The sequence below is a fragment of the Amborella trichopoda genome, chromosome 9 (genome assembly GCF_054954075.1).
Source record: "Amborella trichopoda isolate Santa Cruz 75 chromosome 9, AtrichopodaSantaCruz75HAP2 v2.0, whole genome shotgun sequence".
Lineage (NCBI taxonomy): Eukaryota > Viridiplantae > Streptophyta > Magnoliopsida > Amborellales > Amborellaceae > Amborella > Amborella trichopoda.
Window position 1 is genome coordinate 9,444,087 of NC_142344.1, and position 72,089 is coordinate 9,516,175.

The window sequence follows — 72,089 nt, forward strand, 5'->3', positions numbered from 1 at the left end:
AAAAATTCGATCATGGATTACAAAAAATTCTATCATGGGCTGCAAAAAAAAAAAAAAAAAAAAAAAAAAAAAATTGTTCTTCACAGAGTCGTTTTACATAAGCGATTTTAACTCAAAAATTCACCTCTAAGTGAATAAATTACATCCAATTGAGTATATTTTTTGATAAACAACAATATAAGGAATCAAAAACCTAAATTTTTAATACATTATTTCTAATATATCATGAAAACAGAATCAAAAGGCGGAAAAAAAAAAAAAAAACAGCGAAATTTGGTTCCGCAGACATCTCACTGTTCATATCAAATTTCTTGCTGTAATTGACCAGATTACGTAAAATTGAAAATTTTAAATCATACTAGACACAATAAAGATTAAAAACCCTAATTATTGAACTCATTTTGTTCAAAATATGCCGTGAAATAAATCAAATGGTGGAAAAAAAAAAAAACCCAAAGTTCTTACCTGTTTTTGTGAACCGAAGCCTTCAATCTCTAAAAAACTCTGTTTTTCTCAACGATTATCACAAATTAGTAACAAAAAGTTTTGATTCACAGCTTTAAGATCAAAATGCCTACAAATTTTGAAAGATTCATGCCCTATTTGGCATGAAATTTCAGAAAAGGCGGAAACCCTAAACCCCGAATTTTTCGTGATCCAAAAACAACCAATTTTTCCACCATTTAATTATTGAAAAAGCTGAATAAAGCTGTTTACAGCTTGCAAATCAGATCACATGCCAAAAAAAATGATCAAAAAATGACAAATTTGAAAGAATCCGTGAAGAACACTGTGCAACCCGTGTTCTTCACGGACTCGCCGATTCCGCACAGTGAATCGGCGAGTCACTGTGCGGAATCGTCCGGTTCTCTCTAGAACCGGACGATTCCCGATTTTTAAACCGATCCGGTCCATTTTCGTGAATTCCGAGTCGAACCGGGCGAGTCCGGTTCGACTCGGCGATTTTTTAAACGCTGCATAAAACCTTGATTTGGTAAAGAAAAGGATGCCTTTTTAATTAAGGGTGTGATTCGTATGAGGCCAAGATCCTAAACAATCAAAGTAAGACGCGCCTTTAAATAGTATCAAAACATAATGTTCTAGTATAAAAATCTATATGATGTTTGAAAATTTATTTTCATCTCTAATTATAAATTTTAAATATTAAAAAATAGTGTAGATTGAGTAGATCTATAAACATTCAAAATTTTTGAAAACTGATGGTCAAGATAATATATGACATGATGCATCAATTTCAAAACTTGAAATCTAGTTTTTTTCAGGTCCATACATATTGAGATCGAGATTATCAAATTGAAGGCTTTTCAACATCCAAACAACCCTGTCGAGTGAACTTTCTACACTATGCGGTCCAAAAGTATAAAGCATCCATCTTAAATATGGATGCAAATAAGTAGTCCATCTAAAAACAAGTGTAACCAACGGTCCAAATGTTTTATTAATATAACTATTATTTCTAGTTTTCAATTTATTATTATTATTATTATTATTATTTTAATATTCATGATTTACAAGTTAAAGATTTTATATTTTCTAAAAATTACTATCAAATTATATTTTAAAAATATATTTATTGCGCAGCCTGCATTTCTACAGTATGCGGGCTGGCCGCATAGAAACCGTGTATTTTTTTCCTCTTTTTCTCTCACTCCCTCAGGATTTGTTTCCCTTAAGTTTTGGCTCCAAGAGCCAAACTTTAAAAAATGCAGCGTGTACCGGGGCATGGAAGCCACGAGTTCCATTTTTCTTACCCGTTTTTGAGTATCTGTTCCAAAAATGGTTTAATAAATCAAACAAATACCCCAAGAAGAATGGCCCCAAAAGAGAAGAATTGTAATCAGGAAATGTACACAGTGAGACCAATTACTTTTGATACAAGAATATCATAATTATTATTGATCATTAAATGTAAAATCAGATGGTTGAAGATATATCATTGGGGCACATAATCCACAACAAATTTTTTCAAATGCTGTGACATAATAACACATAATAAAAAATAAATCTTTTTGAATATTGTGACACACTTCAATCTATTGAATTTAACATCCAATGGCTAACAATAATTCTAACCTTCTTGGATCAAAAGTAAATACTTTTATATCATCAAGTGTACGTTGCCGATAAGTCATTTGGCACCAAGAATGTATTGTTTCAAGGTCGGGTGGCAATCCATGAGGCTGACCGAGGCCTAGCCAGCTAGGCCAAAAATAAATGGAAAAAAAAATATAAGAGGAAAAAAAAAAGGGGCCAGATCAGGCTGAAAAGGGCTGGCACTAGCCCTCTAAACAGTTCGAGGCCCTATTTTTTAGGGCCGGACAAACCGGCCAGGCGGTCCGGCCCATTGGCAGGCCTAATATGAAGATTCCACCTTAGTTCATATTTTGTTAGGCAGCCAGCGTGAGCAATTATTTGGAGAAGAAGATGCACTGTCGATTTATGGATTAAGGTTGGTCGGAGATATTCCGAAATAATAAGGGTGGTCGGAAAAGTTTTTGGTCATCCATCTTTTGACGGTGAGAGTTACACGTGTTGTAATCTAGACCGCACAATGCATGTGGCTCCATGCTTGGCGTCCCGACAAAAGGAATAAATCTTAAACAATTTAAGGCAGAAGCGTGCAAGACATCACTCCTTGTTATATTATATATGAATTTAGGTAAAAATTTAAGGTGCATCCGTAAATGTGGAGGTAAGATGCACTTTCAAATTTCATCTTGGTATATAATTTTGATTTAAAATGTTGTTAGGATTATCTTAAAATTTATTTTTATATATAATTATAAAATTTTTAATTTAAAAAATGGTTAAAATCAAGTTGACTATAAATATATGAAAATCTTGAAAATGGACAATGTAGATAATATGTTGTAAAATTCACTATTTTTGAGACCTAAAATCTTTTTATTTTTCATGGTCATACATCTCGATGTCGAGATGATCAATCAAAGGGTTTTTCAACATCAAAACCATATTTTCTGATGGATTTTTAAGGTGTTATATGTAGTTCTACATTATAATGTTACATTCGTATATAAACTTTTTCTAAAAATTTATATAAGATTGCAACTTTATACTGTTGAAGTATGGTGCACCTAAAAAATCCTACAATGGAGAGTATTCCGGGATAGGAGAACCTTCCAACTGATCATCTTAACTTTGAGATGAATAGACAAAGAAAAAAAGAATTCCAAGTCTAATAACCAATATATTTTATAACAAGTTATCTGGACCGTCTATTTTTTAGATTTTCAAATATTTTTTGATCTACTCTATTTATATCATTTTTAAAATTATAAATTTCATAAAGGATGATAAAAAAACATTTTAAAGCCATCATAAAGTTTTTAATATAAAAAAACATCATCAAATAAACATTATAAGCGTGTCTTACTTCTACACTATAAGGAGGCAACCTTATACATACCCCACCTATGAATTTAAATCAATGCATAAAATACAAATAGAAAGAGTAGAATACAACACAAAAGTTGGGGCCAAAAGAGTCAAAAGAAAGACATTCCATTTCCAGGACGCCCAGATCCGAATTGCCGCGTACGCGACACAACGACAAGAGGAGAGAGAAAGAGGGATAGGGGACAGAGAGAGAGTTTCCATTTGCCAACGCTGCCATTCTTCTAGCGCAATTTTCTCGTAAGGATGGAGAACAGTGTTCCTTTTGGCCCTAATAGGATAAGATGCTCCCGCGGGAGCACGCTGTGGACTTTGAGCAAAAAAGATGCTTGGGGATATGAAATTTGGGGATCAATTTACTGATTAACATATCATTATTCAAAAATTTAATAACATATCATAAAGTTCCAAATAAATGCAGCCACCCAATTCCACATCTAATGGTTAAGATTAATTGTAACTACCTTGTAACAAAGGTAAATTGTTTCATTCTATACTTTTCCAAACCTTTATATAAGGGGCCCTTAAATAATTAAATTGGGGAGCAACTTAAAAATGTGTTTGAAGAGGTTGTTCTTGTGCCAAAAAATTCTTAAATCGAAAATCTCGACCTCAATATATATATATATATATATATATATATATATATATGAAGAGAAGAAATAGATTTACCCCTCTATATAATGGGAACCAGTAGGATTCCTCCTTGAACTGGTCGGATCTTTGACTAAACCAACTAATTCTATTAAAAACCAGTCGAATCTGTCATGCCAAAGTCTGATTTTAATTTTTTTTTTGTAGGTGCACTTTTGAAAAAATAAAAAAAATTGAACAAATGGTAACAATCCATTTTTCTTTTGTTTCAAAAATTAAAATTACCTTTACATGAGCTCCACCAACCGATAGTATGCCGATGCTGTGAAGTGTGTACACACTCAGCACAGTACGCCGGTGCTGTGAAGTGTGCACACACTCCACAGCTCATGCCTATTGTGTGAGTCTAGTTTGATTTAATCTTGATGTGGGACAAATTAATCCCATTCCTTCACCAAACAAACTTTGGGTCTTCCTCCCTCCCTCCATCAAATTTGGCATCTCTCTCTCTTTTCATCATTCACGATGAGATGAGCGGGTGAAGAGAGAGAAAAAGAAAAACCATCGGTGAGCTTTTGGGAGAGATCTCGAGGGGTCTTTTTCAATTACTTGCACCTATACAAATTTTGTTGGTCACCATCACTTGCATTCTATCCATTCCATTCCCATGCAATCGTACCTCGTCCCCCTCTTTATAGCTTGGTGGGTACTATAATTTCCGCACGGCCAACTAACTTAAATAGTAAAGATAGTGCTGGAGACTCAACGAGGACCGTAGTTATCAAGTAGCCTGATTTGATTGTGATTTTTTAAAAAAAAATTAATAATTTTTTTAAAACAATTTAATCTATGACGTTTTTAATAAATCGATAACTTTTCAAGAAGAAATTTAAAACACGACATTTCAAAAAAACATTTCTATTAATATGATTTTTTTTAAAAAAAAACTTCAATATCTTTTCCCCGTTCTATGAAATTTCTATTTCTAATTTATTTCTATTCTCCCAAAACTTTCTCTGGATATGGTATGTATTTTTTTGGGTGGTCATGGGTAGACCATAGTTAGCAAAATATGGGTAGACTATTTCTTTCTAGAAAGATTGAAAATTGAATTCACCTACCCAATATTTATCTTAACGAATAGAATAGATAACAATCTTATGATTTAGATATGGTATGCCATTTTTATAATGAGTAATATATATATAGTGAAAGCATTACTCCTCGCTATTATTAAATTTTTCTATACTGGGTGATATATATATTTAGAGTTTCAAAATTTGTAATATTTTAAATATATCTAATTTTTTACTTTGATTTTTTGAGCTTAGTCCGATATATTCACGATCTCTTTACATGAATCATTTATGTCGATCCATATTGTTTACCCGACTTTTTTATCCAACTTTTTAAAATAAAAACTATTAGTTTCCGATTTCATGGTGAACCGATTTATTGATAATCCACGACTTGCTAACTATGCTCGGGACCTATCGGGTATACCCGACACAGATCTGGGATGGGTCCAACATTCGGAACCAACAGGTCAGGTCTATGTATGTATCCAAAACCTGGATCTGAACACTATTCAGGTCTGGGTACAGGTCCGGTTGGACTTGACCCATAGCCATAAATGGTTGGAGATCAAATAATTTAAGCTCCATTCGTTTTGGTGTATTAAAGATTGTATACAATAAAAATTCGAAGTCATTTTTAGTTATTAAATGACAAATAAGACGGCTTGAAATTGTGACCTTGTTGCCAATAATATAAAGTATATGATGGTAAAAAATCAAAAAACAAAAAAAAACGAAAAAAAACTCATGGTGAGAGTGTCAATGGACCCGACGACATCCAAGACCCAATAAGATAAACCTAAGGCCTGCTTTTTGGACCTAACCGATGGGGTTAGGTCCAAAACCTGAGCACAAATACCATTCGAATTTGAGTCCAGGTCCACGCGGACCCAACCCTTACCTGACCCGTTGCCACCCTCGGAGAGCGGGTCTCTGCCCCACTATTTCTTTCTCCAGTGCCAATAAAAGGCACCCACGGGGAACGGGTCTCTGACTCTCCTGCCCAACCCTCTCTCTCTTGAATCTCCCGACTTCTCGATTCAAATTTCAAAGCTTCAAGGAAACCACCCATCTGATTCGACCTCCTAAAAACGTGCAGTCTCTCTCTCCTTCTTTTCCCATTCCTACTTTCTTTCTCTCTCTAGTCCTTTCCGGCTCTCTTTTTTAAGGCTTTCTCTCTCTAAGCCCTTTCTCGCAGGCCTCCACCTGCTCGCTGTTTTCGGCCCATCTCTATCCATACCCCAACAAAAACTCCATTTCAGAATTAAAAAACACAGGAGCTTTTGTGGCCATCCCTCTCTACATTTATATAAGCCCTCTCAAGAGCGAGAAACAATGGACTCTCTACGAAAATCCTTCAATAAATCGTCATACAAGCAACTGGACAAGTCCGCCATTGAAGAACTATCGGAAACTCACCCCATGAAACCAGAGGACAAGAGAGAGGTGGTCGTCAATGTTGATGGTTCATCCCAAACCAATGGTACCAATCTATGGCGAGAGTCGAGCTATGATTTTTGGCCTGATAAACAGCAGCAACAAAGCAAAACCAGCCATGGCAGCCGTGGCCGTGGTGCCGAAGGCTTCGAGTTTCAGATGCAAGACTCAGGATCACCACCAACCAAGCTTATCAACCAGTTTCTTCACAAACAGCAGGCGTCTGGTGAGATTTCTCTTGATATGGACCTCGATATGGACGAGCTCCAGTTTTCGCCGGAGTTGCAGGTTTCTGGTGTGCAGAAAACTGAAAATCCAGCGATTCACCTTCCTCCACTGATGGAAACGAGGCAAACATCTTTTCCCAAGTCCTCCATTTCAAGAGAATCGAAAGTTTCTTTCGAGATTGCAGGACAAGTTGCAGAAGCAAGAAGGAGATACTCTCATAGCCATGGATCAGATGAAGATGGAGGCTCTGATACCTCTGGTTCTGGAAAATCAGGTGAGGTTCTCAAGTGTTCTTCTCGTTCCACGTCGATTCCTCGAAACTCTAGCTTGTTAAGGACCAAGACTAAGTCCAGGCTTATTGACCCACCATTTCCTAGTGAGGCTCAACCTATGAAATCAGGCCACACGCCAAAATCCGGCCAAATGGGGGGGAAATCAGGCATGTTAAATAGGCTTCATGATGAAGAAGAAGAGGACCCATTTTCAGATGAGGATTTACCTGATGAATTTAGGAGAGGAAACCTCGATGCGATGACTGTGATTCAATGGGTGAGCCTTTTTGTAATATTGGGTGCTTTTATTTGTAGCTTAACCATCCCTGCTTTGAGTAAACAAAATGTTTGGGACCTTCATCTATGGAAATGGGTGCTCATGGTTTTGGTTTTGATATGTGGTCGACTTGTTTCGGGTTGGGGTATCCGCATTGCTGTGTTTTTTATTGAAAGGAACTTTCTTCTTCGAAAGCGGGTTCTTTACTTTGTCTACGGAGTTCGAAAGGCTGTTCAGAATTGCCTCTGGCTGGGCCTCGTCTTGATAGCATGGCATTATATCTTTGATAAGAAGGTAGAAAGAGAAACAAGCTCGAAAATCCTGCCTTATGTAAGCAAAGTCCTGGTATGCCTCTTGGTGGGTACCCTGATATGGCTTGTTAAGATCCTATTGGTGAAAAGTTTGGCTTCCTCCTTCCATGTGAGCACCTATTTCGATCGAATTCAAGACTCTCTCTTCAACCAATACGCGATCGAGACCCTTTCAGGCCCGCCATCGATAGAGATTCAGCAGGTTGAAGAAGAGAGAGAAAAAGTTATGGCTGAGGTGAGAAAGTTTGAGAATGCAGGGAACAAGGTGCCCCCAATCGCTGGTTTATCGAGCAAGAGCGTTAAGGTTCTTCATAAGAGCAGGGTATTTGATAGAAGCCCTAAAGTTTCAGGGGCCATCTCTGGTAGAAAAGAATTCAGTAAGCAACAGGATGAAGTGATAACCATAGACCACCTCCATAAACTGAACCAGAATAATATTTCAGCTTGGAATATGAAGAGATTGATGAATATAGTCAGAAATGGGGCTCTCTCTACTCTTGATGAGTCAGCTCAGAATGCAAGCTCAGAGGATGAATCTTCGATGCACATTCGAAGCGAGTATGAAGCTAAGGCAGCTGCTAAGAAGATATTTAACAATGTTGCCAAGCGAGGAGCCAAGTGAGGATTCTTCTTTTCTTTGTGCTCTTCTCCTATTTTTCTGGTTTGTATCTGAATCAAGCATTTGCCATACACATCTGTAATTCTGTATCTTACTGATCTTTCTTTTGTCCATCCTTATGAATCGTGTTTTCTTTTTTATGGATTTGTGTCTTTTTCCATTACAAAATGAATTATCTTTTAATGGGGAAACCAATCTGTAGGTATTTTGACTTGGTTGATCTGTTGCGTTTCATGAGAGAGGATGAAGCCCAGAAGACCATGAGCTTGTTTGAAGGAACTAAAGAGACCAAGAGAGTCAGTAAAATGGCTCTCAGAAACTGGGTGGTCAGTCACTGTTGTAACCAGAATTATCTTGTTTTCTGGTATTTATGCCATGAATTTGTCTGTAATGCTCCAAGCACTAATTGAGAACTCCGTTGTTACAGGTGCATGCATTCAGGGAAAGGAGACATCTTTCATTAACTCTGAATGATACAAAGACAGCAGTAAACAAGCTTCACCAGATGGTGAACGTTGTGGTGTGCATAATCGTCTTAGTGATTTGGCTTCTTATACTGGGAATTGCTACCACCCATCTCCTGGTTTTCATAAGCTCCCAGCTCTTGTTGGTGGTCTTTATCTTCGGAAATTCTTGCAAGATGGTCTTTGAAGCCATCATCTTCTTGTTTGTTATGCATCCATTTGATGTCGGTGATAGATGTGAAATTGATTCAGTTCAGGTAAAACCTGATAAAACCAATCTGAGAGAGAGAGAGAGAGAGAGAGAGAGAGAGAGAGGTTCATCCGCATTCTTATCTTTGCAATTGTGTATCTCAGATGATTGTCGAGGAGATGAATATCTTAACTACAGTGTTCCTGAGATACGATAACCAGAAGATCACATATCCGAACACTGTGCTCGCTACTCTACCAATAAGCAATTACTATAGGAGCCCAGACATGGGTGATACCGTGGAATTCAGTATACATCTTGCAACTCCAATGGAGAAGATAGCTTTGTTGAAAGAAAGAATTAAAGGGTAAGGCTCAACAAATGAGGATCCTCTAAACCATTTCTCATCTCAACATCAATCACATCAAAAGCTTCATTTTAGGGAAAACTTAGTCCATATATGACTCAAAATCATCTAAATATCTCTCTGATACCTTTTTGGTTTAGACCGATACCTTAAATCTCTCTCCTCAATTCATCTCAGATGAAGCCCATCTCATCAAATTCTCTTACTAGTTTATCCAAGATCAATGCCACCATATCCAATTCACTTGGCCTTCGATGCATTCATCTAATATTTCAACCGTTGTAGTGACCGTTTACTGAATTCTCATCTGTTTTGAGTCCAGGTATATAGAAAGCAAGCCGGATCACTGGTACGAGAATCCTACAGTAGTGTTGAAGGATGTGGAGAACATGAACAAGATCAAATTAGCAGTTTGGTTACAGCACAAGATGAACCACCAAGAGATGGGAGAACGATGGGTGAGGAGAGCCCAATTTGTCGAAGAAATGATAAGGATTTGCAGAGACCTCGAGATCGAATATAGGATGCTCCCTGTGGATGTCAATCTCAGGCCCATGCCACAAATAACATCTACTAGGCTTCCGTCAACATGGACTACATCAGCCTGAATTTCGGTAAAACAAACGGAAGCTGGAAATACATCTGTCTCTCTCTCTTCGTGGCTCGCCTGAAGATAACTGAAGAGAGATGTGTGTTCTTTCCGATATGGCTGCATAGAATTGCTATAGAGTGAGTAGGTAAACAGGAAAAATTATTTTTTGTTTTATAGAGAAGGTTTGATACTTGGGTGCGTAGAATTGCTATAGAGTTTGGATATTCAGAGGTTGCCAATAAGAAATAGGAATTTTTTGATGTGTAATAGGCTTAGTTTGGACCGTGAGAGTTCGACAATGAGGAACAAGAAAGGGTGGTGGGATGCCTGCCTCACTGCTTCACTAGTGAATGAAGTTTCTACAAGGCCTACGCCTTATGCAAACAAAATAAAGCCACACGTCAAAATTTTGTGAGGAAAACGCTTTTGGCAACGGAAATCTCTATGATGGCTCTAAAATCAATTGTCAACACAGATAATAAAATTTGAAATTGAAAAAATACACAAATTTTGTAGTATGTAGACACTTGCTGTTAGGGTGAAATAGACAATCTAGATAATAATATAATATACGTTATTTTTGGAGCTTGAAATTTTTTCTTAACAATCGTAATATTCAAGTGGAGATGATAAGTATAAAGGTTTTCAACACGTTACTACAATTTTGATGAGTTATGAGGTGAGGTCTTACTTACCATTTTCATTATCATCATTATAGTTTTTTTTCAATTAATTGGTATCGGTCATATGAATTGTAATCTTCTATTCTACATACTATATTAAAGGCTATACCCCTTGAGTGAGGTTATAAATCTCAGTATCTTTTTAGACTGTTTTCAACCACGTCTTTTTGGGATTAGCTTTTACCATTTTCAATTTTTTTACTTGAACCAACTCGTACCTCCTCACCGATGTTGTACCGGGTCGGCGTTACACATAACCAGTCCACTTAAGTATCTTTTCGTTTATTAGTGTCATACTTCAATTTTTTTGAATTCATTTCAAATTCTATCCCTTCATATCTTGTCCAGCATCCATCTCAACATCATATTCTCTACTATACTCATTTTATGGGTATATTATTTTTTGTCCACTCAACATTCTGTCTTACGGAGCAAAGTTGGTATCACAGCTGTCTTATAAAACTTGTTTTTCAGCTTTAGTGGTAGGTAGTGATCATATAAAATTTCAATTATGCATCTCCATTTCGTCCATTCAGCTCTAATTCTGTATGCGACATATTTTTCAATCTCAACTATTTCTCTTTGATTATGGATCCCAAATTTTGAACCATTTTCCTATTTTAAAATAACTTTCTCTTACTCCTGCCAATAGCCTTAGAAATCTACTAACCTTTGTTGTAGAGCCTCTCTCTCTCTCTTTCTCTTGGGGGCCAGCCTTTGTTGTAGAGCCCCTCTCTCTGTCTCTTTCTCTTGGGGGCCAGCGATAGCACACCGCACGCTGTCTCTCTCTCTATGACATGGGCGTAAATAAATTTGTTGGAGGGTGCGTCCATTGTGGGTGGTGAGGTGCACATGGTAGACGACATTGAATTGGGTGTGGACTTGCAGTACCAGCGTTGAATTTTGTTGGTGAATACAGGTGGGAATGTTGGATTGGAAGGTTGACAATTTGTCAATTTTGTCTCCGAACATCTGGCCTCCTACTCCCCACTACCCCTTCTTATTTTATATATTTCTATAAAACAATTGGTGCTTGGATAAATGTTGTTATTTTGGGTTACGTTTGTATACGATGCCAACCTTACACTTAAGTGCAATTAAAAAATAGGGCAAAAATGCACTTTCGATGTTGTAAAGTCTGTCAAGGACATAAAAATTTATTGTTATCTTTAATTACAAAATTTAAATTTTTAGAAATGATGATGAACATTTGAAAATTTCGAAAATATATTGCCCGAATAATTTGTTGGAAGATGAAATATTTTAAGGACCAGATATCTTCTTTTTTCATACCCATGAATCTCCAGGTTAAGATGATTGATTTGTAGGTTTTTTAAACTTAGGAACAACCTTCCCTAGTGGTTTACGCCTTATATAAACTTTTCCATTTTGTTAATAAAACAAAAACCGCAAGATGTCCTTTCGCTATATAATACTGACGTATTCATATTTTTGTCCATTCATGGGAATCTAGGTTTGAAAAAGAGGAAGAGCAAGCTTTGCACTGCTGGTGAATGGTATATTCTACGACATGTGGGACCCAATGTTGGTCCATTTTATTTGACAGAAAGACTGGAGAGATTAACCTTTTATTATAACAAGGAATCTATTCCATTTCAAAAATATAATTTATTGCGAGTCCCTGGAGTATTGAATCTATGGTTTCAGAATGCAAAATCTATGTTAAAATTCTGAAAATACATTTCACCATAGATCCATCTTTTTGCAGCTCAAAAAGTGGTGTAGATCTGATGATATGTGAAGATAGTAAAAAGGACCTGTGCAAAAACAAAGTTTAAGAATGCTATCTTTAATTTGAAAGTTCATTTTATTTTTTTGTTCATCAACGCAATGCTTGAGATTGTTGACTCCTGAAATTTCGAACATGTAAGCAGGTATGGACCAATGTTCGCAAAACTGGCTAGTTAGATCGCTACCAGTAGGGTGGTGAGTCCGGTTAGGGTCGGTTTTGCGGTACACTTTGTTAGACGGCTCTCTCACAAAAAAATCGACACTAGAACCGGCTGGTTCAATGTTGAACCAGTCGTTTTTTTTCAAAACCAACCGGTTTACCTAACCGGTCTGGTTTACCGTTTTAATCGTCCGATATAACGATATAATGGTAACGCCAATATAACGGCTGTTATTTATCACAGAGCCCGTTATATGTAGCAGAAAAACTATGAATCTAAATTTTCACCTTTTTTGATGCGGTTTGCTGCCATTTTTTGGTTTTTTTCATGTTTTAATGGTTTAAATCAGTATATAATGAATACAAAACAAGTAGTTTAGATTTAAACATTGAAAAAAACAAGTTTCTTGGATTATGGTAGATTTTTTAGGTTTTTGAAAATTTCTGCCATTCTTTCAATAATCTCCTCAATACCGAATGGTTCTTGAATAAATTTTAGGGTTTTGATTGTTATTCGAAGTATTTACTAGATTCAAGTTTTAATTTGTTCAAAAAACAAAAAAAAAAGGATTTATTTTTGCCCGAATGCTACAGCTCAGAGAATCTGTGTTCTCCCAAAAAGCATTTTTTTTATCCATTTATTGGTTGTTTTTTATCAAATTGAGTTGTGGATTTCGATTATTGAGGCTTCATATCTCAAATAAAATTGGTTAAATTTTTTTATATGAATTTTTGTCGTTGCACCATATCATGAAATTTTCATAGTTCTGAAATTTCCGTATTTTTTTCAATTAAATTAAAAATACCGAATATTTTTTTATGATATTTGGTGGATTTGAAAGATGATCGCAGCCTTTACAATGCATGGATGTTTATTTGTTCGATTATCCAAACATTGAGGGTCGTTTCTTGCTCGAAATGTTGCTTCATTTTTCGGATTTTTGAAAAATTGATTTTCTAAAAACAAAATAGTGAAATAAAATTATGTTTTTTGATGAATATGGGAAGGATTTTGCTATTTTGATTAAATAATTATGATTTTTTAATAAAATTTTATTGTTTGATGAATATGGGAAGTGTTTTTCTATTTTGCTTAATAAAATTATTTTTAGTAGAATTATGATTTTTTAATAAAATTATGTTTTTTGATGAACATGGGAAGAGTATTTCTATTTTGCTTAATAAAATTATTCATTTTGATAAAATTATTTTTTTGACGAATTTGATTCTTCTTTTTTATAAGTTCATGATAACGTCGCTCGAATTTTTTGAATTATGTTTTTTTAAGTGCATGATATAGTTATATTTGTAATGATGGAAATGAGACATTTTGTTTTTTTAAGTGCATGTAAAATTTTTGGTTGCCTTATGTTCAACGAAACACTACACCATCATCTTGTATGTGCTTGGTTTTTATCTTTCTCATTTATTTTTTTTTCCATTTTCTATCAAGGTTTTTGGAATGTTATGGAAAGAGCCTTTAAAAGATCAGCTGATTTTTAAAAATTCGACTAACTAATGCAGGATCAGTCACTGGCCGATCTCGATCTGGTCCGATTCCAGAGAGAGAGAGAGAGTTTACAAAGGTGATCTTAATTTCAAATCATCCCTCACATTTTGATAAATTGATTTTTCTATTAAAAAAAAATCATTTTGCTTAGTAAAATTATGTTTTTTTATCAATATGGGACGTTTTTTTTTTCTATATTGCTTTAATAAAATTATCTTTCAAATAAAATTATGCTTTTTTGTAAAAAAATAATATTTTTCGATAAATATGGGAACTATTTTTCTATTTTTCTTAACAAAATTATTTTTTTTGATAAAATCATGGTTTTTTTAATAAAATTATGTTTTATGATGAATAGGGGAAGTGGTTTTCCATTTTGCTTAGTAAATTAACTTTTGATAAAATTATGGTTTTTTAATAAAATTATGCTTTATAATAAATATGGTAAGTGTTTTTCTATTTTGCTTAATAAAATTATTTTTTGATCAAATTACATGTTCTATTGTGCTTATTTTTTGATAAAATCAATGCACAACACACTGATATGGATATGGTACATACATATAAGAACAGTATAACATATCAGTATGCAGTACATTTATTTTTCCTTTTGTTGCATATTATGAGATGTACTTTTTGTGAAGTATGCCTTATTTAACTTCCTCCAAAAAGTATTTTATGAAGGGTGCGATTTCTATAAGGTTGCAATCTTAAACAATCAAATTAAGCCGCACCATAAAATTTTATCATAACATGTAATTTTGTTGTAAAAAATTCTTAGTATTATCTTAAAATCTATTTTCATATCTAATAAGAAAATTTTAAATTCCAAAAATAGTTAATATTAAGTAGATCTATAAATATATGAAAATCTTGAAAATGGACGGTCTAGATAATGTGTTGCAAAATGCACTATTTTTGGGATTCAATTTTTTTTTTTTATATTCATACATCTCGATGATCAATTAAAGTATTTTTTTCAATATTAAAACAACATTTCCGATCGATTTTTGAGGTGCATTTGTGATTCTACTTTTTAAGGTTGCAACCTTATATAAACTTTTTCTTTGTATGAATTATCCTTTGTCTAACTATATGGAAGAGGCCCTTTCCATTTCTTGTCTTAATTAGTTGGCATTTTTATTTGATTTAATAGCATCACACTACTTTTGTTATTTGCAAAACAGTGCATAAACTTTCATTCCTAATGTGAGCGATTTTTGTACAAAAAAAAACTAGAAAGTTTTCAATATAAGATTTGGGATAAATATGTTAATTCTTGTAATAATATGTTACATGACAAAAATATCCTAAGATATTTTTATGTACAGGACCATAGTATTCAAATATTAATTTATAAAAAGTTCTTTCAATTTTTTTTGTAAGATAAATATATGTCATAAGGTATTATACATTTAATATATGCATTTCCATTTTTTTTTATTTTTTTGGGAGTTTTGGACCCATTTTGTTTTAAAAAAATCTACTTGACCGACTAGTCTAATTAACTGCCTCGGTTAACATGGTTCGAGTTTAAACCACTCTAGCCTATGTCCGGTTAACCGTTCCGGCTCGTATTTATGGGCACACCAAATTCTCTTGCCGAAAAAGAGGTCAAGGCGGTTGATAATGAGGGCATTTTGGGCGAGAAGGGATTTCCATTAAGATCACCATAGATTCTAGATTTGACCACAATCTTCGGCAAGAGAATTTTCAATAATATTCTTATCTCCTACACCTAGTGTCGCCCCATCTCAAGGTCCCGGAAAATTCTCGGGAAACCTTAGTACAGTTCCGGGACTTCTTCCTAGGCTTCCCACCAATTTTGGGTCAAAAATAAATTTTTTTAAATATAAAAAATATTTTATAGAACACAGGACCATGGTAAATATCTGCATCTTTATTTTATTTTAATTTCTTATGTCTCCATCCATGTTTTGCTTACTGTTCTCATGTCTAGACTAACCTTGCATAAAGATTTTTTTTTTTTTTTTTTAAAAAGTCGAGGGTCGCTTGCACCTTCTTTTGACAGGTCGGACCAAAATAAAAATTTTATTTCACTATTTCCCATTCTTTTTCGCTCAAAAGAGAATCCCAAAACTGACTATGATCAAGGTACAGGGTCTCTACAATCTCAAGACCCAGTTTGCCTTGGGTGTCACTGCCTGTGCCGCCCAGAAGCCTAGGCGGCACTACCTATGTCGCCCAGATACAGAGGCCTAATTTTTTTTTTTTTTGGACCCATTGTCCTGTTCGGCCTTTTCCTTGCTTGCTCATAAATTTTGGCATCAAAATAAAATATTTAAAAATACGAAAAAAAATATTTTGCTAGGAAGCAGTATCAATGTTAACCTACAGGATTTTCATTTATTTTATTTTAATTTATTTTTTCTTACAGCCATAATTTTTATCTTTATCATGCTTAATTTAACCTTGCTTAATCAAAAATAAAAATAACAAAAATAATAACAAAAAAACCGAATCAGGTTCACAACTAGGTCCGAACTTAGGTTCCCTCTTGGTGCGAGCCAAAGCTCATACCAAATCTCACTTCTGGTTCGAGCTGAATCCTGTTGGGTCCGAGTCTAGGCTCATACTCTGCCTAGCCCAGGTCCAAAAGAGGTTCACAACCAGGTCCGAATCTAGGCTTCCTCTTGGTGCGAGCCACAGCTCACACAAATCTCATCTAGATCTCAGTCAGAGTTCACACCCGATTGGAATTTGAAACCTTCTGGGTCTGAGTCCAGGCTTGTACCCAGCCCAAACCTTCTCAAATTTAGGGACCAGTATGCTGCAATCCATTGGGATTACGGCCATAACCCCGGTCCATCCATTTTTAGGTGCCAAAGTCTTCAACTAGAGGTAGAGTCTCAAGGATCGATCCAGATCCTGAAATATGTGTTGCTCGAAAAGTTAGCTATGTTTGAAAGACTTTAAATAGTCAAAGGATTCAATCGGTGGTCGTCCTGCAATTGCTCTTAGGCACCCAAAGTAAGGGTCGCGTAAGGGAGGAAAATCCATTTGAAATTAGCAGTTACCCATTCCAGCCGACTTTCAGCTTTTAAAAGATCATTTCAGGATCATTTTTAGGATTAGACCTTATTAGCTTGTGTGCCCAAAGAAAACCTTGAGATTAAGAGATCTGAGAAAAATCCTAGATCTAGGAAAACCCAAACCCTAGCCATTAAACCTACAAACATTAAGCCTAGATCAAATTCAAGAAAGCCATTCAACCAAGCTAATGCTTGGTCAACATTGAAGAGAACAAAGAGAACGAATGACATAAATTCAGCCGGTCATGATACGGGCGAGGTCTCGAAGCCTTTGGAGCCCCGGGCCAACTAGCTCGATCTAGTATATTTTACTTTTTCTTGCACTTCTTTTCATTTTTATTTATTTTATTAGAATTAAATCAGCTTTATTGCATTTTGTGTCGTATTTCATAATTCAAAACAATGTTGGCTTTACATTGATATGAGAGCAGATCTGCTCATTTTTTAATGGATTTAGCTTCATATCAGAATTTGTTGATTGTCCATGCTCTCTATCACTCTTAAACAAAAATAAGTTGTGGTTTGGATCCAGTCGAATTTCATCCTCGGATCATCTCGATCTGCATCGTGAACCCTCTTTATTTCGTTTTCTCCTCATTTCTTCAACTTCAATAAGGTCAATGCCTAAGATGAGGTGACTCCTTGGTTCAGAACCCTGTCGTGGGTTTTCATGGACCCTCAGGGGTTTCTTCTCGGGATTGGAAGATCTAGGTGATTTGCCTGATCTATTTTGTGGGCACATCATTTTTGAATTATTTTTTAGGACAATATATCATATTTCTATTCTTAAAATAGTTAGGAAAATGTTTAGGGGGTTGAGGAGAGAGTACGTTCACATGCATTTTCAAATAGAATAAAGTTTATCATATAGCCGAAAATTTAGGGATTCTAGGCTTTTCTAGGAGAACCATAGTTTAATAGAAAAAGTTTGTATAAGGTTGAGGCTCTCAAAAATCAAACTTAGGCCCACCAAAAAAATTTACTAGAAAAAGAGTTGTTTTGATACCCAAAAACCTTACCTCAACCTTGAGATATATTGACTTAAAAAAATGGACTTCACGTCTTGAAAATATTGCACCTTGTAATGGGGTTCATAGATTTGCTTGATCTACACTCTTTTTGAAGCTTAAATTTTACAATTAGAAATGAAAGTAAATTTCTAGGCCATTATAAATATTTTTGTATTGAAATGATATCTTTTTATGCTATTTGAAGGTGTGTCTTACTTTGATTGTTTAGAGCCTCAGCCTTATGGAAACTACATCTTAATTTAATATATGGAAAAAATTTATATGATTGTAACGTAGAATTAAAAATCTATTGGAAAAGGTTGTTTTGATGTTGGAAAACTCTCTAATTCATCATCTCAACATGAAATCTATAAATATAAATATGGATAAATAAATAAAATTTAAGTCCCAAAATAGTGCATATGGCAACACATTTTTTGGACCATCCGTTTTCAATAGTTTTAAGTATTTACAGATCTACTTGATTTAAACTATTTTTGGAGTTTAAAATTTCATAATTCAATACAAAAATAGAATTTTAGGTGAGTTTTTGCCACCAAAATTACATCTTATGATAAAATGTATAGATGCTCCTAACTTTATTTTAAATTGCTATTTAATGCAAACCGCACCCTAACTATATTGATAGGAAATAGTATGATATATTTTTTAGTATACCAATACTTTTGATGTTTCAAAAAAGTTTGTACAAGGTTGCAACCTTATACCGTTTTGGAAAGGTACATCTCAAAAATCCTATAGTGGAGAGTATTTCCATATAGGAGAACCCTCCAACTGATCCTCTCGACCGTGATATGAATGGAAATGAAGAAAAAAAAGAATTTTCAAGTTTAAAAAATAGGTACATCTTGTAAAAAGTCATATGGGCTGTCTGTTTTTCAAGATTTTCAAGTGTTTATTGATTTGTTCGATCTGTACTATTTTTTAAATTTTAAATTTTCTAATTGAAGATAAAAAGATATTTTGAAGCCATTGTAAGATTTTCGATGCCAAAACATCTCTAAGTGTATATATATATATATGGAAAAAAAAATGATCAGCAGCAGCCTCATGTAGATAAGCTAAATGCGCGAACGGTCCAGATTCAATTTGGGCCGATCTGATGATCATAGATTGTCGTTAGTGTCCAGTAGTGATTGAATTTTAATTATTTTTCTAATAATCCAAATCACTTGAAATTTTAGGCGTGTGTTCTTAAAAAATAGGTGAATCTATGAAAAATATTTAAATGAAAAGATTGACCAAAATACCCCAAAAAAAATTTTAGGGGTATTTTGGTCAATCTTTTCATGTAAAATATTTTTTTTTAATATTTTTCATTGATTCGCCTATTTTATAAGAACACACGTCTAAAATTTCATGTTGGATTTGTAGAAAAAAATTTAAAATTCAAACATTATTGGACATCCGTGATCGTCAGATCGGCCCAGATTCAATATGGGCCGTTGGCGCATCTAACTCATCTATATGAGGCTACTGACCATATCTTTTTCATATATATATATATATATATATATATATATATATATATATATATATATATATATATATATATATATATATATATAACTTAACATTTGTGGCCACTCAATACCTTTACTCCACCATGTAGCAACATTTTTTTTTTGAAGCATCCTACATAATTAAAGAGGGATAAAATTAAATTTCTTGAAAGAAAGAAGAACATTTATTACATATGGTAGTATGGTGGAGGATGCACATGGAGCAATGATTATTTCTTAGCCATAAATGCCATTACATTTTTATAAAGATATTTAATCTTACCCCTCCTAACTATGAAAAGTGCCCTTACTAAAAAACAAAAAATTGTACTATATACGTTAAAAAACGTTGAGTATATTATCAATGTAAAATTGAGGAAGAAATGGAGAAATGATGACCGGCGGTAGAGCGCAACCAACCAAAATCACAGTTAGCAATAACGATTTATAATAACTGCAAACGACTACTGAGGCCAACAGATTCTACTAAAAAGGTACATTTTATTGATATAAGATTTTATTGGGATAAAGATTAGTAAGATAACCTCAGTTTGGCTAAATATTGGAATCTCCAAATGAACAGGCATGTTCTAAATGTTTAATTATCCTCGGCTTTTTCATTAATTGTCTTACTTATACACCCACTAGATGCAATAGTTAGGCAGAGATCTCATCGATTTCCTTTTTGGCTGAGGTTTCTAAACCAGACATTTTAAATGAGCAGTTCAAATTTTCAAGAATTAAACTTGACCAAAAGGAAACAAATCCATACCTCCCTTGAACCAAGCTGATTGGAATGATAGGAACGAGGAAATGTACCACAAATGCATAGTTTATCATTTGATATGAATGTTTTTAAAGAATTCTTATGCTTGAACAAATCATATTCACAGCTTCATCCTCAGGAATTGTAAAATGGAGAATTGGAAATAGCTCATGCAATGAGTTGTCAAAAATGCTCCGCTTCATTAGCTGCTTGATCCATACAGGTGAAGTATCTTTGTTAGTATTGAAAAAAAAAAAAAAAAACGAAAGACTACTATATTCTTCGTACAGAATATGACAACGAGTGACCTTTTGATAGAATAGTACAGGGGAGTTTCCTAATAAGAACAAACAGGATGGCGTCCAAGAAGATGAAAAGAACGGGCGAAAATGATCAAGCTTATTATGATCTCTTCATCGAAACATGAGGGGTGTTCCCGATCAGACTTCCTCTTGATAGTATACACATCTAGGACCGTGTTACCACTTGGAGATAGTGTAGTTTATTCCTCTCTAAATCTAAAAGGAGAGGACTATCCATAATACCATTTAGAAGCCACGTTCTTCTTGGTGTGAAGATATAGGTCTCAAAAGTCCACACTCCAGAGAGCTTTTTCACTTTCGCCACAACGGCGGTGCACTTCATAAATTCTTTCGGCAGACTTGCAAATACCACTACAGCTCCAGTCAAATGAGGCAGCACAAGCATGCCCTCCCTGCGCCTTCCACTCACAATCTGAAAAGTATTGATTTGCTTATGTTGAAGTTCGACAATCTTTTGTTTCTAGAGAAACACTTCAATTACAAAGATCAATTTGTGACAGATAATTACGAAGACAACGAAGCGAAATGGAAAACTTTGGCATACATGGGTGTCATGTTATTGGCCTCCCTCGACACATTACTAATGCTAAAAGTACTGAATACAAAATTCATGGGTGTCAAGTTCTCTAACCCTAGAGCAATCAAAGTACAATAACATAATGCACGGTCTGAAGAGAAGATAGGACATCATTCAAAATTAATTGGATTCTAACCATATGGGTAAGGTGAGGTTACCTGGAGGAGTTCCACAACAAAGTGTGCGGTCATCAATGTGCTCCACGTCCATCCCTATGAACCAAGACCCTAATGAAACATCCTCATTTACATATTTGTGTAGCATGTGCCTTGGAACAAATTTTGTGAATTAGAATTAGTGTCCACTACGATTATCAGAAGAAAAAGAATTACTATCCACAAACTAAAAACAACAAAGAACTTCTTACCTGTTTTTCGATATATATGTCGCCAACTCTTTGGTAATTGCATATAGTTGTCCTGTCGCATGCCTAAAATATCGGTTTCCCTCCTCCCCAAACTTCCAAAACTCTGGCTCATAGTACCTCACACCCCTGGTACAGTATTTGTTGTTCTAGGAATTAATCAAAGTCGAAGCATTTCAGTAATCAAAATTCAAATTGCAATGTAAGAATGTCTCATTTATTTTATATACATCATGTTATCATAAATAGAAACCTAAAGCACATCATGCAATTTTTCAGAATTAGGAAAGCGGCTCTGACTCGCCAGGGGTCTGATTCTGATTAGCCTGGTCCACCTTAGGCTGTTCCCAATTCAGATAGGGCTATATATCAATAATAATACAAATACTACAAAGCTGGGAGATTTGGGTGATTCTAGGGTTTCTTGGCATGGAATTGCCAGCCTCAATCTGGTCGGGATTGGTGCTTCCCGAATCGACAAGGTGATTATTGAAACATTGATATCATGAGAGATGTAGCATATGTTGTGTATGCTCAACTATCAGCCATTAACAAATGGAGGTTGTAATGTAACCACTCTTCCTCTCTAATGGACTTCACAGTGGTGGTTCCTCTCAACTATAAGTTTTCCATTGTTGACAATGGACTATTGAGGATATACGTAGCATACTGTCTGTATCCAACATGCATCATAGTATACAATCTCAGAGACATTTGTCAGAAAAGGCTAAGAAATTATTATAGCTGTGAGAAATAATCATACTTTTGAGAAAGAACTGGACCGGACTTCATGCAACCAATATAAACCCGAGGCTTTGACTTGTGCCTTGCCAAAGTTGTTCCAAGTGCTCCTGCATAACCCATATCAATAGCGTAAATGAAGACATTGGTAATCATCTCCCAGACCCAAAAGGCTTAGGTGCAGTTGCTTACCTAGATTGACATGAACATCATCATCAACTTTTATATAAAAATCTGCATCCCACAAGGAAACAGCAGTAGAAAAATATGTCATCGTCTTAGCTGACAATTCAAGGTACCCTTCAACATGCTCCTGCGCATTGCAAAGAGCAAAATGAGAAACACAAAAACATTTTGCAAACTGAAATGAATATTCAGTAAACTGTGTAATGTCCAGATGGCTGGGGGCCATGAAGATTTGCAACCACATTGCCAATAAATCAGGGTCAATATCAGAAGGACCAAATAATCATTACATATTATTCTATAACATTTTAACAGGGTACTATTTGGAAGTATCTGACATATCAGACCTTATAACCAATATAATGGGAAATTATTTTTAGAAAATAACATAATGGGTTTACGTGACCTGGTTTTTACAAATACCAAAATCGATGCAGTCATGCTGATATATAACAGAAAAAATAAAACTCCAAATAGAATATATATTTAACCAAAAAGGGCAATCTTTCCTTAACCAAAAAGGGTGATCTTTTCTTTTTTGGGTGCACCGCCACACACTGCTCCAGGCCCTAACTAGACCATTTTTATCTGCCGATATTTTAAATTTTTCTGAACATTGACTAAAATAGTAAGTTGGCTTTTAGCAAAACTAGAATGATGGCAAGTTTGTTAAGGCAAATTAATCCGAAAAAGGGCTTTACCAGCCTCAAGAAATCCCCGTGCTTTCTGTTCTCAGCCTCAATTGCTCTATCCAAAATCCCACCTGGGGTTGCACTGAATTTTGCACAGTTCCACTAATTAGTTTTAGAATCATGAATGGCACACCAAACAACAAAATCTAGTGGAAGAGAAAAAAAGAAAAAAAAAAGAAAAAGAAAAAAAAAGAACAAGAAATGAATGGATGATTTATGATACTGATCAATTATGGATATTATTCTATCAAGATACATATACCAAGTGTCTTATCAAATAATGGTGCATTTTTTCCAAAGCAAAAGCTGAACCTGAAAAAATTATAATAATGAATAATACAGATCACAAAAATGGTCAGCATCTATAAGAGAGCCATGATGATTGTTGTGTTTCAAAAAAGAAGAAAGAGTAAACAATAGTGAAAAGTTGCAAACAATAATCAACCACATAAAGTACCAGCTCCAAACTATGGAAACATAGATGTTTGATAGTCCCCTGATACAATATGAACATAGGGGGATACATATCAAACTTTTAAGGGCTCAATGCAACCTATATGCACTTTTGGTTGGCTTTTTCAAGTGCTATCCCCAAGTTGCTCCAAGATGACACCCAATAGATGTGAGATATTCGAACATAATTAGACTAAACGGTTATTTATATTTTTATCCAGTAAATGCTAGGCATTCTAAGTCAATACATGTCCCTCTTGGTGAATTAATTAGTACTAAAAGTTTTCAAAAAGAAGGCACTGGGAGTTTTAGTGACATTTGACAATAGTACTAAGGAGTTTCAAGTCAACTAGAAAGTCCCTTCCGCATGACTCGTGAGAAACACATGATAACTGCCTTCCCCAATTTGGTTGTGGGGCTTTGCTCTAATATCATTTGTAAACATGAAATCCCTTAGAAGATATGACTCATTCTCATTGTGGAAGACAATGATAAGTCTTAGGGCTCTTAACTAATGTAGAAAGTTCCATTGTTTGAAATAAATTATCGTGAAAATAATACATCCATTGATGCAGGGAAGAGAGGAAGAAAATAAATCATTATCATCGTAGCCTTTTTTCAATTATTTGGGGTCAGCTACATTAATCCTGATCAGCCATTCTGCTCTATTAAGGACCCATAAGTCTCCAAATCTTTTATCACTACTTTCAGCCATGTCCTTTTGGGCCTACCCTTGCCCTTTTTGAGCCTTCCACTTGAACCAACTTGCACCTCCGAATGGGTGTTGTACTGGGTCTACGCTGCACATGGCCAATCCACTTTAGTCTACTTTCACTCATCTTATTGCCTATTGGAGCCGCATCTAAATTCTCCCGAATGTATTTATTTCAAATTCTATCCCTTCTTGTCTTGCCACTCATCTAACTCAACATCCTCATCTTAGCTACACTCATCCTATGGGTATGTTGTTTCTTGACCGCCTAACATTCTACCCAATAAATCAAAGTTGGTCTCACAATTGTCCTATAGAACTTTCCCTTCAGCTTCATTGGTATGTGGCGATTACATAAAACTCCGGTTGCACATCTCCACTTCTCGTACCCAGCTCTAATTCTATGCGTGACATCTTCCTCAATCTCTCTATATTCCTGTATTATTGACCCAACATATCTAAAGTACGCTCTTTTTGTTATTTCTTGGCCGTCAATCTTAGCTACTTCCTCACCTCTACTCCTATTAATACTAAACTGGCGTTCTATATAATGTCTTAGTTTGGCTAATTTTAAAACCTTTAGATTCTAGAGCCTCCCTCCAAAGTTCTAACTTTGTGTTGTCACTGCTTCAAGTCTCATCAATAAAAAATATGTTGTCTGTAAATAACATACACTATAGTACCTCATCTTACATGTGCCTAATTAAATTGTCCATAATTAAGACAAAGAGGTATGGGCTCAACATTGACCCCTCATGTAGACCTATTGTCACTGAAAACTCACTTGTCACTCAACTAGTTGTTTATACATTAGTTAGCACTCCCTTGTACATATCCCTCATCAAGTCGATATAGATCCAACACCCATCAGAGTAAATCTCGAGGAACTCTATCATAAGCTTTCTCTAGATCAATAAAGAATATGTAGAGGTCTTTTCTGCATCCTAAACTTCTCAATCAGTTGCATAAGTAGAAAAATAGCCTCAATTATTGACCTCCCTAGCATAAAACTGAATTGGTTATCTGATATACTCGTTTCATACCTTAGTCGTTGCTTCATAGTGTGGCTCATAAGTTTAATCCATCGATAGTTTGCACAATTCTATATGTCTTCCTTGTTCTTGTAAATAGGTAATACAATACTTTTCCTCCATTTGTCTGGTATTTTTTTTGTTCTCAACACCTCGATAAATAACTTGGTCAGTTAGTCAATGCCGATCTCCCCTATGCACTTCGAAACCTCCATCGGGATGCCATCTGGTCCTAACGCTTCTTCTATCTTTATCTTTTGCAAAGCTTCTTTCACTTCCTATATCCTAATTCTATGAATGTATCTATGACCTCCGCCCTCATTTATGCCAATGGTTCCTTCTATTGTTGTGTTCCCATTGTATTCGTCATTTAATAATGTTTAAAACTAAATTCTCCACCTTTCTTTGACCTCTTCATCCTTCACCAATACCCTTTGATCGTCACTCTTAATGCATTAAATATGGTCAAGATCCCTATACATTTTCTCTCTCATTTTTGTTAATTTAAAGACATCTTTTCCACATTTTCTTGTTCCCAGTTTAATGTATAAAAACATACAAAATAAACTTTTATTCTCTTCACTCTCTTTTTACTGATCCAACAGTTATATATTTATAAAAGAAAACTCTAAAACCTAACTTCTTCCCTAAGAAACCCTAACTAAATCTAAACTCTTCATCTTTAAAAAAAGAAACTTCCAATGTTACTTCTCAATTCTCTATAACTAAAAAAAGACAAACACCCCTAAAGTAAACTAGAAACACAAAAAGAACTCCAAACTAACTTCAATCTCGTAGAAAAAATAATAAACTAAAAATAAAAAATAGAGACCTTGTTACATCATATTCTCGTAGGTTGAGAGGAGCTCGACCTCGAGCTTATTGAATACATCATATCTTTTTATAGTCTTTCCAATAGTTGTTGATGAAGTCCCACCATCGTCTGGGTACTTTATCTTCTTCTAGGAACCCATTCATCAAATACTTGATGTGAAACATATAGGGGAACTCTAGCATGTAAATTATCATCTTGATCTCTTTTTTGAGCTCCTCACATAAATCTGGAAGATTGACCTTGATATCAAGATCATGTGAATGTTCATCAAATTGTGGTTCTTGCATCACAATTTGCTCATTACATATAGGATCAACATTTGGAATCGACTGTGGAGGTAGATTTGTCTCTAAGGTGAAAGATGGCGCCAGATCCATATGATTGCAAGTATCCTCTTCTTTGTGAATGGTATTTTCCAAACATTGCAACCTCTGATTCATTATATGTCGATATGGATTGACTTAGGTTCTTTATGCTCTCTACAAATTGTTGTCTCACAAGTTCCACAATTTGTGGCAGTAGATCATCAATGGCAAGAATAGGTTATGGAGGCATTGTGATGGATGTATCTTGTAAAGCTCTAATACCATTTGATGCAGGGAGTATGGATAAAGAAAATTAAAAAAATTAGAAAAATAAAAAATAAAAATAAATTATGAGATATTATACCTTCTCACGGGGTCAGGAAGAGAGTCTAGGCTAGAAGGATATCGTCACAAACTCTTATTCTCTTCACTCCTTTTTTTCTAAGAAACCCCAACTAGATGTCAACCTTTCATCTTTAAATAAATAAACTTCCAATTCTACCCCTCAATTCTCTTCAACTAAAAAAAGACATAAACACCCGTAAAGAAAACTAGAAAAACAAAAGAACTCCAAACTTAAATTTCAATATCCCAAAAAATAAAATAAAATAAAAAATAAAAAACCTGTTTGCGTCATTCATCCACAAGTTTAATACAAATACCTAAGGATTACAGACATTTGCAATCGACAAGTTCACAAATTATATTCGCAAACATCGTATTAACCACTAATAACTACTCCAAGACTGTAAGTCTGTGCTAAATTCAACGTGCATGAAACACATTTATTGAAATCAAATTAATATGAATTATGAAAAAAATCACATTGATAATCAATTGATCTCTCTTCCAAGTGAAATTTGTGAGCCTTTTAATTTAATCAAGTCAGAAAACTAAACAAAAGGAAGAGCCTGATATAAATGTTTCAACATTGGATCATATTCATAATGGTATGGAAACACACCTGTGACCTATGACAAATCTAGCAATGATGCCTTTCTCTTCCTCCAACTTCTTTCTCTTTTCACCTGGGTTTTTGATATTAAGTCAATAACAGGGAATTCTCCACTCCTCTCAAAGAAATTCGAAGTATTTTCTTAGAAACAAAACATACAGATCAAAGTAACCTTGTGGCATCCATGTTGAGCGAATTGAGTCTCTGCGTTTTCTACTGTTAAAAGCTGTATTAATTCCTATAACCATGAAAGCTCGGCGTTTTGCAGTAGAATCAGAACCCATAGGTTTTCCAAGGCCATTAGAGCCTCTAAGTAGCCTCCCATGTGAAGCCTTTGCTGCTTCTAATTCCATCTCTATATTTAATATGGTTTTATCCAGTGCCCTGCAGAAAATAAATTATACCATTTTTACATAGTGAATCTTCTTGGTTAATAAATGTATATGAACTGGGAATTTATTCAAATGTCACAGTATAAAGCATGAAAATCGACTCGGGTAGCTGTAAACTACACAAAGCTAATAAATAATATGATAAAAAAGCAATTGAAATGCAAGCAAACAGAAGATAACATACTCAATAGAATGGTCTGGTGTCAAAACCTCCGCAAGGTATTTGTGCTTGCTCCTTGTGACCTTCTGATCCAGAAAAATGCATCAATTGAGATAGCATATTTAGCCAAAAAGTGAACGTGCACTTCACGAGAAAAAAAGAGCATAGTGTGATGATTCTTGAAAATGAATAGTAAGGAATGAATGATGACAACTGTGCAAGAGAAGGAATGGGGAATTGAAGGATATTAGTGAAACTAAATACGAAGATTTTAGTACAACGATTAATCTTTTTGGCTAATCAGTACAATGACAAATCTTTCATCCATTCTATAGGGTTTGTACAGAAAAGGAATCTTTCTTTTACCAAACTTACATATATTTTCCATAAGTATAAAATGAAAAGAAAAATATGAAGTAGTTTACCACAAAGCTACTTACAGATTTTGTAGGACAGTCTTCAGCAACAGACTTTAGTATTTCCTCATGGACAAAATTTGCCTCGATACCATCTATAGGATCAGGTACATCATCAATTCTGTGATCAATTAAAAGGAATACTTAAACAATTCCCATCTATGTGCTCATAGGGTGATTTTAAAAATACCTTGAACTATGTAAAAGACACATGTGGAGGGAGGTAATCTTAAACTCTTAAGCTTTAAATCAAGACTGAATATCACAAATTCAGAATTAGCTTCCATCACAAGAAGAAACCAACATTCCGATTTTGCATTAAATTTCAATGTTAATAAGAAATGAGGAAAATCCATAAACAACGGCCAACACATGACCAACATGTCACACTACTATAGTATTATCTGCTCTACCAATAGTCCAAAGTCTAATTTGGCAGTCATTGCTTATCACAAACGCCTATAGCTGACATTCTTTTCACAGAATATTGAAATATTTTTGTATTATCAATGAACTGCATTAGTCTGCCGCTATATTTGGTCATTCTTTGAGTCTTTAAATTCAGGGACCTTGCCAATTTTCTGATCTTTTTAAAAGTGAAACAACCGATAATTTGACAAGCCAATGATTTTTTCCGTGTTTCAGAATACGGTTAACCAACATGTTAACTAATCGATTATGATAAATGGGATCGGATTTTGCAGTTTTTTCTTCTGCAGTACCTCGACGTGACATGAGCACAAAAAAGGTTCAAGGATCAGTTTTATAAGGGCTAAAAACGAATCACTTAATTTGGCTTTTTGACCCCATATTGTGAGAGAAAAAAGCAAAGAAATTTGCCTTGGACCAACTTCAAAATTCATATGATTTCAGATAGGATGGACACCTTAATTTGATTGCATTCAATAACAGGATTACATTATGCATCCTCAACTTCTCCAAGGAAAACAGTCAAATTTCACCAAATCAATTGAATATCCTTTTGAAAATTGAATATCCCTTTGATAAAAGAAATAAAAGGTGAGAATACCGATGATGATTTAAGGCAATTATTAACACACATACCTACTGGTGAAGAGCAAGCCAAGACAGAAGCTTCCTAGACACAGGAAGAGAACCAATCTCCTCGATACATTCTTAACAGACTCTTCCCCTCCTCTGCTCTTCATTGACATTTCCTTCCCTCACTCTCTCTCACTAAATCCTCAACCTCTGTAATAACAATCCTTTACAATAATTCCAACTGCCCCAAAGAATATTGGCAACCACAAAATTTTGAGACATGCCAATTTAGAGAGAGAGTAAATCAACAGAACATTTAGAGAGAGAGAGCAAATCAACAGAAAATTTAAAGAGAGGCAGTCACACGAAAAACTTGAGACTCCCAAAAAAAGAGTGACTCAAGTAATTCACTCACAGGAAAAACTTGAGACCCCCAAAACACAGAGAGTGACTCAAGTTATAGAACATTAATTTAAAAGAGAACAAGTCGTTCACAGGAATAACGCAGAAAACGCCAAAGGCCTAGAACCCAGAAAAGTGTAAGAAGAAGACAAAATTCATTGAAATTAATTAAAAAAAGAGCGTGAGAGAACAACTATTCTGAGGAATAACTCGAGTGCCCCAAAACCCAGATTGGTATGAGAGAGAAAAAATTCATTGAACATCAATCACATTTACAAGAAACAGTGAGGACAGTAGTTCTCAGGAATAACTAGAGAGCCCCAAAATCGAGAGACAGTGCTTTGGAGAGAGAGAGAGAGAAAAAAGCACCAGCAGGATTTCTACAATGGCGGTGGCTCCAAGCGAAAGGAATCTCCAAATGCGTGCAAAGGAGATAAGCACCCAACTGCGTCAGAATAAAGAACCCATTTTGACATGGAACCGAACCGAACCGAACCAAACCAAACTTAGGACAAAAGCCTCGTCCCTCACATTATCTGGGGTACTCGATATGGGATCTTATCAGAGGTTGGGATGAGAGAGAAAGAGAAGATATATTGAGAGATAAATAGCTCTCTGACCAACACCTGTAACGTAATGGAAGAAGAAACCATGAGAGAGAGACTGACCGAGAAAGTGGGTATTGGAATTGATGAGTATGGAGGGGGCAGGAGAGGAGATAATGAGACCCTGGATTCTTGGGGTGCAGAGGATCCATGTGAAAAAGGGACTGAATGCGATGGAGTTGGAACAGTGGCAAAGCTACCACATGGGTTGTTGGCCTTGACAGACCGATTTAGAGAGAGAGAGAGAGAGAGGGGAATTAAAAGTCTTTCATGCGAGATAATTAACAAGTTTAGAGAGAGAGAGAGAGAGAGAGAGGGGACTTAAAAGTCTTTCATGAGGGTAAGAGAGAGAAAGTGGGTAAGAGAAAGAAGAGGGAGTGCAGAGGTCCAGAGAGAGAGAGAGACTCAAAAGTAGCAGCTTTAAAATCGGAGGACGTCAAATTTTGCTTGGTTTTAAATTTAAAAAAAAATGGAACAGTGAGGTCAAATATTGCTTCCAATAATTATCATTGGAATGGAAACTCCCACTAGACCATCGCCTTCACTACAATCTCCACTTAAGTTGGGTCCACATGCACAAAAATAATAGAGACTTTACCATATAATAATCCCATGGGTGAAGAGCTACCTAGAAGATCTTACTCGATCTGAAATTTAGGGTTTCACCCAAAAACAATACAATTATTTCTAGAAAAAAAATACGGATAATTACTAAAAACACCTCACATTGGGCTTTCTAAACACTTTACCCCACTTTAATTTTTTCTCATTAAAATTTCTCAAAATTTAACTTTTATAACTAATACCCCCGATCTCAAAAAAATTTAAAAAACGATAAGTTTGCCCTTTCTTTTTAACCTATCAATTTTACACTCCAGCACTTATGGAATGCATTCAAGAGAATAATTCACTGTTAAATAGGCAGTCCAGCACCTGTAAAATGCGCTCCGGCATCTTTAGAATTCACTTCGGCAATTGATGAACTCGCTTCGGCGAATTGTTGATTGTAAAATAGGCACTCTGGAACTTGTAAAACGCACTCCGACACCATTAGAATGCACTCCGGCATTTAGTGAACTTATTCCGGTGGGTAGTTCACTGTAAAATAACAACTCCGATACTTGTGAAGAGCGCTCCGGCATGTAAAGAACAATGAACCGGCAGTTTCCTCCCTGGAAATTTTGCAGTCCGGCGATTCATCGCATCACCTCGGTGATATGCTTCCTGGAAACACAAGCACTCCAGCGAATACACTGAAGTAGTCCGACCTAGTTGAATATGGCTACGTCAAATAGTCTGGAGTTTTGAAGCTTCAATCAGGCAATTACGTTCCTGGCAGGTCAGTCCGGTCATGTCTCTCAGCGGTCTGGCGATTTGTTTAATGTGGAGACCGGTGATTTGTAATATAACTCTGGTACTACCAAATACCCCCCAAGTACCAAAAGCTACATGGGCTGTCGGACCTCCATGTACCAATTGTCAGACCCCGTTAAACTGAAAAAAAGTGTTGAACTGCTCTTTGACATTACCGGATCACACTTTGGACTTGTTTTCGGACCGCATGGGCCTATTGCTGAACTGCTCTTTGGCAGCGTCGGACCACATGGGCCTATTGCTGAACTGTTCTTTGTCAGCGTCGAATTGCTTTGCGATATTATTGAACCGCTTGTTTATAGTGCTGGACCGCCTTTTTGTGTGTTATGGGAAAAGTTAAATATTCGGTGTTAGAAGAGAGAGAGGGCATTTTGGTTCTAAAACCTATTACTTTTTGACTGGGGGTATTACTTGATTGTCCAAAATTTAGGTTTAAAATGAGCATTCCATAATCCCATAGAAATCTCAATTCCAATGGAAATATCAATTCTAAGCTAACCAAACACAATTGTCCCAGCTTTTCCATAGAAGTGACTCCTAGAAATCTGAATCTAAAAAACCAAATGGGCCCTAAGCTATCAGAAAAACTTTAAAAATTAGCTGAGTGACATGAATATCGTTGCTTGTTCCGGGTTAGAAAAATGGAAAAAGGGCTTATTTTGAAAATGAATTTCGTGTTGCTAAGATATTATCACTATTTCGCCTCAAGCACTTAAATGGAGCTATACTAATGAAATGCTCAGGATTATTCAGAATTTCCAATCCTAAAGAGGGGCAATCAGGAAGATATTCTTGATGATGCCTACGAAATAAAATAAAACTTAAAAAGTAACCATTTTATTGTTCAATATGATGACTTGATGAACTTGTAAAGTAGCCTAATCATCAAAGTAATAGTTTCCCTTTCTACGAAAAAATGGATTTTAAATACAAAAGCACTTAGATCTACATCCAAAATTGAGCAATCTTTAATGCAAATCTTAGAACGTTGTTCAGGCACACAAATCTACATTTTATTTTCTTTTGAGGTGAGCCTGATGGTTAAAGAGGTCACATGAGCTAATGAGTATTACCCTAGGTAATGGATAGAAAAAATGCTCACTCAATAACCTAATATGAATATCTTTTGAAGAAACAGTATAGTCACTCACGGGATACCAAAACTTGATGGCCCTGTGACACCAAATTTGGTGCTCCGTCACCTCAGATAACCAATTTCAGATGCGAGGGTTCTGTATGATATCAAACGCCCCAAAACCAATCTCGTCCAAGTTTGACTTAGTTTCAATTCCTGGAGCTTCAAAAATTAAAATTTATTGTTTCTCAAACTCTATAATTTAAATTTTGGAGCTCCTAAAAATTCCAAATTTCTTAGATTCTTCCATATGGGTTAAATTAGATTTGAGGCTCCAAATCCATTTTTACTATTTTTAAGGAAAATATTTTTGATTTGTTAAAGAACCATTTGGAACACTAGTGGGGGGATGAATACCAAATTTGGTGATCCAGGATCAACATGGATAGGGGATATGAACATGTCCCAGTGGCATGCTCTTAGAAACCCTCCAACTCTAACGAGCTAGGTGGCCTTCAAGACTTTATCCCCGGTTTTGGTGGTTTTTAAAAATATTCAAGCGCACAACAAATAAACAAGTTAAATTCTACTAAAAGAAAACATTTCAAGCAAATGTTCTTATATCAATAAATAAAAGCTGTTAGAGAGCTTTTGATCTAGAGTTTGATAATTTTTTTGTTTAGAGTCCCAGTTTCACCAAAGAACTAAGAAGCTTGAATTGTAAGCTTCAAGCAAATCTTCAGTTCTTTGAATATTTCTATGAATATATTTTGCATCATCAGAATTTCCTTTTAGCTCTCCATTAATAAAATCATTGCGTAGAAAGTAGAAATAAATAACCAACTATCAAATTTCAAAACATAACCAAGATAAATAAATCAAATTTCGAAGTTTCATGAAAGCATAAAAAAGGAAACATGCCAATAAATTTGAAGTTAAGACATAAGTGCTCTGATTCCCTTAAAAAAAATCTAGTGCTCTGCTTGCTAAGCTAAGGAAAACATTTTGAAGATTTATGGTGGATGCTGCCTTTGCCACAACAGAACAGAAAACCACTTAAACGATATCTAACCAATGAAAATCAACAAATGAAGCAATAAATAATTAAGGATGATCCATGTAAAAGATATGCAAAAGAATAATACTTATAGTCCATTAAACTATTAATATTGGTGCGTGTTATAAGGAAAATGCTTTGATAATGACTTGTCACCCGTTATTCAATCATGCCAAGTAACCTATTTATAAATTGAATTGAGCTTCTAATGGTAATTCAATTTGTAATGACATCATTACTTGTAAGAAAATAAATGATTCCACATTAGACAAAAATAAAATAACAACGCTAACTACTTTCCCAATCTGATCAAACAGCTCGTTTGATCAGCGATTCTTGAAAACCCAAATATTCAGCTCAATCTCGTCTCACCGGGTAGTTTTGATGAGTGATTCTTGAAAACCCAAATATTTAGGTCAATCTAGACGACAAAGGAAAAGAAAAACCAGCTCGTTTTCTTCACAGAGATTTGAGGATCTTGAGAATTCTCAAAACCAAGAAAAACCAGCTTGTTTGTTTCTTACGGAGATTTGAGGAGCTTTGAGAGGGGTAGAGACAGGAGATGAGGGAAAAGCAGGAAGGAGAGGGAAGAGCGTGAGGCTTAGAGAGAGAGAGAGAGAGAGCCGCGAGAGGGTAAAGTTTGAAGAGAAACGCGATCCAAGCCAAAAAGATTTGAGTCTGACTTGAATATTTTTGACTCGTAGTTTTGAGGGTAAAGTGATATCTTTTTGGATGGATTATATATTTTTACGAAGTTATCCAAACGGTATCTTCTATCTCAATATTTTTTTCTTATCATTTGAAAATATTACAATTTTGGGTACATCCAAATTGACACTAAGATATAAATCTTGATATGTATGTTGTCGAACTGGTACAAAAATAACAAATTCCTAAGCTCGCATGTAAAAGTTAGGGCTAAGAGTTCAAGCATTTAGAAGAGTTTCGTAGCCAAATCTATTAAAGAAAACCTATACGTTTTCTCGTTATAGGCCTTATAGTGCTGCTTCTGAAGAGGGGTAGTAATAGTAATTTTGATTTATGTGCAAAAAGTTATGACTTCTGGAATGGAAGTAGCAGTACCCAAATAGGCTGCATCCCTGCTCACACAAGTGTTAGCGAAAATTGGTGGAGCGCGAGACTAACCCGAGATCAAAGAAATGATGTCGTGAGGCTGGTGATCGCAGAGCCCGGATATTTATTGTCCTTTTGATAGAGAGTGAATAAATTTTATTTGTTTTTGCTCACAGAAACTCTGTGTTTTTTTTTTTTTCTTGCTGATGCATTCTTTCTCTCTCTAGCTTCCTTTTTTATAGGGAGAAGAAAATGGATTTAACGGTTATATTTCCAACGAGTCTCTGAGAATGGTCTTCCTTGATCTTAGGGATATCCATCCAAGGTTCATATGAATGTTGCTTTATGTGAACATTGGATAATCATAGCACTCTTCCCACAATCGTAGGTTTCTCATACCACAATTGTAGGTAAAGTCACATGAGGCCTTATGACCATACGTGCCAACATCTCCCACTTGGCCATGACTGTCGAACGTAATAATCAGTCACATGCATACTCTCACTTTTGAGTATGACCTTTTAAGAAAATTTCTTGTCATGAGATTTTTCTTACGCTTTTGCCGATATGCCTCTCATAACAAATGTCCATCATGAAGATTTTCACGCTTATGCGGATTTTGTCACTCATGAAAAAAATGACTGACTTAGACATTTTTAAGTCTTATTAAACTAGTGTGTTTAAACAATAGTTTAACACTTGGACCCTTTATTAATGGATCAGCAATCATATCTGATGAGGGTAAGTAACTAACGGCTACTTCACATTTCTCAACTACATCCTGAATGTAGTGATATTGGACATCTATACTTCTTCCTTTAGAGCTATTTGCTTCACTTTGAATTAATTTAATTGCAGCTTGATTATCACAAAATATTTGGATCGGTCCGTCGATTATTTGCAGCTTCAAGTTAGCTATGAAGCGCTTTATCCAGATGGCGAAAGTACAGGCAGTGCTACGTGTAATGTATTCTGCTTCCTGTGTGTACTCTACACACCCTTGTTTCTTACTAGATCAAGAAACGGCAGCCCCTCCAAAGAGGAAAATATGTCTTCAGGTAGACTTACTATCGTCCTTATCCCCAGCAAAATATGCATATGAATATCATTTAACTTCAAGCTTATCTGTTTGAAAGCACAATTTTATGTGCTTTGTTCCCTTAATGTACTTTCGAATATTTTTTATTACTTTCCGATGAGCTATGCGTGGGTTACTTTGATATCTACTAACAAGTCCTACAGCATAACTCAAATGTGGTCTTGTACATCGTACTGCATATATCAAGCTATCAATAGCTTGTGCATATGGAAGATCAGGTTGTTCTTGTCTTCCTGCTGGACAATCCTTCCTATCCCTTTTCAACAGGAGTAGACAATGACTTACAATTTTCCATTTGAAATCTTTTAAGAACAGAGTCAAGACATCTCTCTTGGCTCATGCACAACATTTTTTATTTTCTTTCTCTAGCTATTTTTATGCCTAGGACATAAGATGCTTCTCTCATATCTTTCATCTCAAATCGAGAAGAAAGCCATGACTTAGTTTTATCAATAATTTCTAAGTCATTTCCAGCTATCAGGATATCATCTACATATAATGAAAATATTGTGAATTTACTCCCACTCTTCAAGACATACACACAATGGTCCAATTTATTTACTTCATATCCTATTTGAAGGATGACATCATGAAATGTTAAGTACCATTGTCTTGAAGATTGTTTTAGACCATATAAAGACTTATTTAATTTATATATTTTATTTCCTTGACCTTTAATTATGAAGCCTTCAGGTTGCTTCATGTAGATGGTTTCCTTTAGTTCATCATACAAGAATGCAGTCTTTACATCCATTTGGTAAAGTTTTAGGCCATAATATGGAAGGATTGCCAATATTATTCTAATTGATATAAACGTTGCCACTGGGGAATAAATGTCGACATAGTCGACTCCCTTTTTATGGTTAAAATTCTTTTTTTAAATTTATCAATTGATTCATCAGATTTTAATTTCTTTTTAAGTACCCATTTAAACCCTATAGATTTCTGATCTGATGGTAAATCACATAAATCTCAAACTCTATTTTTCTCAATAGAATATAATTCTTCTTTCATGGCATTTAACGATTCTTCATATTCTTGTGACTTCATAGCATCATTGAAGTCAAAAAGGTCATGAATTTCATCTAGGTCAATAAGGTTATCTGTCTCCTCACTCATATAAACATAGAAATCATCAAGGTATGATGGATGAGCTCTAGACCTCTTTTGACCACTTAACATTGGGTGTGTGTGTAGTTCAACATCATTATGTTGATCAGGGCTATCCATATCCACTATAGGTAGTGGTTTTAAGTCATTTAGGATATTAAGTGGATTATTATTATCCACTACAAGTATGTGTTTTCTTCAATAAAATGTTCTAAGAACTCAGCATCTATGCTTTCAATGAGTTCTTTATCTTTATGATAAAATCGATATCCCTGATCCTTCGGGGTATCCTATAAAATTACACACTAGAGTTTTGTTTTCTAATTTATTTATGTGCTAATATGGAATTAGGGCATATGCAATCGACCCCCAGTTCTTTAAGTTAGATAGATCAGGTTTTCTACCTGTCCACAATTCATAAGGGGTAGAATTTATTGCCTTAGTTGGAACCCTATTAAGAATATACATGGATTTGTTTATTGCTTCTCCTCAAAAGGTCTTAGGTAAATTAGCATGAGTCATCATGGATCTAGTCATGTCTAAAAGGGTTCTATTACGCATTTCATCTATTCCATTTTGTTATGGTGTATAAGGCATAGTAGGATGTCTTTTAATACCATATTCTTGACAAGAAGCGTTGAAAGCTTCGAACATATATTCACCTCCCCTATCGGTTCTAAGAACTTCGATATTCCTATTCAATTGGTTTTCTACTTCCTTTTTATATATTTTAAATTTTTCTAAAGCTTCTAATTTATGGTAAATTAGATAAACGTGCCCAAATCTAAATAAAAGTGATGAAGTATAACATCCCTATATGAGTTTAGCATTGAGGGGTCCACAAATGTCTTAGTGGACCATATTCAATAACTCATTAGCTCTCTCTCCTTTATTGAATGATTTTTTAGTCATTTTACTTAACAAGCAGTGCTGACAGGTTGGAAATTCCACATTATTTAGATTTAGAATAAGACTTACTTTTATTAGCCTATTTATTTTGTTTTTGCCTATGTGGCCAAGCCTAAGATGCCAAGTATATGCATCAACAACCATTACACTATCAATATAACCAGAATAAGATGAAATTTTATTGTCAGCTTTCTCATTTACATGAAGTATGAACAAGTTGTGGTCATCAACTAAGTGTCCCCAAGCATAAATTTGTCCACGCTTTTTGATTGATACTTTTAATAATCGGAAACGGACTTCAAAACCATTTCTAATAAGCAAAGGGACAGATACATTATTTTGTCTCATGCAAGAGACAAAATATACATCAGTCAATACGAGGTCGATTGTGCCTAACATAAAACCTACAAGTTCCTACAACTAACACATCAAAATAGGTGTTGTTTCCCATGTAGATGTGCGTTTTCCCAGCTCTTATTTCTCTAAAGTCCTCGAAGAGATATTTTGAGGTTGCAATATGTCGATTAGCGCCTGAGTCTACTCACCATCCTTTGATGCCGTGGTCTGCCATCAGGCACTCAAAAACTATACAAATCACTTCATGCATCTTGCTTCCACTTCTGCTATTCTTTGGATTTTGCGGATTTCTATTCTTTGTGCAGCGGTTCTTGAAGTGACCTGTCTGACCACATAAGAAGTATTTTGGCGGTCCTTGTTTAGTTTCTTGGTTGTAAGGCTTAGTTCCACTGTTTTTTAACCTATTGTTCATCTTATTAAACTTCCCTTGAAATCTCTGGTTATTTGGCTTAGGTTGGCTAAAATTGGGAGGTCCTTGAGCAAGCATGAGTTTACTCTTTTTATCTTTGTTCATGTGCTCTTGCTCTAAGGCTAGTTGCATAAGTAGGTCCTTTAATGTAAGAGATTTTGCATTTAACATAAGTGCAATTGTCATCATCCTCCATGAAGGTGGAAGACTGTTTAAAATAGTGGAAACTTGCATGCGCTTAGGGACTTCATTCCCAGCATTGGCTAAGTCCTTAGCCATAACGAGCATCTTGTTAACATATTCTACTACATCATTACCCTCCTTCATCTTAAAAGAATTATATTGCTCTAATAGCAATTGGAGGTGTGTTTTAGAGGTTGAATCATATTTACTTTTTATTGCCTCTAGCATTTTTTTAGATATTTCATGATACTCGAAAACGTTAATGAAGTCATCTTGCATAAAAGTTAACATTGATGTTTTTGCTATGAGGTCATTATCTAAAAAAATTTATAACATTTTCTTTTCTTTTTCAGTTGGTTTATCACCAACTACTGGTGGATCATCTTTTAGTACATACATGATTCTATCTTGGATGAGGAGATATTTCATCTTTCTCTTCCACATCCCAAAATTATTTCCATTCAATTTTCAACTTTAGAAAGATCAATCGTAACTATTCTACTAGCCATTTGCTAAGTTTTATGTGAGCAAACAAATACTCTCTAAGCTCTAAAGAAGCTAAACAAGGCACCAATATATATATATATATATATATATATATATATATATATATATATGCGGTCAATGCTTGGACATAAAAAGCTGCAATTATTTCATAAACAATGTCAGTTATTAATTGATGCCTTAAAAAAAAAACAATTTCTCTATCTATAAGTACCACAATTATCAAGTGGCAAATGACTTTCGAATAATAGCTGTAATGTTGTTATAATTTTGGAATAAGTAATTATAGATATGCTTCCTAAGAAACAAAATACTAGGACCTTGTAGCCTTTAAATTATACATGCTTATCAATCTTTTAAATAATACGTGACATTTAAAGAAATAGGATATACAAGCGTTGGATGGATGAGTTGGTTTAAAGCGCCAGATTAAGGTTCCACATAAGTATACGTGCTTATCAAAATATATTATATTAAGTGACAATAAGTGATATTTACTGGAATTCACTGCAATAATGACAATAGAGGTTTGAAGAGTTTCCCTTTTTAGAAAGAGAAAACCGGGACGACGAAATTTTAAAATTGCACAGAAAAGAAGAGACTCGTACTGGTTTTCCACTTGAAAAGAAGAAATGGTAAGAATAAACTACTTGAAGCAATGAAGCACAATAATTCATAGGAGAAGAAAATATCTTTCATATATCATGACAAACACAATGTGAATATAGAGAGATGATAAATCACACAAGCTCCAAAAAAAAAAAAAAAAAAAACGAAGATGAAACATGGTCCCTCTGATACTTGTGTTAGCGAAAAATTGGTGGAGCGTGAGACCAACCGAGATCATAGAAGAGATGCCGTGAGGCTGGTGATCGCAGAATCCGGATTTTTCTTGCCTTTTTGAGAGAGAGTGAATAAATTCTTTTTTTTTTTTGGCTCACAAAAATTCTATGTTTTTTTTTTTCTTGCTGTTGCATTCTTCCTTTCTTTAGCTTCCCTTTTTATAAGGAGAAAAAAAGGGCTTTAACGGTTATATTTCCAATGGGTCTCTAAGAAGGATCTTCCTTGATCTTAGGGATATCTATCCAGCGTTTTTCAACAGGTCTTTGAGAAGGGTCTTCCTTGATCTTAGAGATATCCATCCAACATTCATATGAATATTAGTTTATGTGAATGTTGGATAACCATAGCATTCCTCCCCACCATGGGAAGCTTCTCATCCCATAATTGTAGATAAGTCACACGAAGCCTTATAGCTACACATGCCAACAACAAGCCAGCAGCACCCTTGGTTGATTCTCCTTGAACTTCCAAGTAGATCCTTGAGAATTGTTATCAATGCTCTCCTTGCTCTCAGCATAAGAACCCTGTGATTTTCGTGCTCACTTTGCCGTCTCCTTGGATTTGTTTTCAAGAGTCTCCAGTAGGTATCCAAAAAGTTGGATCATTTCATGAATCATATACTTATCTAGCTAGAAATAAAATAGATGAGATTACAAGCCAAGAAATAAAATATAAAACATAGACACCAGAAGAACACAAAGATTTCCCCAAAAGTGTTGCATTCATGGGCCAAAAGGGCTTGAAAGGCATGCCAAGCAGAAATCTACTATATTCCTAAAAATTACTTCATAAATCGCTACATGACATGGCAAGTAGAAATTCACTTTATCAGTAAAAGTTACATCATAAAATAAATTTTAGTACTTACAATTACGATCTCTATTCCACAACTAAACTACTGTTCAAGACCAAGTCTTTCTCTTATTAAAAGGAGAAGCCACCCAAAATCTCCTTGAACACCCAAAATTTCCATTGAATTTTTTCTTACTGTAAGGGGAAGCCACCCAAAATCTCCATTTAGAGCAGCTTGAAACCAGCCTCTCAATCTACAGGTGGCAAGCCACCCAAAATCTCCATGAGAACCGCTTCTCTACAACAAGCCAAATCTCCATGAGAAACCAAATCTCAGAACCACTTCTCTACAAGAAAGAAAGAAACCAAATCTCAGAACCACTTCTATACAAGAAACCAGTCTCACCAAATCTCAATGAGAACTGCTTCTCTACAAGAAACTAGCCCTCTCAGTCTACAGGAGGAAAGCCACTCAAAATCCCCATGAGAACCGCTTCTCTACAAAAAACCAACCTTTCAGCCTACAGAAGACACCATCATCCCGTCTCTCCATAGGAAGGTAGCGGAGGCCTTGCCTCTTTCCCACTAGTGGAAGCTACATTTCCCATATGGTGACCCATAAAAGGCACACATATTCATTTTATATATATAAGATTATGCATCTCTACCAAATATAAATTTCCCGAAGATGTTACATATGTCTCAAAAATCAAGAGCTATAACCAAAAGTTAATATTTTTGGATTTCTATTTTCTTAAAGAAATAACAATTTAAATATCGATTACAATCCCTCATAATATGTGGTTTTCTTATTTTAGATGATTTTGGATATCACCATATCGACCACCTCAACAAAGGATCACCCACACGATTTTCACTAATTCACCACAGATGGGATCTTCTTTTTGTTCTTCTTGAAAGATTTGATCACCATCAAATAAAGGATCACCAACTTCTTTGGACCATCCATGAGCTCACCTTTTTCAGCGTGGATCAGATGATCCACACGATCCTCATTGAATACAAGACCACACATTGAATTAAAGAAGGGCCACTCAAACTAAAAAGATGAAAACATACTTCAATCCTCAAAATATAGTGACAATGTTTCTTACTTGGTTATGAAGTGGTTTAACGCCCCTTGAACTTGACTCATCTCTATGATTTGCCCATTATCATGAACGATTGAGCCTTATTCAGAGCAGGTTGGGTATAAATTTACTCGTTCTTTCAACTTCTTTCAATTTTGACATGTTTAAGTTACCTTGAAGTTAGTTGCTAAAATCTCCTCCGATCATTTAAGTTATCTTTGGGAATGAACTTGGCTTTGATACCAACTAATGTAGAGAAAAAAAGAAGCTCTAAATGATACAAAATGGATTCACAGAAAGAAATAAAAAACTTGAAATTTTGATTCAAAATAATGATGGAATGGATGCTTACAGACCATGCTTCATAGCTCTCTGATTTAGTGAAACTAGGACTCTAGACAAAATAAGTATCAAACTCTAAATCAAAACATTTCTAAAAACTTTTATTGATAAACTAAGCCTTAGACTCCAAGAAGCTGTTGGGAGAGTGTGGCCATTAAAGGCCCTATAAGTGCTTGTAATAAACATTTTGATATAATGGAACATGAACTCAGTGGGAGTGTGGCCCTTCGTGGACCATACTAAGCAAATAACATTTGTTGATACCAAATTAAGCTTTACGAACTAGGCCTGTCGGTTGGGAAAAATCTATGTTACTTGGGCATAGAAAACTATCCGATAAGGATTTTAATAGGTCATCCCTTGATGAGGTCGGAGTATGCCCAAATGAGTGAACCGAGGGACTGTGTGGCCCTTATGTGTGATGGTGGCCTTCAGAAACAGGGACCAAAGCCTCATCCATGTACCATCATACAGCATGCATATATGATAGTCTTTTTGAGAAAATGAATCACCTTTCAAGGTGAAGCATATACATGTGCAAGAGATTCCCCTATGCGCCATATGAGTTGTGGTCGCATCAGGTCTGGATGACGTTGATATGTCTCTAGGGGAGAACCTGCAATCCACCAACTGGGATTACGACCCATTGCCTATTAGCTAAACTTTGGTTACCCACTAATGAGCTCATACATGGACTGTGGGTCATAGGCAACACTAGATCGGTTTGAGAAAGCAAGTATGGACCGTAGTTCACAGTTGAAGGTTTAGTGCCCCATTGTTATTTAATTTCTAGACTATATGGACCATTTTTTCATCTAATGAATTTAATTATGTTTGTTTTAATGATATATGATTTTTAGAATTGTTATTTGAATTTTTCTATGGATATTTTATTTATCAAATTTAGATTTATAAAAATAGAAATATTGATTTTAGATTGATTTAATTATTTAAATTGAGTTTTATGAATTTCTAAAAATCATATACTATTTTAATTAATTTGATTATTGCATGGGAGACCTAATAAGCTATATGGGCCCACCTTTGCCATGTTGGTAAGGCCCATGAGTGCCACCTAGGGTAGCACACCCCACTCCAAAGACTTTCTTTATTTTGTTGGAACAAGCTTTGGCTTGAAGAAAAACTTTGTGATGTTTTAAAAGCATTTGCCTTGAGGAAGCTTTGAATAGATTTTTGAAAAGCATGAGGAGGCATGTGCATAATTTTGGTAAGCACAATATTATGATGAAAATTATATTATTTAATTTCTAATAATGGGAAAATGGTTTAAGAAAGAAAGATAAAGGTTCTAGCACATTCCATATGTTGTTGATGACCTATCTATGGAATGAAGGGCTCAAATCTCTCACCCCACAAGTCATCCAAAATCAATGGTGCATATTCAATCTAGATAAGCCATGGAAACCCTAAAAAACCCTAATCATATTTTGCACTATAAAAAGAGAACCCATGCCTATAAATCTCTACACCAAAATACCTCTATTCTTTCTCTAAATATTTCTCTCTTATTGGTAAGGATAGGGGGCACTCCCCAATCCTAGGAGATCTCTCTCACTCTAGAATTTTGGAAAGGGGCATGTCCCACCTAGACGGTATTATCTCTCTTATGTTATATTATGTTGATCCTAAAGGGTTGGGTAGTAGTGAGTAGATGTTATCTCTCTTAAACTAGGTTTTATGGGGTTATACCTAAGTTTGAGATTTGTGATCAAAAGGAGTTCATAATTTCATTGGAGGGTTTGACCTAAAACTTGCTTTCCCAGATGCGATTGAAGGTTGATCGTTGATCATGTGCCATCGGATGGTGGTGACTCTGTGTGGGGTGTAATAAGCCCAATTGAGGTAATCTCTGACACTCACTTTTTGTTTCTTATCATATTTAATTATATTGTCTTTATATTCCCAAGCATAAGAATTATGGTTATTTTCTTGGTTTAAAGAAAATTGGTTTAGTGGTATCAAGGTTTTAAGATCTTAGATTTGCTAGTTTTTATTTTCTTTGAAGCAAGAGTTTATTGTAATAAGACTACTTGTAGCGATTTTTGCCAAAGAAAATCATAAAAAAAAAAAAATGTATACCTCGACAAGATCACATTAGACTTTGTTTCAGAAGCACTATTTCTAAATTAAGTTGATTTCCTAAGAAAAGTATAATTCATAATGACATCTTTACTTTTAACAAAATAAATGATTCCAACTTTTATTGGGTCGAAAGAAAAACCTATGATATTGGGTTCTGCTGGTTGTTCCGTAAAAGGGACTAGAGCAAGCCCTAGTTTGAAACATCTAATCTCCATTAAAACAGTAAGTAAAGTCTCGTAGGACACAATTTGTGCCTGAACTACATTAACTCTTGTATTATTTGATAGTTGATTGCTTTGCCTGATCTTTTATTGGTGTCTTTGATTCTATGCGATTTAATATTGTTTTCAGTACATGTTGGTGAAATTTGGATGTACAACTCTTTTGGCATTACACATTTGCTCATTTCATTCTCAACAATTGATGCTACAAGTCCAAGTAATATGAAATTTATATAGCCTGTGAAGTATATAAAAAGACAATTGATACTACAAGCCTAAATAATTTCAAATTTATACAGCCTGTGAAGTATATACAAAGCTTAGGCGTAAGATGTTTGCCTCAGGAGATGCCCCATACAAAATTTATAATGGAGAATGGAACTTCAAGCTTATCATTTTCGAGAAAAAATTAAAAGGGAGTTTAATACTTTGAAAATAATTTAGCAATCTTAGTGACTAATTTATTATGTCTCTCCCTTTATTAATCTACTAACATACTATCGGGCCTTTATTAATTCAGGCTAGTTTGGTCATGCTTCTAAAACTGGGTAGTGATTTCATACAACGGTTGTATAGTAATATAATATAAAAACATTCAAAAATGATGTTATGGCTATTTGTTTGATCCAAATTTTAAAATATATACTCTTTTCATTCTAATGAACAATCAAAAGAAAGAAAATTTTGAAAATACAACTTAAAAAGTATTTTTTTTAGCCCAATTAATATAGACCATCTATTTTGATAAGATGCTTAGATCTAGACCTTAGAAGGATTTTTTTTTCTTTTAAATCTCTTTAGTTGGGTTTATTATCATTAGATAGTCAATGTTAAAAAAAAAAAAAATTTGATTTTGAGTTTGTAAAGGTCTAGATCTTGAAATTCACCAAATAAATGGTCTACGTAATGTTATTGGAGGGACTTATTTTGACCATGTCTAAAGTGCAAATTGAATTTTATTTTTATTGAGATTAATTATTAGGATGAAGAAAAGGTTTGTGCAAATTTTGGGGTCATACAAATGCCAAAAAGCATGATTTTCTAGAGGTGTGGTTGCAGTATACTATGATAGAACTGTTGCATGAAATAATTACCCTTTAAAACTTGCTAGTGACATGCATTCGTTTTGCAGGTCACATTAGGTAATGTGATTTGTTAAAAGTACTATGAAAAATAATATAACAAATCAGAAAACATGACTGAGTATTTCTTTGTGCTATTAGACATTTATTGTTTAACAGGTGTGGTTTGTATACATTGTCAAACTTACCCTATAAAAGCAAAGTATACCAAGAAATTCCACCCGAAAAGGTTGTTCAGGTGCCGAAAACCCTTACAATGGTCAAAATAAAAAAAATCTATTTTTACTCCTAATTATGAAATTAAAACTTCAAATATAGTGCAGATTAAACATAGCTATATTTGCTTGAAAATATTGAAAAGTGATGATTTAGATAATATGTTATAAGATGCAATACTTTTAAGACTTGAAATCCAATGTTTTATATATTCGTATATTTTGAGGTGGAGATAATCAATTGTAAGGTTTTTCAATATCGAAACAATCTTTTAAGGTAGATTTTTGAGGTACACCTTACTTATATAATATAAGGTTAACACTTTATACAAACATTTTCTTTTATTAAAATGAGTAAATTGTTTATATGATATTTTGTAATAGTTCATAAAAATTAGAAAAAGTTCATATAAGGTTGAAACCTTTAATGCAAAAAAGACATGCTTTAAAAATCCATCACAAAAGGTTGTTCCAATGCTGAAAATCCCTCTAACTAATCATCTCCACCTCAAGTTGTGAAGATGTCAAGGAAATGAATAAATAAATAAATTAAAATCCTAAAAATAGTACATCTTGTAATAAATCATCTAAACCGGCCATTTTCAAGATTTCCATTTACTTATGGATCTGCTCCACTTGTACAATTTCATAATTAGATGCGAAGTAGATTTTTGGAACCTTGTTAAAATTTCTGTCACTAAAATTAGTTGAATCCTTGTACAAACCACACCCATAAAATTAGTTGAATCCTTATTAAAATTTTTGGAGGTGCACGATGGTTTTATTTGAATCCTTGTACAAACCACACCCATAAAAGTTTGATGTAGTAGTCTATAAAAAACGTTAGATAAAGCAAATTTAATAATGTAAAGATGATATTATTTTGATAATAATTAACTCAATAATAATTGCATGCAGTAATCATAATAGTAGTCAATTAATACGTAATATCATTCATGAATTATACTATATACGTGGGGTTATAGCTTATGCATGGGGTCATTCGTTACTTAAAATCTCTCTAATCAATTGCATATTATCAAAGAAAAAAAAATGATATAAATTAAATAGAAAGATAAAAAATTAAAGTAATAATCAATATAGAATAAATAAAGAATTAATACAACATAATTAACATTAGAAGGACAAGGACACCTGCTCACTTATCTATACTACATTTAGGTGGTCACCTGTCACAAAAATAAAAAAGGCCCCTAATTCTATAGATATTGTAGGACACATTCTTCAGTATAGGGAAGGGGAAGCGAGACAATATGTGCACACATAAGAAATAGATCTCAACCATGTTTTCCTATCTTGATGAGAAAGAGTTAGAGAGATTGTTTCAAATATGTTAATTTGATAAAGAGAGAGTGCGCAGGATAGAAAGATAATGAGAGACTTTGAGAAAGAGAAAGTATGCACAAAAGAGAGAGAATGAGAGATTTTAGGAGATATGATATACTTTCATGAAAGCTTTGAGAAATAGGATTTTTTATTGATCTTACTTTTTCCTAAAATTTGTGCGTGAAGGGTAAACAAAAGAAAGAAAATACGCACTTATTTTTTTATGAGTAAGGATCCTATGAGACCCTCTCGCATTCATGTGTGTAGGACTCCAAAAGGTCACCATTAAATTTGACACGGATCTCTAGAAAAGTTATTACATGGGTATGGGACTTTGACTTTTTTAGAGATCTATACCAAAATTAACGGTGATCCCTTGGGGTCCTGCACACATGAGAGAGTCTCATAGGATCATTACTTATTTTAAATTTAAGAGAGATTGTATTTTCAAAATTTAAGATAAATATATTGTAATCCATAAAATAAATCCATTATATTATAATACGTACTTATTTATTTATCCAAAAATATACGCACCTATTTTAGGATTTCTAAATTTAAGATCCCAAATCATTCTCTAGGCCTCCTTTTATTCTTTCCTAAACAACAAGCAAATATGTTTATCTCTTTAAATCATGTCTCAATAAACTCATCTCCCTCTCAAATCTCACATATATATCACATATTCGCTTATAGTCTCTAAGCTATTATGGTGTTCTTCTTCATATTGGAGGTGAATATCTTTTCTTCTTTTTGCTCAATGTTATAAGTAATGATTGTATTTAAATTTGTTTTTGCATCACATTATTCGCCAAGCACTTTTCATAGATTATTAGAGTATTGGTTGATTTTTTTTAGCCTTTTTAATTATTATGGTTGAGTGTTTCCATTGATAGGTTTTAAGTTCAAGGAGAATCATGCTCCTATCTATTAATATATATTTTGTTAACCATAGGGATCAAAGATTAGTGAAAGGTTATTTAATGGAGAAAGATTGAACAAGCTATAGACGAAAAGAAGTGTGCATGGTTGGTCTTGCAATATAGACATCATGATAGCAGTACCCGTAGAAAGTTTGAGAAATAAAATATTTTTTTCTTAAAAAGTAATACAATACAACAAATATGGGAAGATCATCATAATTAATAATAAAGCAAAGTTATGAATATTATATGCACACATGAAATACACTAATAATATTAATAAATATTATCAACATTATGAAAAAATAAATTTATTATTATTTAGATAAAATTATTGTAGAATTTAAGAGTTTAATTTAAATAGATCATATTCTAATTACTATAAAACCAAAAAATTTCATTTGTCACTGTGTTTTATTTTCAAGAAGTCATGAAAGTAAAAAGGAAAAAAAATAAAAATATTGTCCCTTCCTCAAAAATTACTTTGTTGGATTTTAAAATGTCTACTTTTATTTATTTCCCTTTGTAATTTAGAAATCTCAATTTTCCTCCTAAAATACGTTAATCAGTGTGTTTTCATGCTTTAATAGATTATTTTTTAATTTTAAGAATTTGTAACTGAAGGTACAAAATTGTAAGGCTTTAAAAGTATTCAATTACTATTTTTTATAAAAAAAATTAGAAACTATGCCCATTTTTTTTCCTTTTGTTGCATTTTTTTTGCTTCTTTTTTTTTTTTGTGATATTTGCTTTCTATGTGACCCCACCCACCTATACGGTATAGGAATAAAAGGAGTAAATAAATCACAATATGATTTTCAAACAATAGTCAATAAATACTCGAGAAATTTTAATGTAAAATCTTTCTCTGACCAACTACGATGATATTAGCACTATAGACCATGCTGGTCTCTGATCATCTATATTGTAATTAAGATGGAAAAAAGCTCATATATATTTGATGAAAACACCAAAAATATACAAATATATAAGGCAAAGGAAAAAAACATGTGTTAGAAAAAAAATGCAAAATCTTAATAAATCTTAAAAAAGAAGAACGCAATTTGCACCAAAGAACGTACAATAAATTTAGTGTATTTCATATCCTAGAGAATATAAACAATGGATAAATCACTACCAAAAAAGCCAAAAAACTTGATAGTGCACTATAGAAGTGGCTTAGTGCTCATATTTTAAGCACCTTTAACAAAGAATAACTATCGAGGGTGATACATAGACAATGAGAGAAATGTAGATTTTCACTGCAATTAGTGTATTTATTTTTTTTTTATTGTCATGTCTACCTGAACATTCTTTCTTAGGACTTTGCACATTATCTCGGGACTTTGAACATTCTCTCTTGGGACTTTGAAATGGGGTTGTTCGCTTAAGTGTAGGAAGTAATGGGGATGGGATATGGTTATGATTTTAGTTAATCTCCTGCAAGCTCTCTTGGGACTTTGAAATTGAAATGGGGTTGTTCGCTTATTAAGTGTAAATGGGGTTGTTCGCTTAAGTGTAGGATGTAATGGGGATGGGATGTGGTTATGATTTTATTTAATCTGCTACAAGCTCTCTTTGGGACTTTGAAATTGAAATGGGGTTGTTCGCTTATTAAGTGTAGGATGTAATGGGGATGGGGATATGGTATCGTTATTATTGTAGTTAATCTGCAACAAGTAATTGCATATGTGACACATCGTAATTCAAACTAGTATATAATTGATAACAAAAATAGATCAAAATCAATTTTATCTTATTTTCTTTCTTTGATATATTCAATTGTTTCTACTGTCCAAGTCCTGCTTTTGGTTTTTATTATTTGTCGAAGGCATACATTAGACTCTTGAAAATGCAATTTCAGAACTAAAAATCTTAGCCATTTCTAAACCACTTGAAATGTGGACAATACAAAAACCATATTTATAAAAGACCAGTTATAAACTTTCAAATTCATTTTTTTCAAATCCATTATTCTTAAAGTTGGGATGATTAATTTGCAAGTTTTCTCGACATCAAATCCGCATTTGCCAGCAAGATCTGACATGTGGCCCTCTAAAGCCGCCTCGCTACCACGAAATGCCATCCCTCACGCCAATACAGTAGAAAAGTAGAGCTTAATGTCCCAACACAAGCAGTCAAATAAATTCTCGCCTTCTGATAAATGCAGACTAACAACTAAAACACGCGACAAAAAATCGCTCCACAATTTTGCTTTGCATTCTTAGGAAATCTCTTGCGAGAGAGAGTTGTCTTTAAGCACAAAAAAGATTCATCAGAAATTTCGAACTAATGGACATGGATTGTCTATTTACGATTCCAACTTCAGGAAATGATTATTCAAACCACCATTACAGACAAACTAATTAGAAAAGCCTTGTAGCTGGAGCTGGTTCTAATGTCCTCTCACTACCAAACTCGAAAACTCCCTAAGAACTCCTAAGCACTGCCATCATACATTATCACACTATGATCCGGTAGCCAAGATCCCTGGAAATTCATATCACAAAAAGGCAGGGGGTGCCTTTCACACCATCCATCATCCACATTTAGTAGGTGTAACCCTTAACAAACATCCCCTTCTTGGCCTCCTCACTCTCGCCTGCAGCTGAGTAACGGCCAAGTTGGGCGAGGGAGTTCGCCTTGGCACGCACGAGCAATGCTTGCTGAGCGGCCTCCACGTTCTCAGGGTGTCCCTGCCATGTCTTGAGCACTGTGTTTTGCAGGGCCCGAGCATAGGAGAATGACACGTGCCATGGGTTTGGTGCTTGATTCATTGCGTTCAGATTCAAGGTTGCCTCCGCTTCTGATTGGCCACCCGACAGGAACTGCAAATTTCACACAAACAACACAAACAAAAGATGTGGGTGACAAATGCACTAGTTTGTCCCTTGCTCATGTTCAATTAAATCTTAATTGTGCTTGTGTACGTGTGTGTGCATGTTATAGAGGCAAATGCTCCCCCCAAATGCCATGGTTCAAGATATATTTCTATCTCGTCAGAATAGTAAGTGTGCAGGCAGAGAGAGAGAGATGTACCATGATCCCAGGAACAGCAGGTGGGACTCTTCTGTTCAACAACTTAAGGGTGTACTGGGCAATGGTCTCAGGGGAGGCCTTCTCTCTGTGTTCAGCCCCAGGAGTCACCATGCTGGGCTTGAGAAGGATGCCCTCAAACATGACATTGTTCTCTGCCAAGTAGAAGAATACCTCAGCCCACACCTTCTCTGCCACCTCAAGGGTTCTGTCAATGGAGTGGTCCCCATCAAGAAGGATCTCAGGCTCGACAATGGGTACGAGGCCGTTATCCTGCAGGTGCCATAATAATAAGCACTATACTTCACCATCTTCTAATCAATAAAAAAGAAAACAAAATGTCTGAATGTATCCAACAGGGAGGGGACTTCTGATGATAAGATCACAAACAAAAGAATCTTATCTTGCAAAGTTCTGAAGAAAATAAAATACGCGTGGATGGAAATCTCTGTGTTTCGCTTCATTAAGGATTACATGGCTGTTTTGCAGTAGCCGAGAATTCCACTATTTGGTTTTAAGTGAGCTTTCTTAAGATGGATAATTTAAGGTCGACCGATAAATGACATGAACTGGTGTCTAGGCGCGAGGAGTAACATCAGTAAGAGCAACCTGATGAAGTTTGACTTGAAGAAGCGTACAGTGGAGTTTCGTGGGGTGTGAGGAGGGACCTAAGTGGAAGAATTTGAGAGAGGAAATGAGATCCTTAGAGAAGTCAGAATATTTCTCTTACCGGCAAGGTCACCTTCTTAATGAGACATTATGCAGCATCTAGGTTACGTTTTGCCCTTGTTCCAGAGGTGAGCTGGGAACACTTCAAAGGGATGTTCTTTGGAAACAACTGAACAATTTGGGCGTCTAGGCAATGGGCGGAGCATTTTTTTGAACAATGTACACATCATACATGCTAAATTATATATCACACCATTTTTCCATACAATCTGCTCACTGAAAGTTCAGTTTATGCAATTTTAGATGTGTAATATATTATGCTTAAATACATCATGTGGGTATTCCATTTTAGTCTCAGCATGAAATCTTCTACCTAAAACATGAATTGTGACAAACCCTATGAGTTATATTTAGCATGCAATAAATAAGATAAAGCATGGTTATATGTTATAAAATCAAATTAAATTTAGAAAATAAATGAAATATAAAGCCCAGCGACCTGGTATTTCAGTTGTGAAACCAATTATCATTTAATATTGCCGAAGTTAGGTTTTACAGATAATTCATGCACTGCATCAGGTACAGTTTGATCGAATTTCAGAATCTTCCGCCTTATAGCTTGAATGGCCATTTATTATGGAAGAGATTAGGAAGGCTGTCTTTGATGGCACCTAGCCTGATGGCTTTAGCAATATCAAACTATTCTGGCACGATATGCAAGAGGACCTCCTCAAAATATTCTTGGAGTTTCATGAGCGGGACACTACCGTAGGTGTAGAGTTACGAATATGACCTTCATCGATTTATCCCCTAAGTGGAAGGTGCAGAGAGTGTAACAGATTTTGATGTCAAGACTGCACAAGGCCATTTCTTCATCTCAGGGAGCATTTGTCATCGGTAGACAAATTCTTGAAGGGGCCCTACTGCCCCATGAATGCATAGACTATCTCATCATCATCATCCATGCCTTATCCCTATTATTTGGGGTAAACTACATGAATATTGTTCCTCCATTCTTTTCTATCAACGGCCATACCATCAGTAAACCAAAAGTCACGAAAGCATAGACTATCTCCATAAGTCAAAATCCAAGGGCTTGATTTACAAACCTGCCACGGAGAAAGCCTATTAGCCCTTCCTTTATGAGGTTATGTAAAAGATGGGCTTTGGCCAAAATTGGAGCTGGTCGATCAAGGATGTACTTCGGGTCGATCAAGGATGTACTTCGGCAAATCTCTTTAATTTTGTCAAGCACGTTCCCTGCACCAGAGGTTTGAGACAGGGAGATCCTTTGCCTCTTTTCTTATCTGCTTTGGTGGCGGAGGCCCTCATTAGGATCCTCAATCATGTCCATTCTCAGGGGTTACTTTCAAGCACGCTTAGCTCTTGTAATGGAACTAGGATCTCTCGCTAATATGTACAGGATAACCAAATCTTCTGTCAACCCACCGTTGCCCAGGTTGATTGGTTGTTAATTTGGAAATGTTCTGAATTCTGTTCAGGTCTTCGTGTTAGCTTTCAGAAAACAAGGTTACTCGGTGTTGGGGTCCTAGAGACAGACCAATATAGGCTTCCTTCTTGTTTAGGTGCAAGGTTGACCCCTTGCTATCGAATTGTTTGGATCTTACCATCTACTACTGGGGTTATTGAAAGGGAATGGGGTTACCGAAGGGGTCCAATGTAAGCTGGCTACTTGAAAGTGGTAGGGGGCAGGATTGCCTTCAGTATGGCAGCCCTAAGCAATGTACCAATATATCTATGCCACTTTTAAAATTACCAACTAGCGATTTGACCAAGATGGAACACCAGCAACATTTAACATTTTTATGAGATGGGAATTGCACATTCAAATCTTGTCAAACGGGACAAGTTTTGGTTACCTATCAAAGCTAGGTTTGGGACTCGAAGGATGAGATCTGAACTTAATGCTGCTGGGTAAATAGCCACTGAGGTTAGCTGATGGCCATGCAGATGAACAATTATGGAACTAGGTGTTTAGTAGCAGATATAGCCTGAACTCTCATTAGGTGATTGCTGCCAGCCATGGCTCGCTTGAGCAGAACTCTGGTTTTTGTAAAGGAGAAGGTCCAATGAGGCCCACCTTCAATCGCTACACCAGCTTTTTGGTGGGTCGTTGAAACAGGGTAAGGCCAGACTTGCAAACAGATTTCTTATCTTGTTCTCGTGTTATGGATCAAGAGGCCACAGGTACAAGCCTATGAGAGAAAGGGGGGTGATGATTGGTGTCCTACTCCTAAGACGAAATTTACAAGATGAAGAGCTGTCGGTCTGACCAAGTATTTTTGGCAACAATCAGCAAGGTTTTCATGCAATTGAAGGAGAAGATTCTATGATCTAGGCTCCCAACCCCTCAAGTGTTCATTGGTAAATATTTTTGTAGTTTGTTAGTATGCCTATCTTTGCCTAGATCAATTGCTAGAAAGCCATGGGCTGTTCCTGCTCCCCTATGAAAACGGCTCTTGGTTGGCTCACTACTCATGATGAGTTGTCACAATAGATTACCTTGTTCACTTAGGTATCATAATATCAAAGAGATGTGACTTGTGCAAGATGTGATGAGGAATCGGTCTAGCATCTATTCTTGCACTGTGACCTGTTCGGCAAGTTGGGACACTGTTATTTGCTGTACAATGGGTACTTCAAGACTCCGTTGAGAGCCTTTTTCAGTGTTGGTTCGGCCTGCCCCTTGCCTGACGAGATATTCTCTTGTGGTAGATGTCCATTTTGGCTGTTCTGTGGGGTATTTGGTTAGAACATAACAATCTTATTTATGAAGGATTTATTCCACTATGGAAACCTTGATAGAAAACAAAAATAAAAGCAAATATCATCGCCTATGCTAGCACTAGAAAGAATTTATGAGGATCTCAGCAGTCAATTTTCTATTGAATTGGAGAGTTATCACACACAACTGTAACCATCTCCTGCCATCATCCGTCTATCTGGCATCTCCACCTTCAGGCTCAGTCAAGTTGAATTGTGATAGATATTCAATAGCTATCCAAGGACCAGCTGGTTCAGGGGATGGTTTAGAGACCAAACAGGTCTAACGATCCCCAAAATACATGCTATGACAGCTGAAGCTATTGCATTGCTCAATAGGGTGAGATTACATAATCCAGAATGGGGATCTTTAATGATCAAAGGGAATTCCGTGAGCAGGATCAAGTGGGCCCTCTGAAAAGCAAATCCCTATGGTGACTTAGCAAGATTTTTTGGAAATTTTTGGATCGGCTACATGGATGCTCTACTTACTCCACTTATGTTTGGGGTAGTCCAATCCCCTTGCGCAATGAGAAATGAACAGAAATTCAACTCTAGTGGTTGTTAACAACCCTTGACAATGTACACTTTAGCTTTCCCAATTTTGGGACACAATTTTGCAACAGAGTGTACAACTTTGTGACACACCAATTTTTGTGTAAACTATATACTTGTTAATCAGATTTGGTTTAAGAAACACTGGAAAAGACAAATTAAAGTTCGTCCTCTATTATGGAGTAGTCATAAAAGGTAAATGGAGAGGGGAATATTGGGGTGTGCCACCATAACAATTTAAGTACCAATTGTGAAGTCATGTGGAATTGCATAATTGGCCTTCGATGAGTAATGAAATGCAATTTTATATGGATTTTTGGCAATTTTCAATCTTGTAAAGTTAAAGCCTTTCAATTTAAAATTTCAATCCAATTCATGTAGAAATTTGAAATAGCACAACACATAACACATAAAAGCCTAAAAATTAAACTATATATATATATATAGAGAGAGTAATGATCCTATGAGACCCTCACACATACGGGTTGCATAGGACCCCACTCTTGTGCCGTCAGATCTGACACCAAATCTCAAGGAGAGATGGGGATGCCAGCTCACAGGTAAAGACGGTCAAATCTCTATCGTGCACTCTATTATCCTTGAAACAGCACTGCAACTTCTCTTAAACCAGCACTGCGATTTACACAAGCGAACCCAAGTCCATGCTTCTCTTTCTCTCGCTCTCTCTCTCGCTTTCCTCTAAGAAACTATATTCTCCCCCTCTACTCTATACGAAATGGGTCTTCTGTGTCCAATACGTCTCTCCTGGACTGGTCTTTTGCACTTTTATTACTCTCTCTACTGTAGAAATCACTGATTTTCCTCCTGGAGAGGTTTTTGCTCTTTTATTAAACCTTTTCTCTCTCACATTCTACAGTTAAATCCTTTCTCTCTCCATAACCAAAAAGGCCCCTGCCTCCCAAGTGTGCCTGCTCATATCTACACATTGAATCTTCTCTCTCTAAAAATCATCCTTGTCCTGCTCTAACATAGCAAATCCTCTTCCCTCTTGCCCTCACCAATCCAGTCCCTCTGGCTCCACACGTGCCTGCAAAGCCCATGAAACCTCTGTCTCTATCTCTTTCTCTCTCTACCTCCATGGAGAACAAGAAGTCAAGCTTGTGGGGTCGTTGCAATTTTTCCCGGAAAGTCGAGAATTTAGGCTTGACGCCCCATTGCCCACTATGAAGGAAGAGGAGGAGAGATGGGAAGCACCCGGTTCGACCTTTTTTGCTGATTTTGATAGGCTAATTGTTGCGGTTATATGCATAATGGTGATTCTTCTTCTTCTTTGGATATGAGTGAATTCCCCCAAACTCCATGGGATTCTTCTCACCATCACCTCTTGAGACCCATTTGCATTTGTCCGAGGATCAAGTGCTAACATTTTCGTATTTTTAATATGGGTTTCTCTCTCTCCAGACTGTAAATAAATGGAATTTCAACAGGTTTGATGCAATGTTTTGAGCAATTGGACTCTCTCTCTCTACATTGTAAATGAATGGAGGACCGGTGTCTTGTTCCTTTCATGTTAGTTTTCAAACATTACTAATTGTTGAGTTTTCAAATGAATATTGAGGTTCATGAAGGGGTTGTGATTAATATGCCGGATATTTTATTTAGCTAATCTCTCTCTCTCTCTCTTCCCCTGACAACCAACCCAGGCCCAAGTTTTTACTGTCTCCCCCCGTCCCCTCCCTCACTCTGTAATTGTGATTGATTGTCGTAGTTATGTGTGGCTTCTCTTAACTCGGAAGAGGCAAGGGCCCGTGCTCTCAATCTTTCAACATTTAATCCACCTGTGAGGGAGAGAGAGAGCGACCTTCATCAGGAAAGAGTCTAATGGCAGAGCGTGAGATCGCATGGACTTGTGCCCTTTTTCTTTTCTTTTCTTTTTGACTTTAACCATTTCACCTGGTTCCTTTTACCGGTGAGCTGGTGTCCCATCACTCCTCGAGATGTGTATGCAGATCTAATGGCACAAGAATAGGGTCCTATTATATATATATATATATATATATATATATATATACACACTTTCAGATCCAATCAATCCCCCCATGAACACCATAGAGGGAATAAACCTCCTTGTTTTTTGTTTGGGCTACCTAGGTTTCTAGGGGTGCCCAGTTGCCTATGCTGCCGAATCTGAATTTTTGAACATTGGTTCATGTTAAGTAGGAATACATCTAAAATAAAAGATTCAAGAAAACAGGTCCACCTTATACTGACATGTTACAGAATTCAAATCCAAATAATACCTGAGCAATGGCAGCATATCGTGCAAGCCCCCATGCTGCTTCCTTCACAGCCAAGGCAGAAGGACCACAAGGAATGCTCACTACAGTGCGCCTGTAAATTGACATTATTGAAATTTGAGAATAGAAAAGGATATATTCATGAATTCTAATTAAAGGATTACTAATATATTAGACAGATTAGAAACAAAAGAAAATTGGCAGATTCTTCTGCTTCCATAGTTTACTCGAAGGATAACAATAATTATGAATTATTGGTTAACATTGCAGTGATATAGAAACGTATTTAAGTAAAACATATTTATTTCATAGAGTTTACCATTTAGCAAAACGAGCCCCCTGCTTGTAATATTCAGCGCATCTTGAGCCCAAACCATCCAAGCCCTGGCACCACGACTCATTGTTCGATCCCGGGAGAGGAACCAGGCCCTTCATACACAAAATAGCAAAGGTAATAAAGAGAAGTAAAACTTAATCAGTGAAAGAAAAATATGTTTTTACCTCAAGTCTAAACAAACGACCATCTAAAAGACGAAAGGAGTAAAATAAGAGACAGAAGAGCAGGACATAATATAAATACCTTGTCAACCTTGATACCGGGCGTGATCTTCTCATCAATCATGCAGTCCACGAACTTCTTACCATCAGTGGTCGACTGGTAGAGAGTTTCCTCAAAAAGAATAGCACCTGAGATATACTCTCCGAGACCAGGAGTGGTTAGCAAGAGCTGCCTGTAAGCCTGGCGATTGGGTTCGGTGTTGTCCAAACCAATCGATGAAAGCCTCTTCCCGCATGTTGCATTGGACTCATCGATGGCAAGAATCCCACGTCCAGGAGAAGCAATCGATTTCTACAACCAAGTAAATTGGAGGAAGACACATTTTATTGGTGAACAAGGAACGATGATAGTAAGCATTGTGGGAAGCACGAGGTAAGCATTGTCGTATTTACCCAAAAAAAAAAGGTATTGTGGTAAGCATGAGACAACAGAGCCTATTCACTATTTCAATTTCTGTTCAAGGGCAGACAGAATTTCAGAATAAGTTGCCAAACTTTTGATCCAGTAAAAGCAAAAAAACTGAGATAAATCAAGGTCGATATCCATGAATGAATGAATCAAATTCCAGAAATCTCGCCCCAATTTTCATTTAAGGTTTCTTTCCAACAGTTACCCAGAAAATAAAAATATATTATAGCTAAAGTATATTGACTTGCACAAAAAGTTTAGTTTAGTTGCAAATCATGTGGTTTGAAGGCAAAAGACAGGGGAAAGGCCAAAAGAAGAAAAAAATACAAAAAAAAAAAGCCAGAAATTAACAGCTACGCATACCATCAATCATAAGCTGGAAATTAATTCAAGATATATATCAATATCTAAAAAAAATCACATAAATATCAACATGATCAGAATATGATATCAATTAAATCCACAAATCATTACAATATAAAACAATCTAAAATTTATCAGAAACTTGCCAGCGGCCAAAGGTGTAACAGAGAAGACGATTACTAGATCACAAAAATAGAACGATTCCAATATAAATAAAATTCATAAGACTTAAAGGAAAAAGCATAAAAAAACTAAAATTTCAAAATCTAAAGGCAATTACTAGCCAAATCTTAAAAAAAAGGAAAATAAATCTCCATAAAACGAAGATCAAAGTTTGAGAAGAATTCAAAGAAAGAGACTTTCTTTTTGGGTAAGTAAAAAGGAAGAGACTCAAAATAGGACTCACGGCGGTCTTGACGAGTTCATCAGCGAATGCGCTTGCTCTGATCGGCGCCATCATAACCCTGCGGGCCGATGGGCGTGCAGAGACTCTGTGATCGAGGCTGTGACCGCCGATCCATTGCGAAGCTGATAGGTTAAGCTTTACCAGGCTGCTTGCCGCCATCTATGTTTCTCTCTCTACAAAACCCTTCCCTCTCTCTCTAAAAATATGGAGGAATGGGCTGCAATATCTCTCCTTTACTCTCAATTGTTCAACAATGGTAGCGCAGATCTTTAAACCAAGGGGGCGGCTTCGTTTCTCGGATGGTCCGCTGGCAAAATTTGTAGCAAGACAGATGCCTATATAAAGCAGGTAATGATCGACATAAAGGACCCTCGTGAACTATTGTTAAAGTCAAAAGGTCCTATGTTCCCGCGGGAGTATTTATTGGAGAAAATTACAAAACAAAAAAACAAAAAACCAAGACCCCAACCTAAGATTTTCTCTCACTTTTTTTCAAAATAACACAGCTTTCTATGCAAATGGCCCCAAAAAAAAAAAAGTTCATTTTTTTTAGACAGAATTGCACTTCTCGTACACAAAAATCAATTTGGCCAGAGATTTGAACTTTCGGAGCTCATTGTCGGAGCACATGATCCATGGCTGGAGCACACATAGACAGTGTTAGAGTATTGTGACTCCAGATTACATTGTCGAAGCACACTTATACCGTGCTGGAGCTCATGATCCACTGCCGGAGCATACATAAACAATGCAGTAGCGTTGTGACTTCAGAGTGTTATACTGCCAAAGTGCACTTACACGAAGGAAAGAGAGGCGTGGTAAGATAAAAACGTAAGGGAGGATAGTTTAAGTTTCTTTTTATTTGATTAGGGCTATTTGGATAAAAACTATTTAAATTTTTTTTTATAATTTTTATTTCCTACTTTCACTCTCGCCGCCAAAAGTCATCCTAAGAGCTGGCGATATAACCAGTTGAAGATAAAACCTTAAAAATAAAGGATTTAAACAAAAATATATAAATGATTTAAAGGGCACTCTTGTATGTACCTAACGAACCAACAAAGAGGGTTCAATGCGAGTGGTTTGGTATAAGGCCGTAAGGGTTCAAGTTAATGTTGTCAAATTTGCTTTGGAGCTTTTGGGTTTTGTCAAGGAAATTAAATTGGTTTTATTAAAAAAATCAAAAAAATTTGGTGCTTCAGTCAATTCGAGAGAAGATTTCCGAATTTTATTAAAAAATTAATATAAATAAATTAAATAGTTATATATAAAATTTAAAAGAAATAATAAACAAATTAAAAATAAAAAGTTCAAAAACTAAAAATAATATTTTTATATAGATATTTCTTTGCTTTGGTCGAATCGGCCCGAAGCTAACCGGGACGGCAATGTCAAACTTCACTTTGCTTTGGTCTAGATCTAAAATCCGAAAGCTTTCACAAAAGCGAAGCGAATCTGACGACATTGGTTTAAGTACTCAAAATCTGAATGATTTTTAAGGAAAATTAAGTACAAATCGAATTTTTTTTATCAAAGTCATGGTTGCGATAGTTTATGCGGGGGGGGGGGGGGGGGGCGTCCTTTTTCTCCGATGCGGGGGGGGGGGGGGGGGGGGGGGGCGTCCTTTTTCACCGATCTTTTTTTATTTCAATTTTACAACGAATACGATGTTGAAAAACATTAGACCAATTTTCTACTTTAAATTCTTTATTGTTATTATTTTTGAACCAGCTTGGTATTTTAGACCAACCCTTAGGTAGTCGAGTATTGAAAACATGGGACTGCCCTATTATCCCACATGGATATGAATGGGGTGGTTTGACATCTTAAACATCAGACATAATACTCCTAAAACATCTTCGGAAAAAGGATCAAACCAAAACACGAATTGTCAATTTTTCTAAGTAGTTCACTGGGGATTGGATCCTCTAACCGCAGTAAAAATAGAACTCAAAACGTGGCAGCCTACCATCCAAACCTAGGATAAAGTTTCAAAGAATGTCATCAAGAAAAAATTGAACGAGTTTTTGTTTGAGTTTCTCAAAGTAGTTCACAATGTAATTTGCAGTCATCGATGGTTACACATTGTCATCGTTCCTAATTCAATCTCCACCGCCCAACAAGCACTAAATGGTGGATGCTTAATGAGCAACATGATACTGAGTAATCCCTTTTATTCACTTCTATTATATGAAAGATAAAACGGGAGTTTTGTTTCTTTCAAATAAAAGGAATTGTATACAATAAGATCATTTACTTTTGATACGAGGAGGTCAATTAGTTACACAATAATTCGATATGAAATTCGATAGTTTGGGTGTGTCATAAAGTTTGAATTTTTTTTTTTGAGGTTTGAGTTTGGTCAAGTATTCGCAAAATCAAATTGGAATGGTTAACTAAACATGAGGCCCAGAAGCGGCTTAGCCGATCTAACCGGTAAACCGACCGATTCAACCGCTCTAACCGGACAAGTCCCAAGCGATCAAAAAAGTGTTGAAAAAAAAAAAAAGATACAAAAAAAAATCTACTAACATATGAAAAGCACATAAAGAATGATTAAAACAAAATACATTCAAATGAAGTTGAAAATTAATGAAAAAATAAATTTTAACGAATCAATTTGTGTTTAGGAGTATTTTTAAAATTTTCTGAAAAAGATGAGAAAATATAAAGGTGAGTATTTATGACCAAAACATTTTTTAATCTTAACCATAATGTAAAGAATATTAAAAAATACATTACAAATCAAATTTCTTATTTTTTAGAATTTATATATATTTTTTATTTTTTAAAAATACCGATTGATCACCAAAACCGCCCAAAATCAGAAATGGGCCAGTGACGGTTCCGATCTAACCAGGCGGTTAGCAGGTAAATCGTTCAATTTTATAAGCAATGGTTTGGTTAATGAAATAAATACAACTGTCTAATTTCACATCCAATAGTCAAGATTAAATATGACCACTTTATACCAAAGATAAATAATCTCATTATATGTTCTTCCCAAAAAAATAAAACAATTGTAGTTATGTAGAAGTCTATTAGTCAAAAGCCGAGGGTATTTTGTTCAATTTCTCATTCTTAAAAATGGTTTCCTTACCCGATGAAAAAGTTTTTCTTGTGCGAATTAAAAAAGGATTCTCCCCACCTACAACTGCTATCGCCGCCGCACGCATAGTGATCGCCAACCCCTACTCCGTTTTTGCGAATTGAAAAAGGTTCCTCCCCCCCACCTACTGCTATTATCGCCGCCGCACGTATAGCGATCGCCGCCCCTCACTTTGGAATCTTGCCTAGCCATGAAAGACAAAATATAACGTTGAGAATTAGTTGAATATTTCGTGCCATCGTTATAAAGTTCGGTTATATTTCGCCGAAATATAACTGCCGAACAAGGTTATGGCGCTTTGACCCTTTGACCTAGAATCACCCAAGAACTGCTATCGGGATTGATGATTAGTTGGATCGGACGGGTCTCAGTAAACAATACATTCGGCCAAAAACTAGCAGAAGACCCAGAACTAATCGTACCCGATAATTTCGAGCCGGTGGTCATGGGACTACCTATTTATAGACTAGAGTATTTTTATGATAATATTATGTTGACACTTGACAAGGACTTGATTCACTCGTGTTGGTTTGGTGGTCCCAAGGAGTATAGCAATAATCCGCTTTCTTATTTCATTGGTGTTGGTTTGGGTCCCAATGAGTGTAGCAATAATGCCCTTCGGATAGGTGGTGCGATGTCATTGTCCTAGAAAGAGATTACGGATTCGGCATTTGAGCTAGAGCCCAATAAGACATAACTTAAAAAAAAATTATAAAAAAAAAAAAAAACTCAAGACCACACATTTTATATAATTTACCTCCAACCTATTTTTTTTTTTCAATTTTTTTTTCAAAACATACTTTTTATGCAAATACTTCAAAGAAAAAAATTCATTTTTTAAACGAAAATGCCATTCTTATATACAAAAATCATTCATTTTCGACATATTTGACGTTTACTTTTAGACCCAGTAGCACATTGTCGGAGCGCACTATCATATTGCTAGAGCGCACAAGTGCCGGACCGCTCTGTGCAACTACACTTTTCAATTGCCGGAATGCCATTTGCAACTGCCGGTTTGCTTATACGGTACCAAAGCGCTACTACCGGACCGTATTTACACAGTGCTTGAGCCACCTACTTTGGTGGGATAGAGGAGAAAAAGGCGTGGGTAAGGTAAAAAGTGAGGAATGGTAGTTTAGATATATTATTATTTTTTATTTAGTTGGGGTTTTTGCATAAATAATATATTTAAAAAAAAAAATTTAATTTGAGGGTAAGTTGCATTAAAAAGTGCAGTGTAAAATGTTTTTTGTAATTTTCCCTATACCTAATCTATGCACAACACCACACAAAGTGTGGATTTGACCTAAGTCGCTAATGGACGTTCAAAGATGATTGCGTATCCTACCAATAAAATATTTGAAATGACAGTAAAGTTTCGATACTCCTACCTTAGGTCTAAACCCCCTTAGTGCAACTATGGATCCTAAGTAATGTGGGGTACTCTTAAGAGACTATAAATACACATAGAGTGCTCTCTTAACTGCTTTTTCCCTTAGAGCTAGATACAATTTCTGTCGAAAATTCAAGCGTTTCTCTGGGTAGCCGTGCAGGGTAAATGTCTAGTAACCACATATGTTTGTATTGTCCTTTTGCTAGGAGTATTTGGCGATGGGCTTTCAATATTTGGGGTCTGTTCATTATGCTTTTAGCAAATTTAATTGACATCATTCATCATCGGCATGTCTATCTTCTAAAGGAGTTCTGATTTGGAAATTTTTTCGAAGTGCAATCTGTTGGTAGATTTGGTAGGAGTGAAACAGGCGAACCTTTGATGGGGCTTCTCTTAATATTGATAGTATCAAAGATCGTATACTACGGGCTCTTTGGGATTAGTACTCATCCACCCCTGATGGACATGGAGTTACTCGGGTTGATATCTTTGTTAATCTTAAGAATTTAGTCTTTTAGTTTGCTCCTAATTGTCATCCTCACTATGTTTGGAAGCCTCCTCTTTCAAACTCAACTTTGATGGTAGCTTTATTGGAAATCTGGATCCAGCTGAAGTTGGTGGTTTGCTCAGAGATCATGAAGGGACGGTAATCTTTTTTATGTAAGACCCTGTGGCAATAACACAACTAACCAAGCGGAAATTTATTGACTTTTACAACGGCTAGAAGTGATTGTCAGCAAAGGCATTTCAGGTCCAATCTTAATTGAAGGTGACTCCCTAAATATCATCAAATGGTGCATGCAGGAACAAAGTATTCCTTAGCCTTTTCATGTCTTTGGACTGAAAATAAGTCCAGGGCTTCTAATCTCTTTTTCTCATGTCTATCATGAGGTCAATGGGGCAGCTGATTGCCTAGCTGAACTTTACATTCCTTTATCCTCCTTATCTATTTCTGACACCTTAATTCTCAATTTATAATCCCATGTTGTTTCATAACACTATCAATAAAGGCAACCTCAGAGCATTATCAATAAAGGCAACCGATATTGTCAACAAAAAAAAAAAAGGTAGTTCTAGGTTTTAGAAAATGTTAAAAAAAAAAGGCTTTTTTTTTAATGTTTTTTATTGTTCTATAGTGCGTGAATTGTGTGGAATTACATGACAAGTGCACGAGAAAGGGGTTGTCTCATTGAAGCGAAAGTGCACAAATCAAATGAAAGGAGAGCACAAGGCACAATTTGTGGCAAGTGATGTATACCCTGAGGCGATGGTGATTCACAGTGAGTGGGGGTGCGGTTGACCCTCAAACATAGTCTACAATAAAAAAAAACGGAGCAAAAGACACAATTTGCGCCAAGTGAGGTGCATCCCGAGCTGATGGTGACTTGATCAAGAGCGTGGCTTTGATGAGGAAAAAGACATGGCAAATGGCAAATGCTAAGTTACAAGCAAAGGAGTAGAAAATCTTTTTTACGGAAATCTGATTTAATTTTTTAAAAAAGCAAAAAAAACTTGAATTGTTTTTGGCAAAATGGGACATTTTTTTTTTTGAAAAATACAATGACCTTTGAGAAGTGAATTGTTTTTAGTAAAATAAATAATTTTATTTGAAAACAAAGTGGCATTAAAAAGGGTTTCTATTTTATAAGTGGAGATTTTTATGAAAGTAAACAGACCTTAAAATGGGATTTATTTAATCGCAATTTTTTTGAAAGCAAAACAAACTTAAAATGCAAATTTTGTTTACAAAATAGATATTTTAATAAAAAAGTCTCAATACAAATGTGTGTATATATATATATATATATATATATATATATATATATATATATAACAAAAGGGCTTGAAAAGGGGATTTTTTCTTTTATAGTGGAAATCAATTTTTTTTTTTCTCTTTTTTTTTTTTTAAAGAAAGGAATCTAGAAAAAGCATTTTCCTCTTTCTTTAATGAAAATTGGCTTTGAAATGCAATTTTTTTTGGAGAACAAGTGATTTTTTATTCCTTCTTAGCAATCAATGTTTGTATTTTATCAATGAACATATAATTTGTTTTGCTCTCCGATGACAGTATAGTAGGGGATGGTTTGAAATGTCACTAGACATGTTTTCAAAATTTATGCTTGTTTTTGGGACCTATAAAAGGGTGGGGGTGACATTGTCCTATAAAATAACCCCACCACTACCACGGTAATTGGCAAAGGGACATCTGATTTAAATTTTTCGGTCCTGTGAGATCCTTGTTTTGTTTTTAAAATTTGTTTTATTCCCCCGAAATACGGACATATTTTGTTAAAGTCTTGGATTTATGTCTTGGTAGGCATGTTTTATTTGAGACTTATGATTACCCTCAATGGGTCAACTGGATAGAAATATCAATAACCCAGGTTAAGAGCATTGGATGCGGTATGTAGGGTCCTAAGATATTTGAAAGGAATTATAGATCATGACCTACATAATGTCGATGATCCGCTGTATTATAAGGTACAATGATGGTTTCTGGATTCTTATGAATCTATGACTTTCAGATGTATCTCCACTTGTGCTGGGGGTGTATGGATTCCAAAATGAATATTTGTATATCTAAATGATTGGAGAAAATTGCTTTGGAACCCAGTGTGAAGGAGGCTAAGTGGCTAAGGACTCTATGGTAGACGTACCACTTGTTCAAAGCCCATTCCTACAGTCTCATACAGTGTGACTGTGAAGTTTTTGTATACTGAGTGAATGGTTAGGGATTTATTTTTGGCAAATCCAGTTATACTCGTTTGAAGCACAGTCGATTGAGACTTATGCTTGAGATAGAGTCATAGTAGTACTCCATATCTATTTTACCCAAGACTTGGAAGAATATTAATAAAAGACCTTGCAAGGTACCAAGTCTAGAAGAAAGCTAGAGGGATGGGATTGAGTCAAGTATATTATGCGACATGGTGATGGGAACCCTACCTAAGATAAGGAGATCCCAAGTCCAAGGTTCAAAGGAGAAAACAAGTCGCTCTTGTGATGTCTGGTGTATGATGGTACCATAAAATAATATTTTATGGAAACTTCTAAAAAAATTTATCCATCCTTGGCTATGTGGTACAATTTATCGCAAAGTATCAAGAGGTTGAGCTTCACTCTTAATGATTCTATTTGCCTAGATGATGTAAGGCTCATGCTGAGGTGTCGCACTGCAGGACATCTTCTATGGGAAGTGGAAGTGGAGGCTGTTTCCTATGGGAATTGAGCATTATCTAGAATGCTCATGAAAACCCGGATCAGCGCAGGGCCTTTAAATGCGCAAGCCTTTTAAAAAACCACATTATTTGAAAGAGAAAGCGTTATGTGAGAGGCTTATTGGCTTATTAATATATGATATAGTTCAAGGTGTTTCCACTCACTATCTTAATAAGCGTTCTGCATAATATTATGTGGAGGTTCAAGTCTTTAAGATATATTCACTTATACATTCGTCTTTTCTGATATATTTGGATAGAGTTCGTGTTATTTTGAAATAGGCGGGAGATTATTAGTTTTTTTGACATAAAATGTTTCAAAACAACTATTTAAATTGTGCTGGTCTATTTTGTTAGTGTCAACCTTTGGTCTACCAGCTTTTGCAAAAACTTTTACTTAATATTTCCACGTGGCAACTCAATATCCCCTATTTAAGTATGTGAGGCATCTTTATAAGAGGTGTTATCATTTTAAAAGGTCCCTCTCATGCTATACTCTCGCTCTCACATAAAAGGGCCTTCAGGGGCGCAGTTTAAAAGGGGGGGAATGGGACTCTCAACAAGGCGTGCTCTCTCACATATGAACATTGAGCTTCCTGTTGATTGAAGGAAGATGAGACTCTCTCTCTCTCTGGGTTAAAAATAGAGGGTCTTCTGTTAACATAAAACTTCACAGTCAACTCTCTCGCTCAGTTCGTAGGCTCTCTCTGTCTCACTAATTTTGACAGTAGCATGAACGGCTTTCTCTCGATGAACTGGATGATCATCTCATAACATAATAAAGTGAATGATGGATTTTATTTATATATGTTTTCTCGCTCTCTGATGCTTAACGTTTTTGTCAAGCGGCATGTTTTTAAACGTAATATATTTTTCCATGTGTTTTGTACCTGATAGATATTTGTATTTTATAGATTGGAAAACTAATTTTTAGTAAGAGAGAAGATGTTCCTAATTGATATTCTTTGTAGTATACTAATTGGATGATATATTTTATAGCGAAAGAGAGAAGTTTGCCATCTAATTGATGTTTAATATACCAATTGGATGATGATTTTTGTAGTGAGAGAGATGTTTATTTCTAATTGACGTTTGTGCTACCACACCAATTGAAAAAACATATCAGTATTTTTGTGACTGTGGTTTTGTACAATCTCATGAATGTGCAACTTAAGGACTCAAAATTTATTTTTTGATTTGGTTGTATCCTAATAGTGTACTTGCTGGGATCCGGCACGTTATATTCAATCGAAGGCATTTAATACTTCCAAAAAAAACGAGCTCCTCTCGTGTATCCAAATCCCCCGTTTTTTATCCCATTTTTGAGAGTTCATATCTAACATATTATATTTTTAACCACACCGAGACCCCAACCAACCAACAAAGAAAGATGGCCTTAAATGTGATTTGGTATTTTAATGGGGGTGAAGGAAAAGCTTGGGGTGAAGAAAAAAGCTTAGAATAACGGCTACAAAATGGCAATAGAGTAGATAAAGAACGGAGTAAAATCACACAAATTTTCGAATCTAAAGGGAGATGGTGAAATATCTTCACACGCACGCGCCCTAATGGAAAATTGCTTACACGGCGCTTGTACAAAAGATGCGAGCGTGACTAGCATATTCGCATAAGTCCCTATCACTCGGCTAGGGGTTGCAATGGGCTGCCGGCCTGGCCAGTTTCAATCCGACCCGACCTTATAAGTAATTGTGATCTTATTATGCTAAAGATAAATAGTTTCATTGTATACAACTCCTATTGTTATTTTCAAATTTTTGCATTGTTTTCCTTTGGTTTTATACCCAATGCTGGAAACCCCTAAGAGGAATAAGGCCAGGCTGTCTGGTCCAGTCCAAACCAACCCAGTCCATTGCCAACCATACACCCGGCAAATTACAGCAAGGCCTGGATAGCGCATTTGGCTTAACCACGAATGTGAAAAATGATATACGTGCAGAGCAGGGCACTCTTTGATTTCAAATTTTCTTGTGAGATTGATTGAGAAAAAGATTTGGAAGTAAGGAGGACTTAGAGATCCAATTGAAGGTGATTAAAGTGCATGAAGTAATCAACGGAATGGATAAACGAAATGCGAAGCCATGAACCAAAAAGCTAAGAAAGCGCAAGCAAACTCCATTGAAAACAATATTTTTTTTAAAACTAACACATTTTCACCCCGGGTGTATATTGTAATACATTATCTAGATTATCCATTTCGCCTTAAATGGGGGGCAAGTAACCCGACATCAAAATTCCGGATCAGAACCGTCGATTTCCTGTGTTCGCCCAACTTTTAAAACCTTGGATGCAAATGCGTTGCCTTAAAGAGGGTACGACCAAGTGGGGACTCAATATTCTATTGTAATATGGGATAATAGGGCAATTTTTTCTATTTTTATGAAATTTTTTGAAGTGTTGGATGAGGAATTGTTTGAGAAGGTCGTAGAAGTCTATTTTTGTGGGCTCGAGTTGCCCACGTAATTGCGGACCTTACCCCAAATATGGGTTTGGGATATGCAAAGGGTTGGTTCAGAACTTTGTGAACTCTCATTCTCTTTTTCTCTCTGTAAAAAAAAAATATTATGTTTTTCTCTCTTTAAAAAAACGTCGTCGATAGAAGCCGATTGTTACGGTGCTAGAATCAACTCCTTTTAGAGAGAGAGAGAGAGAGGGAGAGGGAGGAAGAGAGAGAAAAATGGCAGCAGTGAAGGTGTTCGGACCTCCCATGTCCACGGCCGTTGCTAGGGTTCTGGCCTGCCTCTACGAGAAGCAGGCCGAATTTGAGCTCGTACGCATTGATATGTCCAAAGGCCAGCACAAGAAACCTGAATACCTTGCAATTCAGGTTATACTCTCTGCTTAATTTGTTCATTTTCACTGTTCAATTATCGTTGATTGATTATTCGAACAGTTATCTCTTATTCTGGTTAATTCACTCTTCGATTATTTTTTATTGATTAATCGGAAAGTTCCGTCTTCTTTGTAATGAGAATGAAATGGTGTGAAATGACATTCATTTTTGGGGCATTTTGTTGTGTGAATTGATGTAACAGCCCTTCGGCCAGGTCCCTGCCTTTCAGGACGAGAATGTTATTCTTTTGGGTACGTCTCTCCTCTGTTTTTTAAGTCCAATTCGTAGGATAACAATACAAATGAAAAGCTCATTGCAATAGATTTTGAATTTGGGATGAATTTCGTCACTCCAATTAGAATGAAGAGCTAAGATATAAGGAAATTTTATATAAGGTTGCAACCTTAAAATGTAAAATTAAATATACACAAAAGTCCATCATAAAAGGTTGTTTGTAAAAGAAAGACTCACCCAATTCGGAAAACTCTCCGGTTGACATCGAGATGCATGAATATGAAAAGAAAATAAGATTTAGAGTCCTAAAAATAATGCATCTTGCAATACATTATCTGCATTGTCTATTTTTAAGATTTTCATATGTTTATAGATTATTTTATTTTTTTTGGCATGTAAATCTACTTTATTTGAACTATTTTTAGAACTTAAAATTTTATAATTAGAGATAAAAATAGATTCGCAAGCCATTATAAGAATTTTTTATATCAAAATTCCATTTAGGATCAAATTTAGAGGTGCGCCTTGCATTGTTTAAAGTTGCAACCTTATGCAAATTACACCCAAGATATAAAAACCTTTGCTAAATTTATAATGGTCTTTTGACGTTTTGATAGTGATAGTGAAAAAGTAGGGACCAAATGGTATGGGTTCTTGTGCAGTTTTTGTGAGGTTGCAACCTTAAACAATTCAATTAAGGTGCACCTTTAAATTTTATCATGTAATTTTATTGTAAAAAATTCTTAGTATTATCTTAAAATCTATTTTCATACTTAATTAAAAAATTTTAAATTTAAAAAATGGTTAAAATTAAGTAGATCTATAAATATATGAAAATCTTGAAAATGACGGTCTAGATAATGTGTTGCAAGATGCACTATTTTCGGGACTCAAAAACTTCTTTTTTTCATATTCATTGAGATATCGGTTAGAAGGTTTTTTCAACATTAAGACAATATTTCTTATAGATTTTTGAGGTGCATCTATGATTCTACATTTTAAGGTTGCAACCTTATATAAATCTTTCCCGTTTCTTTAACCTTATCTAAAATAATAATATGTATTCGGTCCCTACTAAATCCCCACCCTATAAACTTCTATTTTAATTTTTATTTTAATTTTTTAATTTTTAATTTTTTCTTTTGGATCACCGATCCGGATAATTCGAGAACAATCCGGATCACCGATCCAACTTATTTGAACCAGCGTTGGGGGTGGACAATCCACCCCCACCGATCTTTTTTTTTTTACATTGCTCTCCAACCATACTAACCCTTAGATGCCTGATCCAACCATGTACACTACAATTGATCTCCGGCCATCTGCCGGTGAGAGTGGACAGAGATTAACCTCGAGTAGTGTTTACCTTAATCCATTGGAGTAAGGCATGCTTTCCCAGGCACACGGTAACACACAGGTTTAACACTTAGTTTCAATTTTAAACAGTATGATAGCAGTTCCTAAATCATCTGATGCCAATGGGGACAGTTGAGGAGCGTTGTTGCATCGCTCAAAGTCAAAATTTACTAACGAGCTTTAGTAGGAGGAACCCCACTCATCGACTGTCTGTAATTAACATGGGACGGTTGAGGAGCTGCTAGTATATTGGATATGGACTACTCATTGTTAGCAATAAACGGTTGAGGAGCTGCTAGTTCAGTAT

The 72,089-nt window shown here is 35.4% G+C and overlaps 4 protein-coding genes across 15 annotated transcripts in view; 2 read left to right on the forward strand and 2 right to left on the reverse strand.

The window, feature by feature from the left end:
- Nucleotides 1–6,227: 6,227 nt before the first annotated feature.
- On the forward strand, nucleotides 6,228–10,129 carry LOC18424212 (mechanosensitive ion channel protein 6). Its single transcript, XM_020676594.2, has 5 exons — nucleotides 6,228–8,248; nucleotides 8,452–8,575; nucleotides 8,677–8,970; nucleotides 9,068–9,270; nucleotides 9,593–10,129. The coding sequence occupies exons 1-5, from the start codon at nucleotides 6,441–6,443 to the stop codon at nucleotides 9,876–9,878; spliced, it is 2,715 nt and encodes a 904-aa protein (XP_020532253.1). The 5' UTR covers nucleotides 6,228–6,440; the 3' UTR covers nucleotides 9,879–10,129.
- Nucleotides 10,130–20,499: 10,370 nt separating this feature from the next.
- Nucleotides 20,500–30,673, reverse strand: LOC18424213 (putative beta-1,3-galactosyltransferase 2). 11 transcript variants are annotated; one of them, XM_088845708.1, is made up of 12 exons: nucleotides 30,235–30,673; nucleotides 29,527–29,673; nucleotides 28,486–28,582; nucleotides 28,070–28,128; nucleotides 27,666–27,877; nucleotides 27,503–27,566; nucleotides 23,212–23,284; nucleotides 22,517–22,637; nucleotides 22,347–22,434; nucleotides 21,587–21,712; nucleotides 21,378–21,487; nucleotides 20,500–21,054 (listed from the first exon to the last, which is right to left on the reverse strand). In XM_088845708.1, the coding sequence occupies exons 2-12, from the start codon at nucleotides 29,634–29,636 to the stop codon at nucleotides 20,906–20,908; spliced, it is 1,209 nt and encodes a 402-aa protein (XP_088701834.1). In that variant the 5' UTR covers nucleotides 29,637–29,673; nucleotides 30,235–30,673; the 3' UTR covers nucleotides 20,500–20,905. The 11 variants fall into 11 exon arrangements, with proteins under 11 accessions (XP_088701834.1, XP_088701835.1, XP_020517300.1 ...); XM_088845709.1 differs by having other exon boundaries at nucleotides 21,378–21,446; nucleotides 28,070–28,131; XM_020661641.2 differs by having other exon boundaries at nucleotides 28,070–28,131.
- Nucleotides 30,674–50,834: 20,161 nt separating this feature from the next.
- Nucleotides 50,835–59,927, reverse strand: LOC18424214 (fructose-bisphosphate aldolase 3, chloroplastic). The gene is made up of 6 exons (XM_006828805.4): nucleotides 59,619–59,927; nucleotides 58,463–58,732; nucleotides 58,202–58,311; nucleotides 57,886–57,976; nucleotides 51,620–51,889; nucleotides 50,835–51,408 (listed from the first exon to the last, which is right to left on the reverse strand). The coding sequence occupies exons 1-6, from the start codon at nucleotides 59,775–59,777 to the stop codon at nucleotides 51,130–51,132; spliced, it is 1,179 nt and encodes a 392-aa protein (XP_006828868.1). The 5' UTR covers nucleotides 59,778–59,927; the 3' UTR covers nucleotides 50,835–51,129.
- Nucleotides 59,928–69,861: 9,934 nt separating this feature from the next.
- The window catches only part of LOC110006371 (glutathione S-transferase F11), a 4,088-nt gene continuing 1,860 nt past the window's right edge, over nucleotides 69,862–72,089 (forward strand). For both annotated transcript variants that reach the window (XM_088845718.1, XM_020661483.2), the window contains exons 1-2: nucleotides 69,862–70,186; nucleotides 70,395–70,443. In XM_088845718.1, coding sequence (XP_088701844.1) covers nucleotides 70,037–70,186; nucleotides 70,395–70,443 — 199 coding nt within the window. In that variant the 5' untranslated portion in view covers nucleotides 69,862–70,036. The remainder of the gene's footprint in view (nucleotides 70,187–70,394; nucleotides 70,444–72,089) is intronic.

Excerpts from the sequence above, each read along its gene's own strand:
- LOC18424212 (XM_020676594.2), top strand. The coding sequence starts at position 6,441 with ATGGACTCTCTACGAAAATCCTTCAATAAATCGTCATACAAGCAACTG. Across the intron at positions 8,249-8,451 it reads GTTGCCAAGCGAGGAGCCAA|GTATTTTGACTTGGTTGATC; the intron begins GTGAGGATTCTT and ends ACCAATCTGTAG. Across the intron at positions 8,971-9,067 it reads GTGAAATTGATTCAGTTCAG|ATGATTGTCGAGGAGATGAA; the intron begins GTAAAACCTGAT and ends TGTGTATCTCAG.
- LOC18424213 (XM_020661641.2), bottom strand. The coding sequence starts at position 29,636 with ATGTCAATGAAGAGCAGAGGAGGGGAAGAGTCTGTTAAGAATGTATCG. Across the intron at positions 27,878-28,069 it reads ACACCAGACCATTCTATTGA|GGCACTGGATAAAACCATAT; the intron begins GTATGTTATCTT and ends TATTTTCTGCAG. Across the intron at positions 22,435-22,516 it reads TGATGTTCATGTCAATCTAG|GAGCACTTGGAACAACTTTG; the intron begins GTAAGCAACTGC and ends TGGGTTATGCAG.
- LOC18424214 (XM_006828805.4), bottom strand. The coding sequence starts at position 59,777 with ATGGCGGCAAGCAGCCTGGTAAAGCTTAACCTATCAGCTTCGCAATGG. Across the intron at positions 58,312-58,462 it reads CCGGTATCAAGGTTGACAAG|GGCCTGGTTCCTCTCCCGGG; the intron begins GTATTTATATTA and ends TTGTGTATGAAG. Across the intron at positions 57,977-58,201 it reads GGGGCTCGTTTTGCTAAATG|GCGCACTGTAGTGAGCATTC; the intron begins GTAAACTCTATG and ends GTCAATTTACAG.